The sequence below is a fragment of the Leptidea sinapis genome, chromosome 15 (assembly GCF_905404315.1).
Source record: "Leptidea sinapis chromosome 15, ilLepSina1.1, whole genome shotgun sequence".
NCBI classification, from domain to species: Eukaryota; Metazoa; Arthropoda; class Insecta; order Lepidoptera; family Pieridae; genus Leptidea; species Leptidea sinapis.
In genome coordinates this window covers 6,438,784-6,510,872 of record NC_066279.1, presented here as the reverse complement: position 1 = coordinate 6,510,872, position 72,089 = coordinate 6,438,784, and the positions used below count along the sequence as shown (strand labels likewise).

The following is a 72,089-nucleotide window of genomic DNA, read 5'->3' as shown; positions in this document are numbered from 1 at the left end:
CCTTATTATCATAAAAAATAGTGTTAAAATAATTGGAGTAACGCCTTAGAGGTGGTATTTGCCGTGGACAGATGGTTTTTGGCAAAATTTACTGACAGTGTCTCCTTTTTTATTGGTGTGTGTAGTTGTGGGTTTTAATTTAGAAATTATTGGATCGGAAGACGGTCTTAAATTATCTAACACAGGTGTTCTAAAAGAGAAAATAATAAACTTCATAATAACTATGACAAATACTATCTTTGAATCACTTCATCTGCAGTCCCCCTGAAAACGAGATCTGGAAAGCTCTCGATACGTCGGGTTAACTAAAATAAAAATAAGAAGTGTAACTTTTACTTAAAAATCTTTTTTTTTATGGAATAGGAGGACAAACGAGCGTACGGGTCACCTGTTGTTAAGTGATCACCGCCGCTTACAGTCTCTTGCAACACCAGAGGACTCACAGGAGCGTTGCCGGCCTTTAATCGAATGTAAGAACACAGTTACAATAACACCCGTTTTAATCCTTTAAAAGTGTTTTATTTAGAAAATAAAAGAAAGGAAAAACTACATTACGGAATTTGTTGGAGGTGTCGGAAAAAATAGGCCGTCTGGGAGGTTTCAATGGAAACGCTGTCTAAACCCTTTGAGATATTACAAAAAAAATTCCGGTGGAATTGTGTATCTTATATATTACTAGCTGACCCAGCAGACGTTGTATTGCCGATATTAAAATCGCGATACAAAAGTAACTGTTGATCGTAGATGGGTGACAATTTGAAGTTGTAAGTATTTTTTAATGTTGACTCATAATCAAACAAATTAAAAAAAAATGTCAAAAAAATTAAAAAAAAATTCGTGTGAAAAATAGATGTTGTCCGATTCTCAGACCTGTCCAATATGCACTCAAAAGTTCATGAGAATCCGTCAAGCCGTTTCGAAGGAGTTTAACTACAAACACCGCGACATGAGAATTTTATATATTAGATATCTACAGAAAAGTCCGTGATGGCATCTCTTAAGGATAACATACTATATCCATTTAAAACCTTTAAAAAATTGGCAATTATAACGCGGTAATGCTAAGGCTGCTTACACAAATACGATATTACTTAATCTTAAAACTTATCATTTTATTACTAAGTACAAAATTTATTATAAAATTATTCACAAATACGTTTTTGTTTCATTTTTAACTCATTAGCTTTTTTTGCACATTTACTATGGCTTTCCCGGAAACTTACATCATATTCATTTTTCGCTCAAAACGGAGTGGTTAAATTCTCTTAAGCTAGTTATATTATAACAGAAACGTTAAAGTCTTTAAATTGAGGTGACGGGGGTCATACAAATGCCAGATGGCGGATGCTGCTTCTTGAATTCTTCCTGGTGTCGCCATTACTAACAGTGTATTTATCATTAAATACTGGAGTTATAAAAATTACGATATTTTTATACATAATAAAAACCTATGACCCGGCAAACATCGTATCGCCATATAAATTAAGAAAAAAATTGAAACAAACAATTTTTTGGGATATAAAAAAAAATTACAATCTATGCTCAGATCTACCAAATATACCTACATATAAGATTTCATAAAAATCGATCAAGCCGTTTCGGAGGACTATCTACTCGAGAATTTTATACATACTTAGACAACCTATTATATAAGGGATATTGAATATTAAGTCTTAAGAAGTTGCCTAGTTTAAAGAAACACGTACACCTTCCTTAAAGGCCGGCAACGCTCCTGTGATTCCTCTGGTGTTGCAAGATAATGTGGGCGGCGGTGATCACCTAACATGAGGTGACCCGTATGCTCGTTTGTCCTCCTCTATCATGAGTAAATGAATTCGAAAACCTAAAAAACATTGATACGTGACGGGCGAAGATCGAACCGAGGTCAGCGGGGTGAGCGACTGCAAATAAATATGAGACGATTATAAACTTTCTTCTTCTTAAATTATTAAAATTTCGCGATAACGTCTCACCTCTTAACTAAGACCCTAACACACCACACTCACCCTGATGAAGTACTTCCAAATGGTCCGAAACTAGTCGGTACAGACACCGACAAAAACGTGAGTAAATCCGTATTAATAAATAATTCTTCTTCTTATTGTATGTACATATTAATTTTATAATTGTTAAACTTGTTTCATTCATTATGTGTTAGATACTAGCAACACTATAAAAATCAACCTGTGGATAACGGTGTGGGTTCTCACTAGAAATTAATTTAATACTGTACTTTGAAATTGTATAATGTATTGTGTGAACTGTTTGTTATCCCAAAGAAATAAAATAAAACATAAAAATTAGTTGTCTTCTCTTGGTTCAATACTCTAAACGTTTTAGACAAATGATAGTCAATAAGTAATGATGAGTTAGTTTGAGTGAAAGTGCCGAAATGTATTTCTATTGTGGGACCGGCTTGATTTGTTATCTCTAACTTATCGTATCTGATGTGCTCTCTCCCATTGTTCTTTCATCTCATCGACAGAGGTTCTTATTGTATTGAGCGCTTCCGAAAATTATACAGTTGTGCACTTATAAATTCGATTCAGATGTGTTTTCACCAGTTACATGGCTTGATTGAATTTACGTAATTCACTACATAACATAGAGTTCGTAGTTCGTCAGTTAATGTACGAAATAAAATAGATGTATTAATATAAGTTGAGCAGTTGGAGGCTACTTTGCATTGGATGCAGGCTAGATTATGGGTACCACAACGGCGCTTATATCTGCAGTAATGTGTAAGCATTACTGTGTTTCGGTCTGAAGGGTGCCGTAGGTAGTGAAATTACTGGGCAAATGAGACTTTACATCATATGTCACAAGGTGACGAGCGCAGTTGTAGTGTCTCAAATTTTTGGGATTTTCAATATTCCTGAGCGGCACTGCATTGTAATGGGCAAATGGCGTCTCAATTACCATCAGCTGAACGTCCTACTCGACTTGTCTCTTATTTAAAAAAAAAAATAAGCGCCCGGAATCGGCGAAAATGTATGAACAGAGTAGGTTCTGAATGTAGAGGAAGCGCGTGAGGTTTATAAGGATAGAAGGAGAAATCGTGAGTGTATATATGTACTTACATTAATATCTGTTAGAGCATCGAACAAATAATTATTTTAATAATGTAATTTGGGTCGATTAGCTATTCGACCGATCAGCAATCTTAACCGCGTTCGGTTCTACGCTGCCCTCATCCAACCTATTCCGGCGTTCTTGACCAGAACGTCGGTACATCTTGTGGCCCCCTTCCAACACTACGCCCTCCGGTACTATACTACTTCTTCTTCTAAAATCACTATAGCCTAACCGAATTGCTCATAGTCAAAGGCCCTTGAAAGTCTTGCATGAGAAGATTCATAGTTTCGCAATAAAATAATTTAATAGTAATATTGACGAGTGGGAATTATGAGATGTAATATATTTCGTGTTCGTGCCCTGCTTAACCTCCGCATCGTCCGTCAGTTAGTGTAACGTTTTAGTTTATTATGAATCTTTGTTGCTTCAAAACTAGTTCCCACCAATTACGTTATTACTGTCTCAGTATTATAGACCGTAGTTATCAATCATCGCTGTGATTGTTAGTTATATATAATGATTGTTTTATTAGAAGTGGCCATCAAAAAAAGGGATCGCTGCAACCACAGACTTACAATAAACTGGCGTATAGACGAATAAAGCATTTACATTTCTCCATAAAAGACTTACTAACTCAATTTACGGCCGTTTACAATAACCTATCTATCCTTATTTTAACTTACTAGAGGTAAGACAAATCTATCCTTTTACGCTTACTTACATTAAAATAACCTATCGACATAAAGCATTGGACTATACCTATATGTGACATAATTAGATAAGATCTTGTCATTAAACGGTGACAGCAATGTATCCGTAACTAGAGATACGTTATTGAAAACGGCCGTTAGCCGAGTAGTAGGCATCACAAGTTCCTTCCGTTAATGTTATTGTTATGAATGTTTCTAGCAAATTCACTTATGCTCCTATGTATATTCATAACATTATCAAGAATATATTGAGAAGCAACAGTCAAGATGTTATTTTCTTTAAATTTTGTTCTCTATTATTCTTTAGGACCTAGGTTATAAATAGCGCGAGTAGCCCTCTTCTGCAGCACAAACATTGTATTAATATCGGCAGCGTTGCCCCATAGCAATATACCATAGGACATAATACTAACATCTCTTTTATTGAAGTAGGCGTTACTTTGCGGAAATCCATAATTAGTGAGTCTCGTGCCAGATTTTGGCGAGACAACACGTCCTGAGGATGCCTCGTATAGAGGCGAAACACGTTTCGAATTGTTTAAAGACAAATATTGGCGGAAATAACACTAAAGAAAACTCAAATCATTTGTATACTAACATCTCTACCGAATATACACCAAGAATATACGACAAGTAGTGTTTTCGAAAAATTAAAATAAATTTGCACTTTGCTTACCATTAAATATAATAAACTATGCATTTAAAGAACACTCCAACTTCGAGACAATAAAGTTTTGCCAAAATATTTAATAATACTATCTCATCCTATATGGAAACAGAAAATCTTCAAGGTATCTTGTGTCTCAAGGTGACGAGCGCAATTGTGGTGCCGTTCAGATATTTTTCGTTTTTCAAGAATCCTGAGCGGCACTGCATTATTATGTCCAGGGCGTATCAATTACCATCAGCTGAACGTCATGCTCATCTTGTCCGTTCTTATCATAAAAAAAAACTATCATAAAAAACCTTTATTGCTTAACAAACAGAATATATTTTAAAAAAGATCGCTAATTACAGATGTACGTACGCAATGGGCGGTCTTATCACTTGAAGCGGTCTCTTCCAGACTATGTTAGCTGCTTGTGTGACGACAGACAACGTCCCCACACCATATATATATATATACACAGATATATAGAGATATATATTGAAAATGGTCTTTGTTTGAGGCTCTTTCACGCCTAAACCACTGATCGTATCGACATGAAACTACCACCACTCGATGCGAAATTATTGTTCTTTCATTAATTTATTTCCTTTTAAAATTCGCAGGCGGGAACGGCTAGTTAAGTAATATAAAATGTTATTGTGTATAGTGTACACATAATATCTGAATTAAACGATTTGTCATACTATGTGATAAGGCATCGAATCATTTGATTACTTTTGACGCTCTGAGACTAAAAAGAAAATACATATTAACTCTGACAAAGGCTACATTTATTTAAAAATATTCTAAAAAACGAACTTCCCAACGGAAAGCGGAATTAGGTGTAGCGTGCTCTTGATATTGGAATGTATGTGCGTGTTCAATAAAGTGTTATGAAAACAAACGCGATCAAATAACAAATAGAAATAATCGTAAGTATTATGCATTCGGAAATCATAAAACTATTAACAATACGAGCCAATATCAAATTGTGCTACACATAAACACGACACAAACATATTAGAAAACAATTAAGTAATATTTATTCCACTTTTTGCGTTTTGCTCGAACATACAGACAAGCAAGCAAAAAGACAAAAGTTCTATAAAGTTCCGGGTTCGAATCCCGGTAGGTGCAAGCATTTATATGATGAATATGGATGATTGTTTCCGAGTCATGGATGTTTATATGTATTTTTATATGTTTAAGTAAGTATATGGTATTAAATATATCATTGTCTTGCACCCATAACACAGGCTATATATCTATGCCTAATTTGGGGCAAGATAATTTGTGTAAAAAGTGTGTCAATATTACAATATTATTATTATGTAAAGTACCTTCTTTGGAATCGGTAATAAAAGAAAGGATAAAATAAAAGAATAGTAATAGAAGAAGGAAATATATAAAAGTACAGTGTAATTTGTTACAACTTTATTATTATATAGCTTCTAAAATTATACATATATAAAGAAGTGCTGAACCGACAAATATTGTTGTACTATGTATATTTAGTACCCCGACATAATAATATCCGTAAAATATGCTTTCCTGCTATAATCTCAATAAAATTATTCATATTCATTATTATATAATATTAAATAAAAATAAAATCATACAAGATATAGAATTATCTAATATATAAAATTCTCATGTCGCGGTGTTTGTAGTCTGGTCTGAGAATCGGACAACATTTTTTTCATCCCCCTAAATGTTAAGGGTGGTCCACGCCATTTTTTTTTTAATTTTTTTGACATTTTTTTTTAAATTTGTTTTAATTTGTAAAAAATACATACAACTTCAAATTTTCACCCATCTACGATCAACAGTTACTTTTGTATCGCGATTTTAATATCGGCAATACAACGTTTCCTGGGTCAGCTAGTAAACTATATTATTATTATTTTATTACATTATTTACCTTGTAGATTTCACTCCTATAAATTCAGAAGAAATAAAACTTGGGTTTTGAAGCACAAAAAAACTCCGCCATTAAATAGCATCTTAATTTGTCTATTTTTGGAAGATTATCTGATTGCGCTTCAACAAATCCACTTTCAGTCATTGTAATTATAATAATTTTCATAGTAAAAAATATAATAATAAAAAACCAACATAAAATTTTATGTATCGCTAATCACCGAAAATAATATCTAGCAACCATACCAGTGTATATGTTAACAGTTGTGTTTATATGGACTTTGACATCACACTGCGTCTCAACTAATAAGCATTGCGTGTCGATATTTTATATTTCGTGCGTATTTATTTCAGTTTTGTATATTTTATATTTATTAATCAGCAAAAAATTTATTAGAAAAAATATTTGTGATATAATCAATTATAAAAAAGCCTTAAAAATATTCGAACTAAATATAAGTTACATACATACATACACTCTATTGCTATGCCGCTCAGTATGTTGGGGTCTCAAGATCCCTGAGGGGCGCTGTGTTGTAATGGGCAGGGCGTGTACCACCAGGTGATAGTTTTATCTCGTCTCAAAGTCAAAATCATATAAACTTTATTTTATTAGGATTAAACTGAGTGCTTTTGAATTGTCACTATATAAATATTTCTTTTGAATTACTGAACCTACCATATGTTGGGAAAAAGAAGAGCTCGTGTGAAGAACATACAAGAAACTCAACGGCTACTATTTTCAATCAATACAGCATTTTACAATGACTGTAATATACAAAACAAATAAGTTAGTAAAGTGCTGCAATATGTGAATCGTGTTCAAAGTTAAACGCGTTTTAAATATAAATAGTTAATAAAAAGTAATAAAAATAAATTGCATAATTATAATATAAATTATCCTATGTTTGATGCGTCAAACTTTAGAGTTTTAATACAGTTTTTGTGTATGAGATGCTTCGAGAATATTTCTAAAGAAATATATACAAATAAAATCTAAATTACTTTATTTATGTAGGTCACGGAAATGACCTATGAATGTCAAAAAACATTTTTTTTTCTTACTGAATCTACTGCTACTACGTAAAGGTTTGAGCTGATGAGAAGAAGTAGCAAGAAACTCATTGCCACTCTTTTAAATCAAGACATTTTACTGATAACATTTGTGTATTTGCTAACACAAATATAAATTATTAAGTAAACGCTTCTCACTAGCAATCAACACCAACACAATAGTTTTAATAAGCGTTTGTTTACGTAATCGTAACTAAGCAAATACAATAGAAGGTATGTGTAAGTCAAAGGTCACGTTGGTTACAAGTTGCGTCTTATAGCCTGAACACATGTTCGGATTTGGTACGGCCGAGCGATCGGACGCGGTTCGGTAGCGTATTCGATAGTATGTCGCATTGTTCAAATTCAAATTCAAACATTTTTATTCAAAATAGGATGTCACATCACTTTTAGAAAGTAAAAAATTACCAGCCTTTCCAAAACGAATGCCTCAGACCTGAAAAGAATGGGCGCCACAAACTCAGTGGGCATTTTTTTTCATCAAAAAATATGTTTAAAAAGTAATATTGTAAAATTAAACTTATTATTTAATAGCCCGAGGGCGTTCGCTGAATTCCCAATATGTGGTATCATTGAGAAAGTCACTTATGTTATAGTAACCTTTACCACACAACACCACCGCATAATATTATTTATACTGTCCAAACCCTACCTTGTACGAGACACCCACCGGACCGTCCAATACCGTACCAAATCCGATCATGTGTTTAGGCTATTACGATTCACCGGCGCGCCTCTGGGCCACGGAAACTCAGTCACAGGGAGACTTCGTGATATACCTTAAGTGAAAGCGGATAGTTATCTAACCCGGCCTTGCTTTGAGGCCAGGAAGAGTCGAAAGTCCCTCCTCATCACTGTCATCTAGTTGACAGCGTTCGTTATTACCTCATTCGTCTGCGCTGTACAATACCTAGCCTTACCAGATTTCCTGTAACTTCTATAATTAGACATTGCTAACGGTCAGCTATTTACCTACGAAACTACGGTCACGGAAGGAACTATTTCATTAATTGAGATATTTCTTTTGGACAGCTATGTTTGAAGTTATTCTTTTTTAGGAGCGTTATGAAAAAATGATGAGTGTATTTTAAGATGCGCACGCATCACTGTAACACAAAAGTAGCAGGGTGAAGTGGGTTCCTAATATTTTCTGACGTTTGCAACAATATTGTTCTTTCTACAAACGTAAAATAAAGCACGAGGAGTAAATAATTTTAAGGATTTTTGCTTTATTAGGCCCAAGAAGTATAACTTCTTGCGTGCATGCATAAGTACACACACACTTTTTTTCTCTCTCTCTCGATTGTCATGTCCTTTTCAAAAATATAAATGGCCGTTGCTAACTGTATTTTTGTAATTTAACAATAATTATTTAGTTCTACTAAAAGAGACTTGATTCCGAGTAAATAAAATATATCAGTACCGAGATACAACTAAAAATTTAAATTGATTTCCATTAATAATCCAATGACTTCAGGCGTTTATATTATGAAATCAAATTATTTAAAGTATTTTGTAAGAGGCGCGCTTTTCGACCTTCATCAGCCGTGAGAATCACCAGTCTGCGTGCGACCCGAACATTGTCTCCTTTTAAATAATCGACAACAGTTATAAGCATGTCGCAATTCTGTTTGCTAAGAACAATGTAATGTTATATTTACACGAACGCGTGCGTCAGCGATTTGTGAGTTAGTTACATCGTTATGCAGCTGTGTAATGCTCGCTGATACGATGAGATGTAATTTGCAACTTACTTAGTAATGTGGTACTTTGCCATTAAAACTCTTGTTAATTTCATTTATTGCTTCGGGTTTGCTATAGAGTATAGATAATTAAATCTTGTATGATGACGTGCTTATAACAAACTTCCTAAAGAAATCAATCTGTGTTAGCACAAAAAAAAGTTTGTGCGTAATTATGTATGTACGCAAGAAGTTATACTTCTTTGGCCTGCGAAGCAAATATCATTAAAATGATTTATTCTCGTTCTATTTATTCTACGTTTTTAGAAAAAACAATTTTGTAAAAATCTTGCAAATATGGGTTTGACAATTAATTATTAAATGATGAATACGGCTGTATGTGCTTGAACCCTTTTCCTGTCCTAATAATGGACGAAAAACCCAAAAAAAAAATAAAAGAAAATTTTAGGAACCAACTTAAACCTGTTACAGTGATGCGCATCTTAAAATTTTACTCTCATAATTTTGTCATAACGCGCCTGAAGAAGTATAACTTTAAAAGTTAAACATATTGTGTTGAACACTTGTTTTAAAAAAGTTCTATTACAAAGCTGTGTCTTTCCGTTGTTTAGCATTCAACAATCTTTAGACATTACTTATATTTAAACAAGTCGAAGCTATAATAAGAATAAACCAAAAAAAATAGAGTTAAGCACGTTTGTATGGGAAAATGGTCACTTACGATTCCTCTTTTTTTTGGAGAAGGAGGACAAACGAGCGAACGTCACCTGGTGTTAAGTGATCACCGCCGCCCACATTCTCTTGCAACAGAGGAAGCACATTAGCCTTGCCAGCCATTAAGGAAGGTGTACGCGGTTTTTTCGAAGGTACCCATGACGTATCGACCCCCAAATCTCCGATCTCTTCAAAAGCAGTAGACGTTAGACAATGATCTAAGTTGAGTGGGTGTACTAAACAATGATTCACAAAAAATATTTACATAACCGTATCGCTATCAAATTAGTAATCTAATAAACATAGTTCCGTGATGCTTGAGGATGTTCACCAAGGTTGCAAGCCAATAATTTATTACCACTTTTTAGTCTGTGATAGCATTGAGTAAGGTCTTATTTGGCTGATTTTAAGTGTATATTTACAACAATTTGACTACATAAAATTAAAACTATGATTACGTGGAAGCGTACCAATAATGCAGCATTTCCACGTTGGATAGCTAGGCTGATCCGTTGACCGAAATAGCTGCCAGCGCTTGGGCTTCAGTAGCCTTATTGAGGCGCAAAGATAGTACTTTGTAAATTCTCCGCACCTCTACAACTTGCTTCCACGTACTTCCAAGCATTGGAACAAGCTTCCTCGTGGGGTGTTATCAGGAAGATACGAGATAGGCACATCATTCTAAAAGGTCGGCAAAACTCCTGTGATTCCTCTGGTGTTGCAAGAAAGTGTGAGCGGCGGTGATCACTTTACATCAGATGATTCATGCGCACATTTGTCCTCCTCTACCAACGTAAGTATGCATTCCTACTCTGTGCCCAAACCAACTTAGCCAGAAATATTTTAACTTACAAAGCCATAATATTGTTTTTAATTACCATTATCAATAATAATTGAAGACCACAGCTCAGTGGTTAGTGACCCTGCCTACTGAGCTAGAGGTCCCGCGTTTCTTAACCCGGTATTCGCTCACATTTTTATGATGAATTTGTTTCCGAGTCATTGATCTCCAACTAGCCTAGCGAGCAGGCTTTCCGAGGTCCTATTCCAGTCTCCTTCCGCTTCGCTTCACCTAAAAGCCTTTAGGGCCAATAGCATAGGAGGTTTTTAATCGGTAGGGGGTGTTTACACCCAAGCCTAACATATAACCCCGTTTCGGGGTCTTAAATACGTTAATGTATTCTCCTCCACTCGAAAAAAAAAAAGATTTATATTATGTTATTAAGTATGTTTAAGTATGCCTATTGTATTAAAATATCGTTGACTAGCACTCATAGTACAGGCTATGTCTATTTTGCGGCTAGATATTTGTTTAAAAGTAGTTCTATGGCGAAATAATATAATAAAAGTTCTTATTAATAAATAAGAACTATTATATTTAATAATCATTATTTTTATACAATTACACAGAGTGTTTTTATTCTAAAACTTGTAAATAAATTGAAATTAATTTAATTCCCGTCCATTAGTTGTTGTTTAGCAGATATACGAGTAACAAGAGGATTGGTAGCTGAAGTATGATACAAATGGACCTGTTGAGCGGCTAACGTCAGGATGGCCAATTTGCGTGACAGTGTGCGCGCGCATCTAATAAAATCACTCTGATAATTTTTCCCTAACGCACCAAAAGTAGTGTGACTTTAAAAATAACAAAACGGAACTAAATAATAACAAGCGATACGTTTTATTATCAGTAATTAATTATTAACGCCTCGAGAAGATTTTACGACAAGAATCATGCGAGACTTGTCCTTGTGAGTATTTCGTAAGTAAAAACATTTCAGAGTAACGACTGTTCTAAGCCAGCTCATAAATCCATCGGCGTGACTGAAGAGCACTAGATGTAGTGTTTATCGGAGACGGGGCATCGCAACTATCACACAGAAGTCGTGCCAACTGTCAGGCGCCCTGGCGTGTTCAACACGCCCGCGCCTGTGACATGCATTGCTAAACACACATCTTCGCTTTTGCAAACGCGAACGGTATCATTTAAATTTTAAATATCCGAGTACTTGAGCAATGATGCATGAAATGACAATACAAAATAATATTGAGGTTACTTTTGCTAATGAAAAATAGACTGCACATTTCGCAGATATAATGATTATAGGACCTATAGTAATAATCGGGCCCCTCCACGATTAACAAGCAAGGGTAAGTGGTGGCATGATGGTTAGTGGCCTGCTACAATACCTACATCTACCCACTTTATTTTAAAGTCACTGATATTGACGTGCATTAAAAAACTAGAGTCACAATCACGCTCAAAAATTGTCTGAAGCAAAACTATGCCTACGCGTCTATTAGGCAGAGTTTTCGTTCAGTTATGTTTCGACCGCGCTCTGAATACAACGCCACGCAATGACAGTGTTCAGTGAAAAACTGTCCAAGTCCAATACCAAAACAGCATATGCAAACTTACATAAAAAAAAATGTGTAAGTAACTAACTTGACGTTTCTTATCATTTTGCTAAATAATTACATTTTTATTGATAAAAAACAAATGTTCTTGCCTCAAGTTCGCGTCCGAGCTACTAATTAGCGTATATAATAGACTTTAAACATTACTGCCACGAAATAAAGTGTTATTTTAAATGATTGTTTTAATTTTATCTGTATAAGTTAATGTGTATGTATATACAACGCCACTCGGATATTTTTTAATGACCTTTTAATAGTCGTTGGGAAGTCTAGCTGTACGTCACTAATATATACGTACAAGAGTACGTAGATAATTATTTGTGAGTAAAATGTATTTCATTGTTATTTACAATCATTACATTGTCTTTAAATCAATATGATAGACCATCTGATAATAAATTACAACGATTTGCTCATACAAGTTTAATGAAAAAATGTTAATATGTAGATATAAATCGAGAATTATATAATTTTTCCTACCAATAAAATGATGCCTAAATTCACTGGTATCAATATGTTCAATTGATTGCCGCGAAAGTTTCTTGAAAACCGTTCATTCGGATTCATCTGCTTAGATATAAGTTGTTAAGACCCCGTGGCCCAGTAAATTCATAAACCTAATTCAAACCGCGACACAAGTAATAACTGGCAGTAATAAACGGCGCTGCGGTGTGAACCATCTAGGCGATATCTTAGGAGTCTCCTACAGAAAAAAAAAATTGCCTAAGATACGCCCATCCTGCATCCTGTGCGAAGTATCATCCCATTGCCTCTTACGACACCCTTGGGGTTCCCTATTATTTTTATTCCCCGAGGAAATACAGGGGAAAACCTGTTGTTGTTGTAGTTATAGTTAACCTAATTGTAGTTGGAAACATTAATTTTACGAATAACCTCGTTATGTCACTTGCCTACCTTTTGGAACTGAAGTTGGAGCATAGTCGCATACTCATAACGAATATAAGAACTGGTCATAAACTTACTTCTCACAGTATTAACTGTTGTTTAGCAGCTACTCAGTGACACATTGCAAAACTATAGAAAAACAGATTTTGCACAAGTGGCTCGATGCGGACTGAAACAATACGTATTATGGGAAACTATGAAATGCGTGATTGTTGCCGTTTTAATCAGAATATTAGGAAACTTCACTTAGCTAGAAAGATTGTATCAACTAATGCCAAGACAAAAGCAAAGCGCTTTGCAAATGAAACGTGTTAATGCACTGAGTTCAAACTCATTAAGCATTACGTGCTGTGTAAACCTTTTTACTTAACACGTTTTAGAGGAATTGGTAGGTATCAAAACTAAGTCTAGTCTGATTCGAGCACTGGTTTTCCCTATCTTCCTGCATGGAGTAGAAACGTGGACAATTTTTTTTTATGAAATAAGGTATGAGACGAGTAGCACATTTAGCTGATGGTAATTGATTCGCCCTACCCATTACAATGCAGTGCTGTTCAGGATTCTTGAAAAACCCAAAAATTCTGAGCGGCACCACAATTGCGCTCGTCAAATCATAAGATGATAAGTCTCATTTGCCCAGTAATTTCACTAGCTACGGTGCCATTCAAACCGAAACACAGCAATGTTTACACATTACTGCTTCACGGCAGAAATTGGCGCCGTTGTAGTACCCATAATCTAGCCGGCTTTCTGTGCAAAGGAGCCTCCCACTGGTGAGCCGAGAAAGGCAAAGGATTGTTGCATTCTATATGTGGTGTTGGAGGCGAATGTTAAGAATAAAATAATAAATACCTTCGACAGCATAACGCACCAATGCATCGATCCTGAACCAGCTCCGAAAAAAACTTGCTTGTCCAGAATGTGCAGAGGCGACGAAAGCTTAGAAAAAATAATTGTAGTTGGAAATACCGACGGGAAAAGATCGCGTGGTCATTCTCCAACAAGATGGACTGACCAAATTAAACACGAGTCTTTCCAAATTCTCCACAGTTGTTAGAGACGCACTGGACTGAATCCGGTGGAGGCAGATCATCAGCTCCAGATGCAACCCTAGTAAACCCTGACCACGATCCTCAGACACGAGAGATCGACCCCAGAGAGAGAGAGAGAGAAACCTTTTTACGGCTCTGTTTGATAGACGACATTTATTTTTTTTATGAAAATAAGGGACGAGATGAGCAGGATGTTCAGCTCATAGTAATTCACACGCCCTGCCCATTACAATGCCGTGATACATTTATACAAACATTACATTTCATTTAAGGGATTATGCTTCCTTTGGCGACCCTCACTATATACGAAGGCACTTGTAATTAAAGTTGTTTCGTGAGGTCTTGAAATCCTAATCAATTTATTTGCGCTAATATGATTCAAGTCTACAAACATAAAATAGAACCGCACACATAGAATTAGCAAATTATTGCATTAGAAAAAACATGTAATTTCATACAGATCCCATACCGCTCAACGCTATGATGTAACCATATGAACATGTATAAATGTTAATTCTTACGCCATTCGCAAATTCTTGTTGCAGTGCCTGGAAATTCATTGCTCATTATAAGATTGTAATGTTTTCTAAACTTCAAGCATGTATTAAGTTAAATCCGTTATGTATTAACAAACATACATTTGTGCTTATCATATTGGTACTGAATACTGATTAGTTTATTTCCACTTAAATATGATTTTTCAATTAAAATTAATACTAGCTGACCCGACAGACGCTGTTCTGTCAATAGTAAAAAAAATATGTACGTATTCGGCAATAGTGTAGTCTAATGTCTAAAGCCTTGGGAAATGTGTAATCAAAGTTAATGACTCAAAAATGAAATAAAAACGTATTTCTGAATAAATAAACAAAATGATAAGTATTAATATCGAATTTGTGTAAACAGCTTTTACATTAACACTTTTTAATTGCCAATTTTTGAGGTATTTAGATGCATATAGTATCTTATCCTTAAGATATACACATATACCATCCTGGACTTTTCTGTAGATTTATGTAAGATACACAATTCCACGACACATTATTTTGTTATACCTCAAAGGGCTTAGCGTTCTCGTTTAAAGCTCCCAGACGACTTTTTTCCGACACCTCCAACAAATATCGTTAATTTATACAAAAATGTATTCAAAACTTAACAAACTATTTACTAAAACCTTGCTCCAGAACAACGCTATCCATTGGTGAAAATCGGTGTAGTAGCTTAACCCCCTTATTCATAATGGTCCGCTAACTTTAAACAGCCGCTTAGGAGTGTTTTTTCTCATTCTGACTTAGGTCTATAGAAGAAAACAGTGTGGGAATTAGCAATGCTTTAAGTTAGCAGACTATTATGAATAAGGGGGTTTGAGTTTAGCGCGAACAGACAGACAGACGCGGCGGAGGACTTTACTTTATAATATGTAATGTTTATATTATTTAAGTACAATTTTTTCATTATAATTTTTGTGTTGCTCCACACAGATTATTTTAACTTGCCGCCATTTTCAGTACTAGACACTAGCTTTACTTTTTTCTGTTTTAATTTTGCCTCCATTTTATATCAATTCAATTTGTCTGTGTACTCCACGGAATACTTTTTGGTTGTCTTGTGAGTGTAAGTTTATAAGTATTATCATAGATTTACAATATATTTGCGTATATACCAGTGTTTCCCAAGCATTGTTCTGCCATGGTCCGTTTATTTTCACATTGTCCCTTCGTGGTCCATTTATTACTTTTAAGCCCAAAATGATTCCATTAGATAAAATAATACACACTTATTAATAGTAAAAAGGTTTTACTATTACTACATACTTTGGTATCGCCTTTTTAGTCATAAATCATCACACATTGACAAATCAAAATTGATTACGCATTATTCTGTCAGGTCATCTGTACCGTACTATATTGGTCTCCGCTGCGGTCCTACTAGATAGCGCATGCGTAGTAGCAAATTACGGCAACTAATACTACGCCCAAGTGGGCGTACTCGATCCAGTCTCAAGCAACTTGTCAACAAAGACACTGCAATCATATATCATCAGTAAGTATTTTGCATTTTACTAATTTTAATGTAAAATAACACGAAGCGTATGTTATAAAATATGAAAGATGCCATTGAGTGTTAAGATGCCGAGATTCATAAAAAATCTAGTTGGAGCATAGCGGAGATTAGTTTCAAAAGCATTCCGAAAAAATAACAATTGACAATCTAATATCGTTTCATACAGTTTACTGATGTTTCGTGAAGTTGCAGCACCGTCAATACAGACCGTTCACGCACCATAAACAACATTTGGTTCAAGGCCGCGCGTGTCCGCTTTGACTGCAAGTTGCAACCATCAATATTATTAACATACGATCATCCCCTATTATAATTTTGGGTTCCGTACGTTTAAAATCAAATCAAATAAAAAAAAAAACATTTGAGCGGTGTTTCCGGGGCGATACGACATGGGTAACTTCAAAAAGAAGCGTGTATACTTTCCTTAAAGCCGGCAACGCTCCTGTGAATCCTCTGGTGTTGCACGAGAATGTGAGCGGCGGTGATCACATAACATTAAGTGAGCCGTACGCTGGTTTCTCCTCCTCACTCATTAAATAAAGCTTTAAAAATGGAGTCTGGAACCTTAATATAAACATTTTACTACCCTTCCTACACTCTCTGACTGATCTCATGAAATTTGGTGAGTCATGAGATATTCATTTACAATTAATTTTCTTAAAATCTTAATTTTTCAATTAGTATGAAACGTGTACATTGTACTATTCAATTAATTATTGTATGACCTATCCTATGTAGGTTTCTACGGAAGGTAAGCGGCGGTGCGTGAGTCATACTATTACTATTATTCATTGGTCCACTCATCCGTTGCCTTTGAGCTTAGAGTATTCTCTTCGTGTGTAACTTGTGACCTTCATTTAGATCCTTAAGCTAAGAACTGTCAAGTATTTGTGACCTATATAGCTTATAACATTTAATTCACCTGATGGTCATTGATCACCGCAGCCTATACTCTCTTGCAACACCAGAGGAATCACAAGAGCGTTGCCGATCTTACAACGTGTTTGAATAAATAAACATATGAATTCGATTGAATACACCTTCCTACGTGGCGGGTGAGGGTTGCCACTTGTGCACTAATAAAATAGGAAATAAAATAATTAAAGATGTAACGTAAGCACCTCGGCTAAAAGAAAGCTATAATATATAATAAATCGAAAATTCAGTTTTAATTTTTAATCCACACAAACTAACGATCTAACAACAGGTTGGCAAGCTTAATAAAAGCAACTTGTTAGAAAAACAGTGTCGGCTTTACAAATAAACTTGGTATAAAGTTATACCTGAGAATAAAACAAGAATATGTAAAATGTTTACAAGTAGACATTTTGTTTATGATTTATTTACGTTTCCCGCGTTTATTTTCAAGGCTGCCTGAAACCTTCAGAATCATCATTGTGTTGACAATGTTGTCACCAAGAATATACAAAATGTTGACTATATACATTTTGCATATTAAAGGCATAAAGGCATAAAAGGCATTTATTTTCTCAAAATTGATTCCTTTAGAATTCTTTTTGATGTCATTTCTTATACTACTAGATACTACTACCGCTTCGGAAACAAATGGCGCTCTGAGAGAGAAGAAGCGGCGCAAGAAACTCTCCCAGCATTCTTTTTTTTTTTGCGCTCTTTTCAATAAAAATATACAATATTGTACAGTTGCTATAAAATAATCACAATCTAGTCCCAGGCTGTCCGATCATTTAGATATTCAGCAGTGGAGTAATAGGATTTACGACAGAGCCATTTTTTTATAAAACATTTAAATTTATTTATAGACAATGCCTGAACAGTGGCTGGGACTTTATTGTAGAAGTGTATACATTTACCCTTAAAGCTATTATGTATCTTATGAAGTTATTCTTGGTTTATTAACAGGTATAACTTTATAACAAGTTTATTTTTAAGATCGTGTGAGATCCAGCGATACGGCCGCAACAACAATTGATATTATTTATTTATTTTATTTGTAATTTCTTTTACAGATCTTTTTGCTAAGAAAATAATTTGACCACGTATCTACACTTCATGTTATCCACCACGGAGTGATGCCTATTCCTTCTATTATATACAAGTGCTGATCCAGCAAACGTTGTTTTGCTATAAATTATGTATTGCTCGCTCATTGTATGAATTGTCATATGTAATGAAATGTCATTGATTAAATTATTTATATTGAGAATATATGGGTATTTATAAGTCAAGAAATATAAAACCTTCTCCGAAAAGCGCTGCATCTTATGGCATGTGTTATTCTGATCGGTTCAGTAATTTTTGCTGTATATCTGAAGGAAAAAATTCGGCTACATTTATTAGTATGAATTCAAAAAATATAGCATATACAATATTTAATTAATTCAATCATAATTGTGTATTAAATCACTGTGGATTTTGCGCTGACTTATCGCGCTCCCAATGTAGACTCGAGTCAACATCACTTGAGCGAGCGTTACGTAAAAGAGAGTGACAGCTTAGTCTCATTTAATACCCACAAAAACGCTCAGTGAGCCTAAGTTTTCACTAAAAAAAATTGTTTTTAAACAATCTAGGCTCACTTAAAGTCTGTATCTCTTGAAATTAAATGAAAGCCGAGTTTGCTATGATTACCACCGCCCATGCTCTCTGGAGACAACAGAGGAATTACAGCTTGCCTTTAAGGGTGAGATATATAGAGCTTAATTAGACTGTGCTCAGACTTTACTTACGTAATACTTAACTGAGTATGATAAAACGCGAACTAGACTTTTATATTGGGCTGTCATGGTTTAAGCTCATTATAATTTCAGCTGTCAAATGACTATAAAAACGAAATCAAAGATTATGCTAAGCTGACACTCAGATAAATTTTACATAAGTAATGTCTAAATACACTCTGTAGATATCAGCCTAAGAACTTGTATAGTATCGAAACCCACGTCATAGCGATCTGGCTACAATTTTTTTTTATGAAAATAAGGGACGAGACGAGCAGGACGTTATACGCCCTGCCCTTTACAATGCAGTGCTACTCAGGATTTTTAAAAATTCTGAGCGACACTACAATTGCGTTCGTAACCTGGAGACATAAGATATTAAGTCTCATTTGCCCAATAATTTGACCAGCTACGGCGCCCTTCAGACCAAAACACAATAATGCTTACAAATTACTGCTTCACGGCAGAAATATATTGTGGTACCCATAACCTAGCCCGCATCCGGTGCAAAGGAGCCACTGGTAGCAATTATAATACAATTATTATAAAACAAGTAGGATTATAAAATAAGATATTCGTGTAATTTATGATTGCAGCATTGTTAGTAATAATTATTATAAAGTTCACAGAAATAGTTGAATTCTCATAGACAACAGCTGTTTGAAACATTTGTCTCAATGACAACGTTATGAGAAATCCTAGGAAGGAAAATAATACAATTTGAATTATGTTTGCTTTATTGTTGTCAAATCTTGTTATATTTTGTGGGTACTGAATGAGAATAAGCCGTCACGCTTGTCAGCGTGCTTGAAAGAAACAAAAATAGTTTTAAATATACAAAAATAGTTTTAAATATAAATAATAATAATAATTTGTTTTGTTTTATACAGATATTATTATTATTATATCATTAATAACTTCCTGCCTAATCGAGGATAGATGAAAATTAACAAAAATCTTAGTATCGTCATCGGTCCTCGATAAATGTACGAAGTTTGAACGAAATCTGGCCGTTTAAAGTGGGTCAAAATCGCGCCCAAATGAGTCGGTTACAAACAAACATACATTCAGGTGAAGCTAATAAAAAGCGTTTTAAAAAAACAATAGTGACACTTGTAGAAATACTATTGTAAAGATATTAGAAAATGTACTATGTAATTAAATATCTGTAAATTATAAACTGTAAACCTCAAACCAGCATTATAAATTTCTAATGTAGATTTAATACGAATTTAACAATCCTAAATTAAAAACAAACTTAATAGCAACTATTACGGAGGTATTATTTGCATAACTACAATACACTGAAAGGTCAAAGTTCAAAATTTTAATAGAAGAGTCATATGGCTGGATCAATTGTAAAGAGAATCGCTTGGGAAATGATTACCGGGTCGGAATGTGAGCATCCTCCATTATAAAGGTCATCAATTGCGAGGTCGCGCTCTACCTTATAGTAAAATGATATTACAATCATTACAGAAATTGGAGGTTAAGTTGCACAGTCTGTTAGCTCGTTAACTAATATGCTATTATAATTATAAAAAAATAGCCTTTATTATTACTAGTAACTTAATTTTTCTTATATATAAAACTTAAACTAGTAATTTGTCTCTACAAAGGCCTCCTCTAAGGACTTACCCCGTTATTCGTAAGGGTCCGCTAACTTTAATCAGCCGCTAAGGAGTGTTTTTTCTCATTCTGACTTAAGTCAATAGAAGAAGACAGAGTGAGAATTAGCAATGCTTTAAGTTAGCAGACTATTATGAATAAGGGGGTATAACTTTATTCGGTCTCTAGTCTCTCACCTCACCCCGTCCTGTTCTCTATAATCGTCCTCCCACCTTCTAATCTGTCATCCTTTCCTTCGTTTCCCGTCTCTTGGATACCATTTTGTAACGGTTTTTGTCCATTTCTCTTTCTTTTCCCTCAGAATGTGTCCAGTCCATTTCCGCTTTTAGTTTTGACACATCTTGTGTGCGTTTTTGAATTTTGTCTGACTCTTAATGTTCTCCAAGCTACAGTTTAAAAATAGTATAGAGCGGATGTCAAGAGGTAAATCACCCCTAGGATTATTTAATACCTTATTATTTTATTGTTTTGAATTATGTTTCTGAAGTTATACTTCTTTTCGGCGCGTTAGGGAAAAATTATCAGAGTGCATTACGATGCGCGCGCACACCCACACACACGCAAATTAGACACCCTGACGTTAGCTGGTCAACAGGACCAATTGTGTCATACTTCAGTTACCAAGCCTCTTGTAACTCATATGACAACTAAACCACAAAAAATGGATGTGAATTAAATAAATTTCAATATATACTTGTTTTAAAATCAAAATAAAATATTTCTCTCCAAATTAATAATAAATTAACTTAATAGGTATGTGGTATAATAATATTTTCATTGGTTTTATTTAATACCTTCATTATTATGATATAATTTTTTCTACAAACGTAAAATAGCGCGAAGATATTTTTTTTAAGGATGTTTGTTTTATTACGCCATAGAAGAATAACTTATTCCGTGTGTATAAAACTACACACACACTTATTTTTCAAATTAAACAAATACTGTCTCGACTCCCTTCAACTTCACACGGCCTGTTAAGCAAGCGAAACGTCTTTAAAGTTCAAATTTCTTTATGAATACACGTGATTTAATCATTTATTTTAAATATTTAATTAAAAAGTAATTGAAATATACATATGTATGGTTTAGTAATGAGTTCTTATTGTAGAAATCTTTAAGAATGCAATGCGATAAGTATAAGCAAGGTATTAAAGGCATTTCCTAAAAATTTATAACTTTAGAATTATTTTCGATGTCAACTGCTGGTTCAAACACTACCGCCGCTTAAGAAACAAATGGCGCTCTGAGAGAGATGAAACGGCGCAAGAAACTCTGTCAGCATTCATTTTTGCGCTATTTTTAATTTAAATATTTTATAATACAATATTGTACTGTCATTGTTATAAATATAAAATAATCATAATCTAGTCCCAGGCGGTCCGATCGCTTAGATATTCTAGCTGTGGAGTAGTAAGATTTAATTATAAACTTGTTATATATCTATGAAGAGCAAAATACATTCGTATTGCCTTTTAAAATTCTTTGGGAATCGTTAAAGTAAACAAAGTTAAACATTAAAATGTAATGCTTACGTGCACATACATTATTCCAATACAAACGTGGGATATCCGTCTGAGAACAATACTTTATACAAAATGTATGCAACCTTGATGAAGAAGATCTTTATTTCTGTATTACCATATAAGGCTAGACAATGCAATATTATTAAACCTACATTATTTCAGATCTTTCATATAAGCTTTTGATAGACGGGGTTCACCAGTTGCTAGGATCAGTTTTCAAAAACAAATGGGTTGGCTAGTGACGGGTCGCCAAGCAAATGTGAATGTGAAGGAACTAATGAGCGTGATCACAACCGCCCACGTACTATTGCAACATCAAAGGAATCACGGGAGCGTTGCCGGCAATTTAAAAAAGTGTACGCATTTTATTTGAAGGTCCCATGTTTACCCATTTCGTATCGTTCCGGAAACACCGCACAAGGAAGCTTATTCCACAGCAAGGTGTATGTGGAAGAAAGTTCTTTAAAAACCGCATTGTGGAGGAACGCCACACATCCTGATGATGGGGATGATATCCTAATTCGTGGCGTGTCGTGGGAAGATGGACTTCAGCGGCAGGAATCCGGTGAAACAGCTCTTCGCAACACTCCCCGTGATAACTGCGATACGCAACGTCCCTCCGCAACGCCAAGCTATCGCTCACAGAGGACTGGGTCCCCTACAATTTGAGCAGCTCTGCATTGCACGTGGTCAAACTGATTGAGCTGATACTGGGGTGCACTATACCAGAAACTCCCCTAGGGGCTACGACCCACACATTGAAAAAACTGGAAAAGCGCATAAACACACACAGTAGTCGTAGGGAGCCGCAACCGGTAGCATAGAGGGGGCGTGACGGCATTAGTGAACGTCATGCCGTTTGCCGCGATATTACTTCCAATTCAGGTTTTTTTTTAATGGAAAAAGGGGCGGTGCAGAAAAAACGATCATTTTTTAAAACGAAGATTTTCTTTAATATTTTTTTAATTTTATGAATTTTATGGGACGTATAGAACGAGCTGGTAATGCATCTGTTTTTAAATAACATTATTTGCTAATAGCAGTGCCGCTATAGCGATGACCCTAATCACTGTAACCGTCACCTTGAAACTTAAGACGAAGTGCCTCATAAGATGGCACTAGAGTTACAAAATATTATATTATTTTGTTCCCACACTGTGTGGTAGTAGAACTGCCCCGGAAGATTAATGCTGATATACTACTGCTATTTTCATTTACAATATTACTAGGTGAACCGTGCCACTACCTCGCATGCACCCGGAAATAATCAAATGAAATTTTAGTGCGCGTAAACTGCACGGTGCATCCTAAAATCCTTTATTAGTGTAACCTTTGCATCAGATGCCGGCTACATTATGGGTACCACAACGGCGCCTATTTCTGTTATGAAGCAGTAATATGTAAGCCTTACTGTGTTTCGGTCTAAGATACGAATTCCTACAATTCATCATGATGGAATAAGTTGCCGAAAGATGACGCGTAGGTCGCAGAAAAAAGTCTTGGCTGCGCAACATCCTAGAGTAGACAGGAATCGCGAATGCGGCAGAACTATTTCGTAGCTAGTGAAATTACTGAGCGAATGAGACTTGACATCTTATGTCTCAAGGTGACGACCGCTGTTGAACGTCCTGCTCGTCTCATTCCGTATTGGCATAAAAAATAACCCTGATTTTTTTAATAATACAATTTTGTTTATTTTGAAACATTTAGACATAAATATACGTCTAAGTTCTACGCCACGTCAACCAAAAACACGAACTCATGCAAACAATCAAGATGAGGAAAGTCGCTTATTTGGGGCACGCGCTTAGGCACGAGAGGTACGAACTCCTACAACTCATCATAATAGGAAAAGTTGCCGGAAGAAGCGGCGTACGTCGCAGAAAATATATGAATGTTTGTTTCCGAGTCATGGATGTTTATTTGTATTTATGTATGTTTAAGTATGTATTTGTTATTAGAACTATGTTTACTGTATATATTTACCAAGTAAAAAAAATCTTATAGCTATATTTACAATACTACGACTACATAAAATTAAAACTATCATTACGTGGAAGCGTACCAAGAATACTGGCAGCATTACCGCGTTGGATAGCAAGGCTGATCCGTTGACCGAAATAGCTGCCAGCGCTTGGGTTTCCAGTAGCCTTATTGAGGCGCGAAGATAGTATTTTGAACATTCTCCGCGCCTCTGGGCCCCACGGGCCAAGTGTCTCGACACCAAACGGCACAAAGATGTATGACTCACTGAGGCCAACATATTTGCGACGCTTGCTGTCTTCGGCAGTCGAAGCAGCAGCCCCAGCACCAACTAACGTAACTTGGACATTGTTATATATATAGTAAGTATATTGTATTAAATATATCGTTGTTTTGTACCCATAGTACAGGCTATGCCTAGTTTGGGGCAAGATAATTTGTGTAAGAATGTATCAGTATTATTATTATTATTATTATTATTAATTCAATTAACACCATATTTCGTGGCAGCTATGTTCAATGTCAATGAAAACTGCCTAATAGACGCGTATGCAGTTTTGCTTCCACCAATTTTAGAGAACAGTGACTGCAGCACAGCAGACAATGCCCTTCTCAAGATACAGAAAGGATGTTGTTTCATGCATAAAGTTCTTAATAGGTACCACTTTCATAGGGATTGATACATTTTTTTTTATAAAAATTTTTCTTTTAGATCATTTATACAGGCGTATCGAGACAGATATATTGTGATAGCTGTAAAACGTCGAAAAAATTGAGGTTGGCAGTTAACCTCCATTTTAAACAATGCACGCACACTAACCCGCAACGCTAACAAAATATTTTTCATGACACAGTGACAAGTCTGAAAAAAAAACTAACCGCACATTTCTGTTTGTAAATAATAATAATATGTTAGTTGATATTCATACAAACTTTCGTTGTATTGTATCTATTATTGTGAGTAATTTGCTTAAAATCCTTGTTAAATTTGTAGTTCGAACTGTATTTTGTATTTAAATTAATGCCTTGCAATGAGAGTGGTGTATGCACCAGTAACTGGCATTCATACCAGATTATAAACCTATAAGACCATAATTATTTTTAATGTTTTGTATGTAATGCTGTTGGTGTGTCAATAAATAAACCCAAAGTGTCATACAAATCGCAAGCGTAAGACGTAGTTTGTCACGCACACTAAAGTAATATTTACCTATTTTCATCGGTTCTCTAACAGTACGCGGCTCAATCTGGACGTATAAATTATCTGAGATGATTTTTTTCTATATTTCGGCATATAGGATTCAGAAACATAACCTTTTAAATGGTGTTTGAATCATCAGAATTGATGAAAAATTGTTGAGGTGAGGGCGTTCTGACATTCTATTAAAAAATGAACAGAGTTGTTTGCATTCCGCAGAATAGGGTTACTTTAACTATGTTAAGAATCCAGGGTCATCAAGTGGAATCAGAGATGACCTGTAGGTAACTGTTGATGCAATACTATCACTAAATCGAGGTTACCTCACAAGGCTTTTTACCTAAGTAAGTACTACGTCTATAATAAAACCGTAAGCATGCCGTATCTGTAAGTTAATTTAATAATAAACATCTTTTACACAATAAACTACATAAAACATTTAAACTAGTAAAAATTATATCCAAAAATGTAGAAAAGAAATCAAATCATCTAGTGGTCGTCTTAATTTTAATTAATCATTAATAATTTAATTTTATACGACGATTATTTAAATACGACTCGCACGCCCTAGTCACCCGCTTTCGCACTATGAGAAAGACTACCAGTCTAGCGAAATTCTCTAAGAAAAATGCGATTCACTCGATTGTATGAAACGTGCAGTCATTGATAAATTGACAGATGACGGCTATAATCTTGTAAAAAACGGAGATAGCAGAAATCCACTACGTTTTGGGCAACTGTTCGCTTTCAAACTTAGCCGGATTATACTTCGTCACCAATCGCCATACTGTAATTACTACTATTTCAAACTTATGTCAAATGACAGCACGTTTCATGCTAAACTAAATTTAAATTTTTGCTAAGGTCCCGCTTCTTATTGCGTAGTATTTACATCCTCTTTGAAGACTTTTACCAGTGGGAGGCTCCTTTGCACAGGATGCCGGCTAGATTATGGGTACTATAATGGTGACTATTTCTGCTGTGAAGCAGTAACGTGTAAGCATTACTGTGTTATGGTCTGAAGGGCGCCGTAGCTAGTGAAATTACTGGGCAAATGAGACTTAACAACTTATGTCTCAAGGTGACGAGCGCAGTTGTAGTACCGCTCAGAATTTTTGGGTCTTTCAAGTTTCCTGAGCGGCACTGCATTTTAATGGGCAGGGCGTATCAATTACCAGCAGCTGAACGTCTGGCTCGTCTCTTCCCAAAAAAAGACTACTGGCATGTATTAACGCCTTAAATACCCAAATAGTAACTTACTAGTAACAAACGGTAACGTTCGTGATTTAAAATACTCCTGGACATAAACAAAAAATAATTTATTCGTTTGACTTTTGAAGTTTTAGTACAACGCATAGTTTGATTTGTCAAAGGAATAGTCTATGTACACCCCCAATTTAAAATAATATAGATAATTTGAATCGTTTACGTTTTATTCTCGTTTGAAAATATTAAAAACTCCTGAGACAAAACTGCGAGAAGAGCACCTTCAAGATCAATTTTACAGTAAACAAGATGGCGTATCTTCCTATACGTTAGCCAATATGTGGTTGGTGTTGCCATTACTAAAATAATAATATTACAGGCTTGCTTTGTATATCTAACTTTTTCCGTCATTAATTGTGGTATTACACGTGAGTTTTTTTTTTATAGAAAAAGGAGGACAAAGGAGCGTGCGGATCACCTGGTGTTAAGTGATCACCGCCGCCCACACTCTCTTGCAATAATCATCATAATCACAGGAGAGTTGCCAGCCTTTAAGGAAGGTGTATCGTCGCAGAAACATCGTACAAACAGGCTTATTCCACAACTTTATCGTAAGTGGAAGAAAGCTCCTTGAAAAGCGCACTGTGGAGGACCGCCACACATCCTGATGGTGGGGATGATATCCGAATTTGTGGCGTGTTGTGCGAAGGTGGAATTCGGCAGTAGGAATCAGGGCTCAAGAAATAGCTGTCCCAACAGCACTTCGGAACACTCCCCGTGATAAATGCGGTAGAAGACACACAATGAAGCGACGTCTCTACGCAACGCCAAGTGATCCAGCCGTTCACAGAGCACTCGGGACTCATTCGGGACAAAGAAGTGAGAAACGTGTTTCAAATAAGTTTTGTATTATTTTTTGGATTCTATTTCATCAAAATAGTACATTAAAACGTAGCAAATTATCATAATTATTCAGAAATGCCAAAACTTCACAAGTCACAAAAAGTTGTGTACGAAATGCGACGTCGAGGTCGTAGATGTGTTACGGCCATTCCCAATATTCAGTCTATCTCCGATTGTGGCCTACTTGAGACAAAAAATCCTTATTATGTTTGACTTTTCTGTCCCAATAAACTTATTGACGGTAACTCATCTTATCCGTACACGCTGTCTGTCAATGGGAGGACGAATAACTTACCAGGGATAGAAGTTTGTATGGAAATTGCAACGGTGAACTGGCGATAAGAATGCCTTATCGGGTATATTGGGACATCTTCAGATTATTGACAACTAATTACTGACAGTAGAAGGTATTAATTTATCTCTATCTGTAGAACTATCTACTAATATACTAATATTGGGAACGGCTGTTAGTGGGACAAACGATATTTGTATGGGAACAAAAATTATCTTTTCACGAACACTTAAAACCAAATTTAATTTAAATCAATCACGTGAATAAACATGAAATTGCGTACCAGAATCAAATCACATTCATTAAATAACAATAAAAAATATTGAATATCATACTCAATGTGAGAAAGACACATATTTTTTCCCAAATGTACAATTTTTGGCGGCCATACTGACATCGCGTTTATTAAGATAATTTAATTCGGTTAGTAGGCACGAAATTAATACTACCTACTTCAACATTAGGAAACTTCCTGTGCATTCAATGGGTAATGAGCCATCTGACATTATAATGAAGTACAAAAACTTTAATGATGTTATTCCGAATAATTGGTGAATTATTAAATTAACTTTACAAATAGCGGTGGGTGCAAATTATTTTGACATTATGATGTTAAGTTTTAAAGCCATATTTAATCTAATGAACATCAGTGATAACAATTACCACTACCTATCCATATCTATTTTTGTTTTTTTTTTATTTGTGAAATTGTTATCAAATCTTAATATATCCAATAAAGTAATATATCCAAATGTTTTGAGAGACTCCAGCCTTAGTCAGACTTAGTGACAGAGTTTGGTGAGTTATCATCTCCTGAGGATGCCTCATGTAGAGGTGATTCACGTGTTAAACATTTTTTTTTGTTTTTTATTTGTGAAATAGTAATCTAATCTTAATATATGGATCCAATAAAGTAATGTAAGTATCCAAATGTTAAGCGAGACTCCAGTCTTAGTCAGACAAAGTGCTAGAATTTGGCGAGTGAACACCTCCCGAGAATGCCTCGTGTAGAGGTGAAACACAAGTCGAATTGTTTGAAGACGAATACCCGCGGAATTAACACTCAATAAAACTCAAAACATTTGGATAATTATGGATGCCCGCAAAATAACGCCTACTTCAATAACAGTAATATATTCAAAATTAAGCCATTAATGTATATTCTTATATAATGTACATGTCCAGATAGACTGTGATAGCTGTGAACACATCCAAAAAAAGCGGCCAACTGTAAGCCTCTATTTTCAGCAAACGCATGCTCACTAAAACAAAGTGACATACATATCGCTAGTGTAAGACGTAGCCTGTCATGCACACTCAAGTAATAAATCTGGCCTGTTATCATGCGTTGCGTAACAGCAAGAGGTACTATCTAGCCGTATAAATTATCTAAGTATATAATATTATATTTTGATTTGATTTGATTTAATAAATAACAGCCGTACCTAAAAGTATTAATAAGTAAAAACAATCTTCTTGGGAGTGTGTTGTCGAGAAGCAGAAATAATTCATTCTACAGAATGAATAAAAAAAATATTTATTTATTCAGAGCTTTGTTTACTTACATCTTTACATTTAGGTATTTTCTTATAAATTGTATTTATTAATATGAGTTATTGTTTTACTGTTTAAAATAAAAGTATTATTTGTCGTTAATCTTTTTTGATATTGGACCGCCTTTAGCGGTTAAAGCCTCCTCCATTAATTTCCACTCGTTCCTGTCTCTTGCAATTCTTGTACACAACTTTCCTACTAGGTCATCGCTCCATCTCTTAAAAGCCTGCCTCGATTTCGTTTCCTATTCATTTTGTATATGTCCAGTTCATTTCCATTTTACCGTAGATCAGATAAGTCAACATCTTTTGCTTTGGTTTTCTTTCTTATTCTAATGTTATTAATTTTGTCTCTCAATTTTAGCCCCATATAACTTCTCTCTCTGACAAACTTGAAGTTTTTTCTATGTTTCAATCAGTCAGAGTCCACGTCCATTCAAAAGTATGGCCGATCGAAGATTTGAATTCAAAATAAAAATTAAAGACCAAATTAAGTAAATCAATTTTACCTTTTAAATTCTACTCGGGCGAAAACTCTGCAGTTTGTAGCGTTGTCATCTACCATTACATCCCAATAAGACCTTCGTTGGTATACATCACAAAACTATTTTTTTTTGCAACACTAGAGGAATCACAGGAGCGTTGCGGGCCATTGAAGAAAGTGTACGTGCTTTTTATGAGGGTACCCATGTCGTGTCCCGGAAACACCGCACAAGGAAGCTCATTCCACAGCTTTGTAGACCGCCACACATCCAGATAGTGGGGATTATATGACCTAAAACGTAATACGATATAACCTCGACTCTAATTACACTATTCATATGTAAATATTTGCGATCTGTTCCACGCTATTTATAAGTTGATTTTAAAATTAGACTAGACATCGCCAAGGAACAAATTGATTTGCAATGTCCGCATCAAATAAGTTCAATCAACGTTGGTAATAAATCTCAGAGTTACGTAAGCCTGATGAGTTTGAGCGACCAGTGAAATGGGAGTAGTCTCATTAAGGCTAAGTATATGTCGTGCTATAACACAAAATAATATGTAGCAGGTCAGTTTGAAATATTAACACAGTAACCTAATGCACCTTCGTAGGTACATGCATACAATAAATAAGATTTTTTTATCATTTATTAGTTCAATGACTCTCTCGGGAAATAGAAGCAGTGGTTTTCCTTTGCCTTCTGTCCAGACATCAGAATAGGCAATAAATACTCCAATTTGCTAGAAACTGTCATAACCATAATGTTGACACCAGGAACAGACATAAACTTATAATGCCTACTACTCGGCTAAGTTGAGTTAGTAAGTCTTTTCTGGGTCGATGTATATGCTTTTACAACAAGATCCCAATGAATGTTCATAACAAGAGTATAACGATATTCAAAAGAATTGTTAAAAAAACGTTTGTGTGGTAAAGGGTACTCAAACATAAATGACTTTCTTACTGATGCCACAGATTGGGAATGGAGCGACCGCCCTCAGGTTATTAAATAATAAGTTTAATTGTACCTACAACATAACTTTATCCAAATATTTTTTACGAGACAGTGTCGTGCCAGAGTTTGGCAAATCAATATGTCCTGAGGATGCCTCGTGTAGAGGCGAAACACGTGTCGAATTGCTTAAAGACGAATATTGGCGGAATTAACACTTAAGAAAACTTAAAACATTTGGATAATTGTCGATTTCCGCAAAGTAACGCGTTAACTTCAATAAATTTACAACATAAATTTGTTAACATATTTTTTGATGAAAAAAAATGCTGAGTTATTGCGCCCATTCTTCTCAGGTCTGAGGCATTCTTTTTGGTATGGGTGGTAGTTTTTGACTTAATAAATGATGATATATGATTGATAAATGATGTCACATCCTATTTTGAATAAAAATATTTGGATTTGAATGTTTTAAACTCATGAAGGAGTGGGCCAAGGTTGCATCCTTTCACCTGCAGTTTTTAAAATATATGGAGAGTACATTATTCGAAAGACACACATAGATTATACACATAGATTATAGTATAGATATCGTTTACAATATTCTTCTGGTGGCTGAGATCCAATTCAAAATTGCATTTATTATTTTATTACTTATCATTGGAAATCAACGATAATTTTTTTTATTTCATATACATGATATATAAATTTTATTCATTGTCTCTTTCACTATGTCTGCGGACGAAACCGAGGGTAAAAGCTATTTACATCATAAGGGTGAATTTAAACATACAATATATTATAAAAGACAATCAGTTATTTTTATTACTCCTTTCATAAGTAAATGACAAGGTTCTCGCTTACAAAATCATTTTGTTTTTAAAATGTTTTCTATTTAATAAAAGATTATAAATAATATGAACCAATATAAATAAATTATCTATAGAATAAGCTGCTAGGAGGTATTTGTTTTATTGACTGCCATGGTAAGCCTCAGGCATCTTATGAACTTATAATAAATAATGGAAGCGATTGATTGGTACACTTATAGCATGATTATACTAACATAGTTATTATGACGTAAATTTTTTATTTATTAATGACGCAGAAATAACAGTTTATTAACAAATCACCATACGATTATCAACTATTGCAAGTGTTAAATTACAAGGTGCGTTTGTGGTCAGAATCGTTGCGTGCATGATGATATCGTAATTTTAATATTACAGAGAATTTTGATATGATAATTTATAATTATATTTCTAGTCGGTTTGCAAGTTCTACAACGAGCATTTATTTTGACTTTCTTAACCCCCATATAATTCTGCAGTGAAACAGTAATGTGTTTTTTTTTATAACAATAAGGGACGAGACGGACAGGACGTTCAGCTGATGGTAATTGATACGTCCTACCCATTACAATGCCGTGCCGCTCAGGATTCTTGAAAAACCCAAAAATTCTGAGCTGTACTTCAATTGCACTCGTCTCCTTGAGACGTCAGATGTTAAGTCTCATTTGCCCAGTAACTGCACTAGCTACGGCGCCCTTCAGACCGAAATACAGTAATGTTTACACATTACTGTTTCACAGCAGAAATAGGTGCCGTTGTGGTATCCATAATCTAGCAGGCATCCTGTGCAAAGGATGGTAATCATTATTGTGTTTCGGTCTGAAGGTAGCTAGTGAAATTACTGGGCAAACGAGACTGAACATCTTATGTCTCAAGGAGTCGAGCGTAATTGTATTGCCTCTCGCTCGTCTCGTCCCTTATAGTCATAAAAAAATTATGGTTTTTTCTGAGTGGTGAAAACGAATGACGCAAACGTCAGATAATTTTAGGAAAAAAAACGAATGACGCAAACGTCAGATAATTTTAGGAACCAACTTCAACTTGTTACTATTGTGTTAAAATTACACTCTCCTCATTTTTTCATAACGCGCCTAAAGAAGTATGACTTCAAAAACTACTGAATGCTATTCAAAATAACATTATTTGAACTTTTAAGTAACTAATCTATCCTTGTATGGTATGGTTACAGTTTTGCCATTTCCAAACTCCAAAGTTGATTTTTCCGCCCCAAGATGAGTTCAAATTACTGTTGATTGTTGTAATATGGAAGTTTCGACTTTATCTTTTTTTTGTTTCCAAATCTTGGCATAAGCATTACTCTTAATTTTAAATGTTCACTGTCAATCAAGGTAGTAATCGCAATACTACGTTTTTATGAAAGATTGACCGACTAGCGCGACCTTAAATTTAGGTTCCCATGTACCATGTGACGCAACTTGTGCGCAGGCGTGGCCAGGGTTATTTTAATAAGATTTGCAATTAAAGAATAATAAAACAAGCAATATGATAATAGAAAGCTATGCTCGGAGTTTCCCAGTGAGATCGAATGGGAAATGAGGAGATACGTAGAAGAACCAAAGTTACATAGCCCAAATGATTGCGAAACTGAAGTGGCAGTGGGCAGGGCACATAGTTCGATGAACAGATAGCCGTTGGGGCAGTAAAGTCCTCGAATGGCGACCACGTACCACAAGACGTAGGTAGACTCCCCACAAGATGGACCGACGATCTGGTAAAGATCACCTGAATACGTAAGATGAGGGCAGCGCAGGACCGATCGTCGTGGACATCTTTTGGGGGAGGCCTTTGTCCAGCAGTGGACGTCTTCCAGCTGATGACAATGATGATGATGATAACAAGTATAGAGTAAAGAATGCAACATTGACGTACAACAATAAAAAGAAGAAAAAGTATGGAATAAATTACACGTAATTTCTCATTCTAAGACACAATTGTGGCATAAACATCCATACTGGATATAATGTATGGATAGCCCCGATAATTCAAAATCAGTGCTTTCCAAATCGGTCTGTTCTTAAATAGAAAACTGACAATTCATTGTGCTATTGCAATTAGTATCGCTGACACTTAATTTTACTCATATTATCGTATCAAGATAAGTATTATCGTATCTATTGAATAAACCTTATATTTAAATGTTTAGATAGACTGTGACAGCTGTGAACACGTTGAAAAAAATAACGGCTAACTGTTAACCTCCATTTTCATTAACGCACGCACATTGACAAAATGACATACATATCGCGGATGTAACGTGACGTAGCTTGTCATGCATACTATAGTAATAAACCGGGCCTGTTCTCATGCGTTGCCTAACAGCAGGAGGCTCTATCTAAACGTATAAATTATATAAGGAATAAACATTACGTTAACTGCGTATAAGGTTATGTTATCTGATACTTTCTCGAGGTAACAATCGATGTTCTTTTGATTTATTACCTTGAGAAAAAGCAATTTGTATGCGATAATAATGTCTTTGACATATTGTATTAGTCTTTGTATACATGAGCTTGTGGGACTATGTTTCATAATTAATAAAAGTCTCGGTCTTCCGCCGGTGGATAAAGTAAAGGTATAAAATAAATGCTATGCCTTTTTCAATTGTGAGCGAACATATTGCACATATATGCAGGTACATGACACTTACACAAAAGGAGGAGACCAATCTACTTGTAGCAGAACCAAAGACCCTGGCCCTACTATATCTGAAAATAGAGAATGGAGAGTCCGCAAAAATGCCGAGGTAGAAGACCTCGTGGCTGACCCCAGCAACATTGGAGAAGTTAAAGCCCGCTAATGTATCCGCTGGCTCGGCCACGTACAACGCTTGGGAGAGGATCATGGAGTGAGAAAGGCAAGCATACTCGGGACTAATCGAAAGTAGGTCACCCTAAGTACAGGTGAAAAGAGCAGGTCAACGTTGACCTGTGCAAAATGAACACCACAAATTGGCATGATATCGCACAGGACTGAAACAAGTGGAGGACTTTCGTGTCGGAAGTCAAAGCCAACTTTGGGTCGCTGCGGCGCAACTGTAAGGAACTAGTAAGGTACATGCAAATTTTATACGTGCAGTTGGTATTTTGACAAATTTAATTTTACAATAGATTTTTCTGGTTGCAGGTACTTATTTATATATTATAGGGGGCAAATCAGCAAGAAGCTTACGTTATCGAAAGTAATGAGGCAACTGCCCATGGACGCCATCAACACCAGGAGTCAAGAAATGCGTTGCTGGTCTTTTAATAGGGAGTATGCTCTTAGCTAGAAATTCATATCGTTATTTGCAGATAAATTTTATTCCTGAAAATATTTGATCTTTTGTTCTCATTCCATCAGTTATTCTCCTTCCCTAGAGATACCCTTTTTGAATACACGATAAAAAAATCAATTTCAAAACACCAATGATATGTTTCAAACGACCTTTTAGTACTTTCACTTCACTTTTTTTATAAATAAATATATAATATAAGTAACAGTTCATCGTTTCTATGATAATAATATTGGTTTTCGCAGATAGATTGAAGAGGTTTACACTGGATCATATATCATCACTCTTGTTGTATGTTTAAATGTCACATGTATTCGAAAATCTTTCTTTCATCACGACAAAGACTACGACAAGCAAAACACACGATTTTTTTCATGAGCTTCCAGAATGATCAGTCTAAAAGCCTCAAGGTAAATGAGTAATGAGAGAGGACAATGATGGTAAGATAGCCGCGCCTCGATTCGTGTAACAATAAATCACATTGTAATTTCACTTAAGGTACCTAACTCACTGCGGTTTGAAACTACAAACTGAATATTAATAGAAACTTTATGGTCATAATAAAATATTAATAATAGTTTTGGTAACATGTTTTTTTTGCTTGTTTTAATATGTGCGTCGTCAGGTTCCGTCGATACATTAAAAAAGGTGAATTGTAGTGTGTGTGATTAAGTAATTTAAAATTTTGTTATAAAGTGATTTCAAAATTACATTATGAATAAAATTTTTGAGTTTGAGTGCTTGTGCTTTTGACTTACTCGTGTAAGAAATTGACTATTTGACGATTGAGTGTGTTTATTGCATCATTTTACATTTTACATATTATATTGTAATTGAAAAGATTTGTAAATCGATGTAAATGTAAATCTTGATATAAATGAGTGGCAATGAGTTTCTTGCTACTTCTTCTCATTAGCTCAACCCTTTACGAAGTAGTGGTAGATTCAATAAGAAACATTTTTTTAACATTCATAAGTGTCATTTCCATGACCTACGTGAATAAACTGATTTTGATTTGATTTGATTTGTGAGCTAAAGGCCGGGAAGATTCGCTGGTCGACAGAGAGAGAGACAGAGTGTGTAAGAGGCTGACAATGGTCAATTACCATCAAGCTTGATAGTTTCATCAGTCATAAAGCACCGGGCTCTCTTCATGGTTGGTGATCACCCTGGTCTTTTTTTCATATTAGAGTAACTTATATGGGGATTTACAAATTAGAGCCGAATCGATGGTTCATTGCTTCAATAGAATTTATTAAATAAACATAATATACACAAACTCGTGAAACAAAATGCAGTTCCCAGTGGGTATCGAATCTGCAATTCGATACACCTGTATCAGTTTACCGTTCGTCTGTCAATTATCTTACCTTTAGATCATTTATGCGTCTTTATAGAAAGTTCTGGAAACGTCAAAAAAAAATTATTACCCTATTTTAAGCAATGCAGGCACACTAACACAAAGTGACATATAAGAGTATAACATCCCCACACACCGTAAGTAAATAAGAGTATTTTGCGAGCATTTTATTATTTAAATAAAACACCTTTTAAAGTATTAAAACACGTGTTGCAACTGTGTTTTACTTTAGATTTTGCGTATAAGTTATATTTTAAGGGTTCCATAGCCAAATGGCAAAAAACGGAACCCTTATAGATTCGGTTGTCTGTCTGTCCGTGTATGTCATAGCCACTTATTTCCAAAACTATAAGAACTATACTGTTGAAACTTGGTAAGTAGATTTATTCTGTGAGCCGCTTTAATATTTTCACACAAAAATAGAAAAAAAAAACAATAGATTTTGGGGGCTCCCCTTACTCAGTCCTGAAACTCTCAAAACATTTTTGTATCTATCGATAGATCTTCAAAAATGATATTGAAGTTTCTAATATATTTTTTTTCTAAACTGAATGGTTTGTGCGAGAGACACTTCTAAAGTGGTAAAATATGTTCCCCCCCGATGTAACTTAAGAGATAATAAAATAAGAGAATGATAAAACTCAAAAAAACATATGATGGACATTATCATGCAAACTTTCACCGAAAATTGGTTTGAACGAGATCTAATAAGTAGTTTTTTTTAATACGTATAAATGATGAAACCTCATCATATAGTGCAAACTATATGATTTTGAGCAAAGATTTTTTGCCATTTTCATTAAAATTATTTAATATGATTTTCCTTTCTATACAACTTTTATATATTATGTTACCTGTTGCTATGGAAACCTTAATAGGCGAGTCCGACTCATTATCACATTACAAGTTTAGCGCCATTGCCTCGGAGGTGGTATTTGCTGTAGGCAGATGGTTTTTGGAAAAAATTACTGACAGTGTCCATTTTTTTAATTTAGAGATAATTGGAACCCAGGTGTTAGATAATTTTATTATTTATTTATTTTATGAATTAATTTGATTGTTTATTAGCATTTTATTAGTTTTCCTTACAAAGTTACTTCAACATTGAGGACCCCGAGCCAGTCGTTTCGCGAGCTTTCATACGCCTGATGTGATACGGGGAGATGGTTGCGTATTGCGCCAGCTCCTCAGTGGGACCTACGATCAGTGTCTTCGCCACTAAGTCCGCGGCAACATGTCTGTTATGTGGCTTGTACTTGCATTGCTCCCCATCCTCGGTAAGTTGACCTTTTCGTGAATTGGATTACCAGTGACAATCTATGTGTTGCCATTATATCGTGTGATTTATGACTGTGTTACGTAAACGACCAGTTAATGAGGAAACGGACAGTGACAGTGCACGATATACAATGCGCGTGCGCATCTTACGCATTTCAGGACGTCCGTGTTTTCCGATCAGTCAATAGCGGATGTTGTTGCGATTGTCTTTGGTTTGATTATTAGGCAAAAAATGAGTTCGATATTTATTTATTTATAAAAGAAAATTTACTCGAATACAATAAAACGATGCAGTCTTGAATCGTTATTCCATCTTTGAATAAATTTCATGAGTTTGATATTTTGAAAGTAGAACCTGTGAGAACAATTTATAGTAAACTCATAGAGTAAACCCATGGCCTAACTTATTAAAAAGCCATAAATGCCAAGCCTTGATTTAAAGATCAATTTTATTATTACAGTATTTTACAGACTGAAAATTATTAATAAATGCAATGTATGATGCAATTACTATAATATTAATATCTGTACATTTTTGACTTCTCTTTTTGCTTTTCTTTTTAACTTTCTCAACTATTATTATTAGCAACGTTTATTTTTAATACACCACTGTGCACCATTTTTACATACAGGTTTAATGTTAGATATTTTGTAAAAATTTTAAGCCTGTAATTTTTTGACGGACAGCAAAGACTTTCTTCTCATGAAGTCTCATCTTTTCCGGGGTAGTGGTAAATGGTAGAATAGTTCAGAAAAAAGTTTAGTTTGAAATTTGACAACTTCATCTTTTCCTGCAACCGATTCTTGATTTGAGCATTAGTTAGACCGTTATACAGAAAAAAAAAGCATTTTCCACGGTTTTTCAGGTTCTAACTTCATTGGCAGTTTATCTATTTATGTAAAGTTTGTCCTCGTCAGTGTACACACTTATTTCCACCGTCAAACAGCTGTTGTGTTCCAGTTTGAATCGGAGTTGTATCGCATTACGCTACGCGTTAGATCGATTTGTATTGCGTGAAGACTCGATTCATATTAACACAGTTATTGGTTGATGATTCTGCTTAACATCATCTAGATTATCCCTTCATTCTGTAGTTGAGATAAAATATTGTGTGACGTGTTAACCTCCCACTTTTAAAAACTATTTTTCGTATTATGAAATACGAAGTAGATCTTCAACTTGAGTCGACAATACCCGAACCAGCGATACATAGCCGAGCGTGACAGGTCATTCTTATTCATTACGCACCTAAAAAAGTTTTCACTACAAAAATATTTACACCTTTCCCCCATTGTTAAGTATTGCAGTACATTACGCAAGTGTTGATGCACTTTCAAGTGACTTGTTCGCAATTCGTACCGACCCGCCGCCGAGCTACGAGAACATAATCGATTGTAGAGATTTGCATAAGTAAATCTCACGGGCCGCTCTCCCAAACTGGGCCGCATTGAGGGCCGAAGAACGGATGCACTCTCAAGGCCTCACATCAAACCTTCTTCATTCCAAGGGATTGTTTAAACATTTTCCAATTTAATTGACCTGCTTTGGCATTGATATTTCAAAGTTAAGCATACTTTTGTTTTAGTTGGCTTCGATACGCAGTTTTGTATAAGTGAGATGAATTATAAGTTTGTTATCAACTGTGTCCATTTATTACTGAACTAGCGGACCCAACAGACATTGTTCTGTCAATACAAAATGTAGTTATTTGAGGATTATGAAGTCTAAATTCATCGGAAATGTGAAATCAAAGTTAATGAGTTGAAAACGAAAAAAAAAAAAACTATTAATTTACTTTATACTTTTCAATTTTTGAAGTCGCTTTTATTAAACGTAGTTTTTTTTTTTTACTTTTTAGTGTCATTTATCAGTTAAACTATAAGATTTCGTTGCTTTTTATTGTCATATATTAAATAGATTTTTTTTAAGTAGCTATATGGGTAGCCAACGACAGTTATATTTTGCCTATTTCGCGTTCTTGTGAGATACTGAAATATCATGAAGAACGTTTGTTAGCTATGAATGACAGGTAGCCACTTATCGGCAAACTCGTTAATAATAAGAATATGTAATCCATCTAAATGAAAACTCCTAAAACAGCAGTACACAAACTATAATAACATCATCCACGTAAACATAAATATTCATAAAAAATAAAATCAAAACTTTGCAAATGAGAACATTAAAGCTATTAGTGAACAGAAATATAAAAAACAAACTTAACGGGAACTATGAACGCTTGTTTAAAATATGTAATATTATTCCAATTGATAAAAAGGTAAAATTATTAACGTTAATCGAACAATATCGAGATATAAATAAATTCGTAGTACAGAGAGTGCATACCTACTCAACTCGGCTATCTAACAAAAACATGGTAGTGGTATCTAAAACATGTAACTATTACGGTATGCGTAGCATGCAATGGGTAATACCTACATTAATAAATGAATTAACTACCCATATAGCGTCACAATTGTCGAATTGTAAAACAAAAAATCAGGTGAAAAACTTATAGCGAAAGTTTTAGTTAGCACAATGTCCATAATAAATAGACTTAAGAAATATTGTAATATCTATTAAATTGTCACACACAAAAACCTAATATTGATTTGACAATTTGCGAAACACGAGAATTACTGCCGACAAACTGCTGCGCAGTTTGTCAGAATAATATGTATACATCGCTTTGTAATGTTATATCAGAAATAAATGATTAAAAAAAATATTCATAAAATGAAAACTACCGGGCCAAACTATGTCAAAGTTTTATGGGACCAAATGGCAAACATTTAGCATCAAACTAAAGCATAATCACAAAAAACAAAACATAAATCTCAGCGTAATCGGTTTAATCGGGATCGTAACCCTTTTCGAAGTCAGTTAAAATCAATTAATTGTTCTATTCTGTAATAATAACATAATAATAAGCCATGCCTTGAAGTTTTCACTTTTGTCATGTGTTTTTGCCTGAATATTGATAACGTTGATGATATCATGAAACTTACTAGGTATTGTACATATATTGCTATGGGGCAACGCTGCCGATATTAATACAATATTTGTGCTGCAGAAGAGGGCTATTCGCGCTATTTATAACCTAGGTCCTAGAAAACCATTGAGAGCAAAATTCAAAGAAATTAACATCTTGACTGTTGCTTCTCAATATATTCTTGATAATGTAATGTATCTTCATAGGCACATAAGTGAATTTGCCAGAAACTATCATAACCATAATGTTAACACCAGGATCAGACATAAACTGATGATGCCTACTACTCGGCTAAGTCGAGTTAGTAAGTCTTTTGTGGGGTGATGTATATGCTTTTACAACAAGATCCCAGAAAATGTTCAAAACAAAAGTATTACGTTATTCAAAAGAATTGTTAAAAAACGTTTGTGTGGTAAGGGTTACTATAACATAAATGACTTTCTTAATGATGCCACAAATTGGGAATGGAGCGACCGCCCTCAGGCTATTAAATAATAAGTTTAATTGTACAATGTTACTTTGTTAATGTTACTTTAATTGTAAAACATATTTTTGATGAAAAAAAAAAGCCCGCTGAGTTTGTTGCGCCCATTCTTCTCAGGCCTGAGGCATTAATTTTGGAATGGGTGGTAGTTTTTTGACTTTCAATAAGTGGTTTCACATCTTATTTTGAATAAAAATATTTGAATTTGACTTTGAATTTGAATTTGAACAATATAAAGTAACAGGTGAAAACCTCTCATGACCATACTTAACAAATGTATATCCATTGAATTGCATTGCAATTATACTTAAGTTAAAGTTTACTTAGTTATTAATTAATATTTTGTTTGAATAGTTAATTTTTTAAATAATATATCTATAAAGAATTAAAACGCGTCCAATTATAACTGTATTTTTACATTAGTCTTTTGCGTTAAAGTTACATTTTATTATTATTTATTTAACCCGACGTGTCGTGATCTTTACAGGAGCACGTAACAGTCCCCAAACAAATAAATATTAGTATTACATACTCGTTTTCATCAAAACAAATACTAATTAATTATTGATATCAACTAAATTATACTGCGATTAAAATGATAATGCTTAATATATTTTATTGGTAAAAAAAAGTAATTTTATTTTTTTCGGTACTTATTTAAAGTTATGTGGAAAAGACTTCAACGAGCGTACTGCTACATTGTAATGTGCAATTATTTTATTATAATTATTACATTTTAGAAAATTAATACATATTAAAAATATTAATTAAACTTCTCAAAATGTTGACTTTATCGCTGACAATACTGTCAATACAATGATAAATCTGAAGGTCCAGCAGCCTTGAAAATAAACGCGGGAAACGTTATACGTCCGGATAAAACAAATAAAAAGCAAAATGTCTATTTCTAAACATTTTGCATATTCTTGGTTTATTCTCTCATTAAACGTGTATTTATTTAAATAAAAATAAGGGACAAGACGAGCAGGGTGTTCAGGTGATGGTAATTGATACACCATGCCAATTACAATGCGGTGCCTCTCAGGATTATTGAAAACCCAAAAATTCTGAGCGGCACTACTACTGTGCTCGTCACCTTGAGACATACGATGTCAAGTCTCATTTGCCCAGTAATTTCACTAGCTACGGCGCCCTTCGGACCGAAATACAGATTCGCGTACACATTACTCCTTAAAGGCAGAAATAGGTGCCGTTGTGGTACCTATAATCTAGCTGGCATCCTGTGCAAAGAAGCACTGGTATAGAATTAAACTTACACGAACATTAAACGTGTATGTAAAGTCGTGAGAGAATACATTACGTGACAAATGAAAGTGTTATATATATTATATGTGTTTATATATGTCATTCGCGCCGTACTTATTGATCACATCAATACGCGTCTATTAGCTGAGTCATCATAACAATGAATGTGTTTTGAGTTCATGACCTAACATATTGTCAACTTGTTTAGCAATACTTGCTATTAAACGCCTTATGTAACTGAGTAGGTAATAATAACTCCTCCGCATTTCTCTACCTACGTTTGTTTCATCGTTTCATTAGCATTCCACTTGCTTATATAAATATTTTTTTTACAAAACAGCCGGTTATAATCATGTCTCTAATTTAATATTCACATTTAAATCAATCAAATCAAATCAAAATATTTTATTCCGTAGGTAAATTGCATTACATTTGAAATATGTCATTTTTTCATACAGCTTGGTAGGTAGATTTCCTGAATCCGTGAAATGATCCTGTCTATAAATTTTAATACATCAATCTTTATTTTCCAATGCATACAAAAAAAATTGTTTTATTTGATTTCACAATAGTTACTTACATAAATCTTCTTAATTTGATATTTAATAATTATATAACTAATTAACCATAACAACTCTACTACTAATGCAATTTAATTTCCTTCTAATGTGGACCCTCTCGAGGTAAAAGCCTCCTCCAAAGAATTTATATTTCTCTATCTTTAGCAGTGGTCATCCAGTCTCTTCCAGCTTTGGATACAATCTCGTCCTGCCACCGGGTGACCTCTACTTCTCACGCCATGCACTCCTTTCTATTTTGTGGTGTTAGTTGTCCATCTATTATCATCGTATCTCCCAACAAGGCCAGCCCATCTCCATTTGAGACTTTGAGCGAAGTGTAGAGCATGCTGCATTTAGATTGGTTATTTTCCGATTATGTTTCCTACTCTATCTCTCAGCTATATGTTAAAACAGCTAATCAAATCAAATCTAAGGGCAATGCAAAGAGCCCCTTAGATTTGACTGTACCTTTACCAATGCATATACCAAACGTTTAATAGAAATTCCAAAAGCTTTCAAATATCTTAAAGGTTACGTTTGAGTAAGAAATCAGCATTAAATAAACAAGTCGAAGTTGCATACTTTTTATATCTTTTTATAAACACATCCATTGAATGTAACATTTAAGTTGTCTGAAAATTACATTACAACTAGAGAATTGTAGTAACAAATTGGAAAAAAATTGATGACCTGATAACAGATAGCTTTCAGCAACTGAGACGTCTTGTTCACTTATTCACGCTTTCTAATGAATTAGCGTTTAAACCGACAGCGGCAGACATTGATTTGTTTTGCAGTATTTACTTTAATTTTAAATCGAATACTTTTAGTATTTTTATTTTATAAATATTTTTTCTGCAATTTTTATATTGAGAACTACTTGGTTTCACACTACATTGTTATCGAAACGAATATCCTCAAGATAGCGATGGCGTAGCGAGCCTTAGTAATTTCAATAAGGCAAATATAATGAACTTTCTTAGCAAACAATTTCTATTACAGTAGCAGCAAAAAAAAGACAAAATTTTATATTTCTTTGAGTCAGTCATCTTCTCCAATCAAGCTGTGCACGATTGTCAACTTATATCTCGGTTACTACACATAGTAATGAGCCGTCTATGGCGCAACTCCATAAAATATAAAGTAAGCAAGTCATTAAATAACTTATGACCTGTTGCGTTATCGTGCGGAAATAATAAACCGTCCAGAACTTGTTAAAACAGATGTTACAACCTATCGGTTCATCTACAGAGTTCTACATACGCAATCACGACGGCTTATATTGCTTTTTTAGCACCAATACTATCATTAGCAAGAGGTAAAGTGATAGTTTTTTAAAGTTACTTAGTGTAGAGTTTACTAGCTGTTTTATTAGACACATTGATTTTTAAAGCTACTTTTTTTAAGAACATAAGGGACGAGGCGAGCAGGAAGTTCAGCTGAATTTTTGAAAAAGCCAAAAATTCTGAGCGGCACTACAATTGCGCTCGTTACCTTGAGACATAAGATTTTATGTCTCATTTGCCCAGTAATTTCATTTATATGATACGATATGAGAGTGATTTCTGTGTATTGAACGCAAAAGTAAGAGTTAAAAGTAAAGTAAACTCGTAAAGTCCTTGACTGGCGATGGACCGATGATCTGGTCAAGATCGCCAGAAATAGGTTGGGTCATCACCAATATATTTGGGGGCAGCACAGGACCGATATCTTTGGGGGAGGCCTTTGTCCAGCAGTGGACGTCTTCTGGCTAAAATGATGATGATGATGAGTGTTATGCAAAGAGAGTTGTCTATACTAAATAAAGAATCGAAGAATACCTAAATGATTTTACGAAACGATATATGATGAAATGCCTCATAAAATGACCCAGTTTTGATATATAGATGATATTATTCAAAAAATGAACTAAATAAAATCATAATAATACGGAAATCGGCCATGGCTGATGTTTACTGAACCTGAAACACGTCACGGCTCAGTAGTCATCAACGCGAAGTTTTGGTTGATATACTCACGTGTTCGTGACGTCGTATAAATGGCCTGACACTTCTAACTTGTATATTTTGCGCGTTTATCAAAATTTTATACTACTCTCCAAACCGTGACACCGTATTTAATCCGAAAAGTTAGGGCGGTCAAGATAGTTTTTTTTTCATTATAAATAGATTTTTATTATACCAGAGGGGCAAACGGGTAAGAGGTTGGTGGTTGGAAGTGGTGAGGCAACCCATGGACATACGCAAGATCAAGGCTCAAGACATGAGTTGCCGGCCTTTAAGATGGATGGTTATAACGTACTTTTTATTTTTTCAAATCACGTCTTATAACTAAAAAATCATAAATTGACCTCAGAATATTTATTTACTCGACAAACCCAGCAATCGCACACTAATACAAAATATATACATAGTGTATACGCGCGTGCGTGGTTAAGGTATGAATATTATTGTGAAATCAGTTATGGCCAAAATAATATGCCGACGTACCTGGTATTTCTGGACGCGATGTTCTGCAGCTGGGGGCTCCCGCTAGTCCTTTAGGAACTCCTGGTGGTAGTGTGCGTCCGACTTCCTTGGAGGTGCGTAGAAAAATGGGTTTTGGGATGCGTTACACCGAGAACTTCTTATATATTTATTTATTTATTGATACACCAACAGCATTACATACAAAACATTAAAAATAATTATGGTCTAATAGGTACATAATCTAGTATGAACGCCAGTTACTGGTGCATACACAACTCTCATTGCAAGACATTTATTTAAACACAAAATACAGTTCGACCTACAAATTTAACAAGGATTTTAAGCAAATTACTAAAAAAATAGATACAATATAACGATGAAATAGTTTGTATAAATATCAACTAATATATTATTATTATTTACGAACAGAAATGTACGGTTAGTTTTTTTTTTCAGACTTGTCACTGCATCATGAAAAATATCAAAATCTTTTATGGACGCGGAAAATCGATTGTACTCAGAACACATCCTTGATTATATTATAGTTTACTGATGAAGTCCTCTGAATAACTTGCGTAATTGTATTATGCGGATTTATGCGTATGTCACGATTTGCGTGAGAACTATATTGCTCAGTTGATCAGTGACAATTTTTTTTGTTATATTAGAGATGAAATAGACAACTGTCACTATGTTAACGTCACAGATGACAATGCGTCGGTTGTCTATGGTATTTCTTTGTCTACAGTTTATCGCTTGTTATTTTTATCGTTTTATCGTTGACCATAAATGAGCCACAACCGAATAACATTAAAATAATAATTGCGGCGCATCCACATAGTGTATAAATAGACTACAGGGTTACACATTGTTCATTAACATTAAAAAAAGGAAGGTATCATTAGCATATACGAGTACAACATGAATTACAGTAGTTAATAATGTTGGTAAAGTTACTGTGTATTCAAATATGTTAAATTTTAAACTAACTCAAATTAAATTAACATTATTTACTTCTAATGATAATCTTTGAGAGATTCTTACGCCTCTTTTTCTCTCTCAGAGTGCTATTTGTTTCCGAATCTGTAGCAGTATCTAGTATATTAGAAATCAAAAAGAATTCTAAAGGAATCAATTTTGAGAAAATAAATGCCTTTTATGCCTTTTAATTAAGTTCGTACATTTATTTATAATTTTATAAGCCCATCTGCACCAATGTACAAATCTGGTATTTCATTTAGGTACTCATTATATTCTCTTGACATTCAATATTTAGTTTAAACCTAAACGTTTAGTTAATATTACTCCAAATAACAAACCTTTTGTTTCCAAAAATGCAAAAAAGAAACCTATATCGGGTTATGATTTTTTTTTACTCATAAATTATTAATAATTAATAAAATGACTCGCTCTGGTCACCCGCCCTCGCACTATGAGCAAGGTCACTGGCATTAAAGCCTTAATGTTGCTAATTTTTTATCAATTTACTGTACAAAAAAAACATAATTGTGTTCAATGAGAAGGCTAAGAAAGGCTATTCCATTATGTTTAATTGATAACACAGTATACAGTATCTATTACATAGCACCGTTACAACTTTGCATAAGCGTAGAAGCGACCTTTTGGTGAGGATGCGGCACCAAAACCGTGGATCCATTGCGCAAACTGATGCCTATCTGATCTTATGCAGCATAAGAGCCAGCCATAAAATATCATATTATACCTTGTTTTAATTGGCACAAAACTATCCAATTATGGTTCTGTTTCAATGTTTTACGTGATGTGAAATATCTTATTTCACATTTTGTTTATTTAAGAATTAATAATTGTCCTTGTATATAAGACTCGAGTAAGTACGTACTCTAACGTTAAATTCTATGTCTTTCATATTTACTACATGAACTTACGTTCTGGAAAAACTTACAGGCTAAATATAATGCCTTATTGATTGTAACCTCTTTTTGTGGATTACGAATTAATTGGATAAGAAGTTTACTTATTCAGTGTGTGGGCTTCGCATCCGCAAACTTTGGGGATATAAACTTTACTATGCTAATTTGAGATTTTCCTAGTTTATTTATTGAATAAGGCGTTACTTTACGGAAATCCATAATTATTCAAAAAATACAATAAGTTTGTTGCTTTTTTAATGAATAGTAAACTCAAATGTTCTGAGCCCTCTTACTCTCGTGCCAGAATTTGTTGAGTCAACATCTCCTGAGGATGCCTCGTGTAGAAGCGTAACACGTGTTGAACTGATTGAAGACGAATCTTAGCGCAATTTACACTCAAGAAGACTCAGAACATTTGAGTTTACTTGTCATTAAAAAAGCAACAAAAGTATTTACTTCATCTTGTTAATTTTTGTTAATGATTACTAATTGAAAAGTGCAACTATTTTATATAAAAGGGGTCTTATCCCAAATATACAAACCCTAAATAATAAATAATTATAATAGAATTACAATATAAAAGTCAGTTAAAATATAAAAGTAAGTAGTAAAGTAGTACGTACATATTTGGTAAAACTCAAATTAAAAATTATTTTGTAATCTAGCTCTTACACTATGTTTGGATAACAGCGACCGCTCACGTATGGGAACCACGTTAACCTCCGCACTCGTGGTACCCGAACCTTCTAACATTCACTCGTAGAGTTTGTGACGCAATCCAAGCGAGCAAATTGCAAGCCAATCAAAACTCACTTATTTCCTTAAAATTTATTCAAATTTAGTTTCTTTTAAAGTTGGCTTCTTCCACGCAAAATAGGCGCGCTGTAGTCGTCGAGTTGCGGATAATAGCCCGTGATAACCTAACCTAAGTTGGCTTCTTGTCAAGATTCGTTACAACTTCATACAAGTTATTGACACTTTCTGTTCAGATAATTAAAATATAAGTTAGCAATCAAAATATAAAACAAGTTAAAGTGTGAACCTTCAAATTTATTTATATTAAAATGTGTAATTATAACATTATTTTTGTCTGGTTGTTTGTACTTTGTAGCGAACCATCCCAAAAATACAAAGGCATGTAGGATTCTATTGGCAATTGTATCTTTGGGTCACTGATTTCTCTGTTATTATAATTTGAATATTAAATGTTAATACAGAATATTTATGATATAATCTCGGACAAGATTTATTATCTAATTCGACATACAAAAATATACTTTTGCGATTCTCGATCTTCGAATATCTTTGACGTAAAAAGTTGCAGCTTAACATTGATACAATATTAATTGCGCGCCGCGGTATACCTAGTTACCCCCGAGAGAATATTTTGACTACAGAGTATTCTTCGTAGTGCAGCGCCGCTCAGAAGACAAGACAAGAAGACAAGGAAACAAAAGTAGTGATATTCGCCATCTTAATAGTGATTGGTGAGGAACTAGCGTCACTCCCCGCGACTGCACAACTTAACCCCGCAATGTACATTTTTCTATTCCAATATGCTAATTAATGGTTAAAATAAGTTACTTACTTCATTTATCATTTTTTTTTGTGTTTTTGTAATAATGCACCTTGATTTATCAAAACTATCGTGTCATATTTGAATAAAAGGCTATAAAATTACCATTTTGATTGTGAAAATTTTATAATAATATACACAATAAGTAAACACAGCTTTAAATATAAATTTTATATCATCATTTTACTAAAAAATTACAGGGTTAGAATTGCTTAACATTAAATTGTTTAATGTTAAACAAGAACAAAACTTACAGATTATCCGAATAGATGTGGATGGATTAAAAATCATATATCTGTCCTTAAACGATAACATAATCTTAAAAATTATTTCATGAGGTATTTAGAGACTCTATATATATATATATATATATATATATATATATATATATATATATATATATATATATATATATATATATGAGTTATCTGTGCGTTAAGTTCCCGCCAAAATAATAAATAAGTTATAAGCTGACATTGGATAATTGTCATACTATTGCAGTAAAAATTGTCTATACAAATTACATTTGGAATGGGTAAAGTAAGGTATTTTTTGTTTCAAAACCGAAACAAAGTGAGGGCGTTAGACTTGTAGAAAATACTAATATTTATAATATAATGTTACTTACATACATTTACAATGATTTAAACAATTTGTTATTTTTAAAGTGATATCCGTCACTTCCAGGGATTAATTAAATAGAATTTCTAACCAAAATTTATGCACGATGCAGGACTCGAACCCGCGACCTTTTTACACTATCTATGGTAAATGGTTTGAACGGTTGACTCAGTGGAAGAGCGCTCGGACGGAACCCGAGAGGTAGCAGCTCCGAAGCCCGTATCGTTCATAAATATTGGTTACAAATTTAATTTATGATTTTAAGAAATAATACAATAATATTTTGTGTGATTTGTTAACCAGGGGGTGCTGAGCGGTTCAACTGCCGAGGTCGTATTCTTGGCGCGTACTACGCTGATGCTAAATCTGGCTGCAAGGCGTTTCATGTGTGCGTAAGAGTCGCCGGCGGTGGAGTACGAGACTTCCGGTTCTTCTGTCCGCCTGGTACTCTGTTCCACCAGGAGGCACAGACCTGCACCGACTGGGGGGACGATGACCCTCTGGCGTGTCCAGCAGATATCTATGATGGTCAGTTTGATCTCTACAAAATCGGATCCGGTGAGCGAGCTTTGCAACTAACACTATAATGCTAAGTTGCGGTATTTAGAAAGTAGACATGTAGAATAATCTTTCGATGTACTGCCGATTAGATAACAAACTGTTTTAAGCATTTTATTTTTATTTATTTTTTATTTACCCACCTACAGCTTAAAATACAAAAATACAGAGTAATTCAATATATAAAATTATTGACTGGTATGCAAGTCATGTACATTTTGCTCTATACATAAGATCATATCAATTCTAATATAATAATATTATATGTATTTTCTTTATTGTAAAAAAAAGTAGATAATATAAGTATAAATACAATATAGTGCTTATTAAGATAAAATTATCAATAATCACAGTAAATTACGAAGAAGAGCCGGATGTAGTGACAGATTATTCGTTAAAAATATTGAACGACGTAGTCTCGTTTAATTTCTACATAAACTCTTGGGTGTAGTGAAACCAAAATTATTTTTATAGCGAGCTCATTATAAAGACTAGTTACAAATAGTTACAAATAAAAATAAGATTGGTTTATTCATAAAATATGTAAAACAAGGTATATTTGATGCTTCTATCAAAATAATAGCCGACTTGCTTTAGCAGCTTGAAAGCGCTTTATGTTTTAGAACAAATATGCAATTTTAGTTGCTTGGAAGTAAAATGTACGGCTTTGTCAAAGTTTTCCTTTTATTCACAATAACTGTGTTTTTATAATTCTTTCAGGTTTCTGGCTATCACTTCTTCGCTATAATAATATGTTCTCATAAATATAAATTAATAGTCTTATATTTTTCAAGTATTTTTTTTTTGGCTGGCAGGTACACGTTAGGATCAAATTTTGTTATTTTTTAATCTATATCCCTCACTTCTTGTAATATATTTTGTACCAGCATTTATGGTATCCCGCATTCCATAAATTAAATTTGTATAACTATTTTTATTTATTTCTAAGAAAGAACGGTACGAATATATAAATTATTAGCTGACCCAGCAAACTTTGTACTGTCGATATTAAAATCGCGATACAAAAGTAACTGTTGATTGTAGATGGGTGAAAATTTGAAGTTGTATGTATTTTTTAATGCTGACTCATAATCAAACAAATTTAAAAAAAAAATCAAAAAAATTAAAAAAAAAATTGTCGTGGACCTTATCATTTAGGGGGATGAAAAATAGATGTTGTCCGATTCTCAGACCTACCCAATACGCACTCAAAATTTCATGAGAATCGGTCAAGCCGTTTCGAAGTAGTTTTACTAGAAACACCGCGACATGAGAATTTTATATATTAGATATACGTACATAGCAAGTAAATATATGTTTAATTATGTAGTACACACACTCGGAACACAGAAACAAACAAAAAGTTTTTTTCAAACTTGTATAGCAAGGGAAAGCCTTGAAATTCTTATGAAAAAAGTAATAATATATAAACAAACACAACCGTCTATAATCAGGCATTATTCTGTCCTGTTGTCAACTTGAAATGTGTCTACGATATTGTCTTATTATTTAAAAATATGGTAAGACATACAAAACGACATGGTTGCGTTGGGACTAATGTTCGCTGCAGAAAAGTAGATATTTTTTTAATTTGAAAAGCCGTCTTCAGTTTTCCTTTGTTGCTGTTCTAATACAATTAATAACCTCAATGTGAATGGAATATTTAAAACCAAAATTTAAAAATACATATATAAAATTTATGAGAATAGAATAAATATATAATTAAAAGGTATAACAACTTACACACAGACACACATATTCACAGATGGAATATTAATAATAAATCTGAGAGATACATGAAGGTACAAAAGGAGACTCTCATTCACTTCTCATTATTTATATAATCACTTTGATTATTCTATAATAACTTGTTAATAAGTTTTGCCATTTAAGTAAAGTCTTGCTTAAACATACCCAAAATTATGATTTCAAAAACTATTCTTTGTAATACTGTTGAAAGTACCTGTTTTTTTTTTATTTATTTATTTATTAATAAAAAACAAATTTAACATTGAGGTTTCAAAGCAATAAAAACCACTGAGGTTTGTGCAATTGCTAAATTTAGTCTACACCAACAAAGTTAAATTAATAAAAGAAAAAAAAGTTCACAATCGTTAGCTATACATTATTATTTTACAAATAAAAGTAATAGTACTTGATAAAAATAAAAGTTAAGCACGATAAGTTGATCGGTGGTCAGTCAAGTCTTAAAAAGGATTTTTTTAAATTCTGTTTTAAATTTGTCTCAGTCAATCTGAATCTGGTATCTTGACGCATCCGTAGGGAGTATATCAGGGAATGTTGTTTCATGCTTCAGGAAAAGCCAAAAATAGAGTTCTTCTTCTTCTTACTTCATGATGTAGTTAAGGTCGATGCGACATTTTTAAATTTGTAAAACTCAAAAAGAAATGGCGCCAGTATGTTTATAATTCGTGTAGTATTCCAATGTGTATGAATAAGAGAGATTACTTACTACTAAGCAACCCCAAGGTAATCTTTACTTTCCTATATTTAGTATAATTATATGCTTTTGTATACGCAGGCTATGATACAAAGAAACTGACAGCTTCCAGTAACCGTGAAGAAGAACCTGAATTTGGCCTTCAAAGAGCTGAATCTGGCGATCGCCGAACATCGCAGAATAATAATGGTGCTACTGATTTGAGAACAGCGCATTCATCTGATTTCTTCAGTGGTCAAAGAGATCAAGGGCGTGATGAACAACCACAGCAAAAGCCTTCATCTATTCCACCAAGACAATCATTCAGAAGAGCCACGACACCTCGCGTGACATTCCAGCCAACTGAGTATACTACTGCATCACCTCCTCCTCAAACACCATCAAAATCACCACAATACGTTCATAAACAAAAATTGTTGCGTAAACGTCCCATCTATTCATCAACTTCTGCTCCCGTTACAACAGAGCAGAGCTATTATTCTTCACCATCTCTCTACGATCAGTCCCAGCAATATTTCAAGGCACGCAACCCTGCTCAAAATAGACAGCCTCAGCTTTCCACCGAAGTAAACATTCCTCCTCAATTTAAGGATGAATATGTTGAAGTAAGCAAAGTAACTCCGAAACAAAATACATATTTCCCCACCAGTCCTACACCAACTCAATATACATTCGCATCTCAACCCACATCAGCCAGTAAGACAGATTCCCAATTTTACAATTATGATGGAACTAATTCGGAAAATAATATTTCACAAGATTCCAAGGCATTTAAATTACGAAACAGTTTCAATGTACAACCCGAAGTGCCTAAGCAAGAAGATTTTGTGAGGATTAAAAGCAATAATAGAGGTACACCTGGATATTCATCTTATCTTACTACAACTGTTGATTATAATACTGGTAAGGGAGTATTTTCTAGTACTCCAAGCTACAAAAACATTAACAGTGTACAGTATGAGCCAGAGAGAAATAATTTTGTGTCCTTTCCTGGACCAAAACAGAACTACTACAATAATCCATCGACCACACCTCCTACCTCTGCTCATACGACTGTCCGTCCTGTTGATCCCTATTCAGGTTTGAATACGGTGGCTTTTAACACTAACTATGCCTTAGACACCCATTCTTCCAACTATGCAAATAGTCAGGAAGATGATGGTCAATACCGACCTCCACAGGGTGAAGACGATGGGCAATATAGACCAGAATTATATGAACGGGAGACAGAATTGCTTTCTGGAGCTCATTCTTTGAATATTGCTGCAAGTGGAAACAGACTACCAGACGATCAAAAACCAAGGAAGAACTATTCTCATAATTCAATTGGTAAAGCATCTACACCGAGACCTTTCAGGGTACCAACATCATCGTCACCAGAAGTAACATATTATTCGCACACAGATAGGCCCAGTTCAGAAACGACGCAAAAGTCATTTGATTATATCAAGACGTACACAACAACGTCTCGCCCTTACGACTTACCTTCCGGAGCAGGCGATAGTTTCACACAGAACAATAGCACTCCAAAAATATCCCAAAGTATTCTGCCGAGAAGTCAAGAGCCACGGACGCAAAGTTTTGAAGTGACAACACAAAGGTTACCGTCATCGAGTCGCCCCTCGCGTCCTCCCAGTTTCTCCAAGCCTGCGCACAAAAACGAAGATACCAGCTATGACTACGCATATTACGACTCTGATCCCGAACGCTTTTCCGAATATGGCCACATAGAAGAATTCGATAGAACCCAGTCTAGAGCATAAGATAACGCTTAAATTTGTTTACTGCCATGATTTACGGGATAAGCCACTTCTGTCAATATATATAGTACTTACATTTATTCTTAACCCAAATATTTTAACGATATTACACTACTATGATTGCATTAAATTAAAACTATCATTACGGGGAAGTGTATCAAGAATACTGGCAGCATTTTCGCGTTAGATAGCTAGGCTGATCCGTCGACCGAAATAGCTACCAGCGCTTGGGTTTCCAGTAACCCTATTGAGGCGCGAAGATAGTACTTTGTACATTCTCCGCTCCTCTGGGACCCACGGGCCAAGTGTCGCGACATCAAACGGCACAAAGATGTATGACTAACTGATACCAACACATTATATAAGGTTTGTTTTGTTTGAATTTACATGCTTCAAACAACAATAAAAATATCGTATTTACTGTGATGAAGCATCATTTTTGATCTGTTTGTGTTCGAAAACTTTTCATTGAATTGTTTTGAAGTGGCTTACCTTTTATTATATATAATCTTGAAATAAATTATTTTGTGATACATGTTTAGTAATTTGTTTAAGTTAAATACATAGGCTTAATTTAAATTTTACTTAAGAAAATTCGAAGGTTTTTTGTAATGTAGCTGAGAGGTACTAATTATTTGATTACTTACATACAGTGTACTTCACGCTTGTAAACCAGAATGTAATTGTAAATAGACTTATATACGAAAATGAGTTTTATTTTAATTTAATACCTGAAACAAATTCTTGTAAGTAGTAATAGATGAATGCGACACGAGAGAGTGTGGATATTTTATGATGTGAAGAAGTGACAACAAGGGTAAGGAGTTCACCTGATAGTAAGTGCTACGCCATGCCATTATAACGCTCAGGTTTATCGAACCCTAAATTATGAGCTATGACGCATTTTTTATGGAAGAGGAGAACAAACGAACGTAGGCGACTTATGTTAAGTGATCACCGCCGTCCATATTCTCTTGCAACACCAGAGGAACTACAGGATCGTTGACGGCCTTTAAGGATAGTATTATAGTAAGTATATCTGATTTTTTTGAAGTTACCCATGTCCTATCGTCCTGGAAACACCGCAAGAGGAAGCTCATACCATAGCTTAGTTGTACGTAAGAAAGTTCAAGAAATTTCTTCCACGTTAACATCGCCACAATCTGGATGTATGGCGATGTTAACGATGTGGAAGAAAATAAGGCGAAGGTGAAATTCGGCGGCAGGAATGAGGGCAAACAGTTCTTCGGAACTGTCCCCGTCATAGATGCGGTAGAAGACACACAACGAAGCGACGTCTCTACGCAACGCCAGATCTTCAGACAATACTGGATCCTCGTCAATTTGAGCAGCTCTGTTGAGCAGTTTTACCTTAACCCATGTCGAGTTTACTAATTTCACACACTTCAGAAAAAGGACGGAAATTCTATATATATAAAAATGAATTGCTGTTCGTTAGTCTCGCTAAAACTCGAGAACGGCTGGACCGATTTGGCTAATATTGGTCTTGAATTATTTGTGGAAGTTCAGAGAAGGTTTAAAAGGTGAATAAATATGAAAATGTTCGGAATTAAATAAAAACAACAATTTTGTTTTTCCTTTGATGTGTCCCCGGTCCTTCAGAATTCAAATTGAAACAATAGCTTAAAATTAATAACTAAGTAATTAGAATCCTTGTATCTTTCTTACTTTCTCAGGAGGTAAAAAACAAATTCATTTTAGCTACGTATAGTTGGTAGATTAACTACAGTTGTTAACTATGATGGCAATACAGCGTTTGCTGGGTCAGCTAGTATGAAATAATTATTTGTATGTAGACAAAAAACTAAATGATCACTGAATTTTTAAAAAGTAGCTCATTTAATAAGAATGCAAAGCTTGGGAAAACGATTACATAATTTGAGAACAGTTATTATATTACTGCGCTTTGAGATAACTCTTCTCAGAAGGACCGACATTTGAGCTTAGGTACGTTTGAGGACTAAAAACGCCAAAAATACATACAACTTTTACTTAGGGCCGCAACTTTATTTCATAACAGAACAACAGAAAATTATTTTTTGCAGTTTTTACTTGTGTTATCACTTATGACCGCATTTCAGGCAAAACTTCATAAGTTTAGGTCAGTGTTTTCATTTACTACGTAATATTAAAATATTAATATTGTAATGATTTTTTAATGGCTGTGGCCTTATCCCGTCACTGGCTGAGCTGCCACAAAGAGCGTGGCGCACATGCCCGTCTTAAGCCGCCGCGCGTTACCGACGCCAATTTCAACGGGCTCGTGTTACAATAAAATTTATTGCTTTTGAAGTGTTTCGGCTTGTTTATGAAAACGAATGTCAATGCTTTTGTTATTAAACAAACTAGCGCTTTGTTAGATTACATAAACAATAGATACTGCGTAATTTAAACAAATTTCGTTTAACTTGATACAAGCCGCATGCATTTGCTACGTAGGAATATTTTTAAAACCCTAATATTGCGAGTTAGCAATGCTTTATGCATTGGTATTGTATTCATGAGAAGGCGGTAGTAGTATTGGTAGTATTATCGGTCGAATTGCTTTTGCTACTCTATTGTTGCAAATTACAATTTGTGGCACCCCACGAAACTATGAATTTAAGATCTTATTGGGAATGTTACACACAATAAGGAGCCCTAAGTGAGAATGATCAAGACGAAGCGTAGTCAACTTCGATTTTGTCAATCACCCAGGAATTATCAGCTGTTAGTGAAATCAAAATCTTTCTTCTGTCAGACCTAAGTGATACAAAATGTATTTATTTAATTTTGGGTAATTTATAAATGAATAATTTAATACCTACATATACGACATTAGAACATAATATTGTGCAGCACGTTTTATTTCCCTGTCCCGCATAATATACTTTCTCGCTTGACGCGTTGTTGGTTGGGTGAAGTCCTGTGAATTCGTCTTCAGCGGGTTTTTCTGTATCTATGACACGTACCAATTCCTACATAACAGAAGATGAAGAGTTGTGTCGTGTCGTGAGGCAGATTTAACATTGAACTGACAAAATATGCCGTGGTAAGTATTAATATAAGTATCTCTTCCTATATAATGTGGTTGTAGTCAAAATATTTAAAAGTATCTTTTTTTTATGGAATAGGAGGACAAACGAGTGTACGGGTGTACACTCGTTTGTCCTCGAGTTTGTCCTGGTGTTAAGTGATCACCGCCGCCTACATTCTCTTGCAACACCAGAGGAATCACAAGAGCTGTGCCGGTCTTTAAGGAAGGTGTACGCGTATCTTCCCATTTAGTTTACGTTCCTTGAAATCTCTCATTCAGTATTCATGTTTATAATATTTAAGGGACATTATGTATTACTAGGTCCTGTCTACGATGTTGTCCGCGTGGACGCTATAACGTAGCCAACCATGTTTAGTTTTTAAGGACGCGTTTACGAATCCGACGAAAATAAGCTATTTTTCGGTTGAGTTTGTGATGAAATGAAACAAAATCTAACAAAACTAAAACTTGCGACAAATTGATTACTTCTTTATATTCAAATAGCGAGGTATTTTTGGTTTGAAATTCTGATAATTTATGTCGTAAAAACGATTATACCATGACCTCTTCACACAAAATTGACGAAATGGGGCTTCATTCAGGATCAGTTTACTGCTGCTACTTACATAATTTTGTCTTTTAAAAAATACGTAAGGAACGCAGATGTAATATTTTCAAAAGCACCAGAGAAATATTAATGAATATGTTATGAATAATCTCAGAAAAAAATAAAAACGAATTGTCTAAAATTCGCATATTTTTTCTGATAAGCATGAGTCTTAACGTGTGGTAATAAGGGTTATTTTATTTTGTCAGTCTGAACGCTTGGCATAGAAATGTTTATCGATACAATGCCAGTCCGCGCTCGGCCGCCGTCGTGAGTGGATACTGTGTCGGTTGTAAGCAGCAGCTCGTGCTCGGAAAGATCGCTGTACGAACATAAATACTTTTTATTAGCTCCGCAATACTGTCTTTGATACTTTACGTATTTTGTACGCAGTGGCAACTTGACAAGGTAAGATTTATAAAAATTATGTTTCTGTATTTTTTGATTTTTATGTTCATCTCTAAATAATTATAAGGTCTAAATCGAAATCCAAGATGGCGCCTATGAAATTTGCCAACTTCTCTGTATGGGTGTCAATTTCATGGTTTTCGGGGTCGACAATACCGAATACCGGGTCTAAAACGAAATCCAAGATGACGCCTATGAAATTTACCAACTTCTCTTCATGGGTGTCATTTTCATGGTTTTCGGGGTCAACAATAACGAATATTGGGTCTAAAACGAAATCCAAGATGGCGCCTATGAAATTTACCAACTTCTCTTCATGGGTGTCATTTTCATGGTTTTCGGGGTCAACAATAACGAATATCGGGTCTAAAACGAAATCCAAGATGGCGCCTATGAAATTTACCAACTTCTCTTCATGGGTGTCATTTTCATGGTTTTCGGGGTCAGCAATAACGAATATCGGGTCTAAAACGAAATCCAAGATGGCGTTTATGAAATTTACCAACTTCTCTTCATGGGTGTCATTTTCATGGTTTTCGGGGTCAACAATAACGAATATCGGGTCTAAAACGAAATCCAAGATGGCCCCTATGAAATTTACCAACTTCTCTTCATGGGTGGCATTTTCATGGTTTTCGGGGTCAGCAATAACGAATATCGGGTCTAAAACGAAATCCAAGATGGCGTCTATGAAATTTACCAACTTCTCTTCATGGGTGTCATTTTCATGGTTTTCGGGGTCAACAATAACGAATATCGGGTCTTAAACGAAATCCAAGATGGCGGCTATGAAATTTACCAACTTCTCTTCATGGGTGTCATTTTCATGGTTTTCGGGGTCAACAATAACGAATATCGGGTCTTAAACGAAATCCAAGATGACGGCTATGAAATTTACCAACTTCTCTTCATGGGTGTCATTTTCATGGTTTTCGGGGACAGCAATAAAGATTATCGGGTCAAAATCCAAGTTGATGAATCCAAGATGAAATTAATATGAGTCACCCAATATTTAATTTTATACTGGTTAGATCTTGGGATTAATAGATAATGAAGTGACCAAAAGGTTGACTTCAGTGACTATTATTTGAATTATTGTTTTAGATGCCAAAGCCGAAAACCTTTGGGAAATGCTCTCGTAAAAGTCTGCGCGCAAATAGACTTAACTTAAAAAAGAGGTTAGTATTATAGTAAATACATGTTTAATGTAATTGTGATTAGAGTTTATAATTGTAGGATATTTTACACATGATTCATGGAGGTAGCTGCGATACTCGTTATAAACTCTAAGAACATCGGGAAAGATATGAACAAACGCATAGTAGTACTTCTGAAGAAATCAATTTGGAAACGTCTTTTGTAAAATGATTTTATATTGATGTTATATAAAAAATAAAAAATAAAGTACTCATATCTTTTTTTTGCTTTTAGAGCACAAACAATGAAGAAACCGAACCGTTCCAAGTTTCAGGAAGAAGGGTCATAGAATTAGGCTATTTTATGAAACAGCTTCAAGAAATCGAAAGCCATAGTTCTATGTTTAATTGCAATTTAAGCACTGTTGAACTTTTAAAGGAAAAAAGGACTGGGCTTATCTCAACTTTTTATTTGAAGTGCCAAATGTGTGGCTCTAAATTTGTATTGAAATCGTCTAATTGTTTGGAAAACAAAATGGATGTGAATGAGGAAATTGTTGCAGGTATAATGAGTATTGGTGCCGGAGTTACTCAGCTAAATACAGTTCTTTGCTATATAAATATACCACCTATGTCGATACGATTGTATCAAACTAAACATGACATTTGTCAATGGTGGAAAAAAACTGCCCAGCACTGTATGGCTAAGGCTGGCGAGGAAGAAAAAAGACATGCTCTTTGTATTGGAAACATTAATGATACCGGAATACCAATGATCGCTGTATTGGGTGATGCTTGTTGGTCCAAACGTTCATATGGATCTAACTACAGTCCGTCGTCTGGAGTTGGTGCAATTGTCGGAGTTCATTCAAAGAAAGTTCTCTACTACGGAGTGAAAAATAAGATGTGCAACATCTGTTCACGAGCTATTGCGAAAGGAACTAAAGCACCAATACATAATTGCTTAAAAAATTTTCAAGGTCCTTCTACTGCAATGGAAGCAGGTATTATAACAGAAGGGTTCAAAAAATCAATTGAAAGTCATGGACTCATTTACAACCAGTACGTCGCAGATGGTGATTCCAGTACATATACTAGTATTCGAAATGCAAGGCCATATGATAATGTTACAGTAGGTAAAATTGAATGCAAGAATCATTTGCTTAGAAACTACTGCAAGGGCCTTCTTACGATAGCAAATAACACTACTTACCACTTAAGGGCCCGAAAAATAATTAAAGAAAAATATTTACGGATTCGCTGGGGTATCGATAGTAGCGTTAAATATTGGACAAGTAAAAATAATATTACATTTGAGGAAAAAGTAAAAAATATAAAAAGTGATATTGTTAATGGTCCATACCATATATTTGGTGATCATTCAAAATGTGCCTCATATTTTTGCACAGATCACGTGAAAAAATGTAGTGAAAATATAGTGCCAGAAATGTCAGCATACGGGGTTTTTCAAAAAGTTGAAGATTTAGCCCATCGACTATCTTTTCATGCGTACAGTTTTGTGTACAACAAAACAAATAACACCGTGGAAAGTTTCAATGCAAGAGTTGCAAAGTTTGTCGGGGGCAAAATAGTAAATTTCTTATCTCGCTCGTTGTGCCGTAGCCGTCGTCTCATACAATACAGGTGTCCTACAGTCAGCGGTACACAAATATATTTTTAACACAGACGCCAACTTAGAAATAATTAGGTTAGAAGAAATGCGACGAAATAGAAATAGGATAAGAATGGAAAGAAACGTTAGAAAGAAAAAAAATGTCAGGCCAACAATTTGTAAAAAAAGATCAGTATTATGGTTGCGAAAAAGTTGATATGGATGAAGAACAATTTAAAGAAGCCAAAGAAAACTTTTTGAAGACACTGGAACTGTCAGAAGGAGAAAGGAGCAACCTTGAAAATGACACAATTTTACAAAGTGGAAGTCCATTATGGTTGGAAAAGCGAAGGAAGCTCTTGACCGCGTCATAGTTTGCTACAGTATGCAAAAGGCGTCCAACGACTGAGTGCGGTCCTGTGGTCAAACAAATTCTTTATGGTAAAGACCTCAGCAATGTACCATCAATCAAACATGGCAAAACGAACGAACAAACGGCGATCAGAGAGTTAGAAAGGGTGTTAAATACGAATATAGAACAGTGCGGATTATTCGTAGACCTAGAATTTCCGTTTCTAGGAGCGAGCCCTGATGGAAAATGCGGTCTTGGTATCATCAAAATAAAATGTCCATCTTCGGCCTATGGAATGGAACCAGACGACGCAATTTTACAAAAAAAAGTTACCTTTTGGTTGCCAATTAATAATCACTTCAAAATTAATAAAAAACATAAATGGTATTATCAAGGGCAGCTGCGTATTACTGGGCAAGACATATGCGTGTTTGCTATTTGGACGGGCCCTGGTAAAATAAAATATGAATTTATCGGGAAAGACCCACAATTTTGGAAGGAGAAAATGGAAAACTTTCTAATACGTTTCTACAAAAATTGTCTCCTTCCAGAATTGATTGACTCAAGACAGGCAAGAAATATGAAGTTACGGGTTCATTCCTCACATGTATCGTAAAAATATTTTTTTTGGTTTTCTTTTACTGCCTAAAACTTTGTTCAATCACCAAAGTCTCACAGATTAGATCTGTTCATAATAATTATCAAAAATCGTTCATAGACCTGAATTAAATTTTAAAAGAGACTTATCCAACGATAGCCCCACTCGCTGAATCATTTTTCATCGACTATTCAGCATAAGGGTGGTGACCCTATCATTACAATGCTTAAAATAAAGGTAATTCCGCATAAAAAAATAAAAATTCTAATAAAAAAGGGCTAATTTCACCGTTCAATATCTCCAATATTTTCATAATAACACTTTAATATCAAATCATTCACAAATCTTAATTTAATTTTAAAAGATCTTTCAAACTATACACTACATATGAAAATATATTTGATGTAAATATATTTAAAATTATATCTAAAAGGCCTAAGGGTTCAAAACCCCCTCCCTTAGAAAATTGAAATAAAACGAATTTAATTTTAATTAACTAAGAGTTGATTAATTAACGAAGCATACAAGATTCTATAAACGATACGTCACTCGAACGGTTGTGTCAGTTGGAAAGTGCGCTCGCACGGAACGCAAGAGGTCGCGAGTTGAAGTCGCGCATCGTTCATAAAATTTTGTTTTCAGTTAAAATTACAGTCAAAATTATAATTTATTCACAAAATTTAAATTTTATTTTAAAAGATGTATCAAACAATATCCCACATGCCAAATAAATTTTGAATTCCCTCTTTTACTTGAGGATTGATATCATATCTTAGAAAAATAAATATACCCAACAAAGTATCATTTATTTATTGTATAAATTTACTACTATTCAAATATCTCATATACCTATACCTCAAAATGTAAGTCTCCAATATTTTTATCATCCCCACTGCTAAGGTGTCCTTAGGTGGTAAGCCACGTCCAAATCATCAGACTACACAAAAAATACAAATATTTACGTACTAAAAGAAAACATAAAAGTAATCTGTGAATAAAATTCAAACTTGCTAAAGTATCAAATTCATTTGATTCCCGCAAGTAACTTTAAGGACGTATATGTGTTTGAGCGGTGTCAGTGTAGTAGTGCGATTCGATACCTGTCTGTTTTGAGAACGCGTCCTTAAACATAAAAAATATACTTATTTGCAGTTTTAAATTTTAATAGTATTACTTAACATAAATACGTACGTCAGTATCTATTTGTTAAAAGACTAAACGTGGGACAGTTTGTTCAAACGGTAAAATTTTACTTAGAGAATTTTGATACCAACTTCTAAACGATAAGCCCAATCTGAATAATTTAATTGTTTAATTTACACATATGTCAATACATTGTAAATACATGGCGTCCCAAAGTTATGGGACATGAAGGGAAAGTACATTAAATATCGTAGATAGGGTATTTTACTAAAAGAAGACTTTATGTTATTTTTAAAAGTTAGTAATTCTGCATTCAAAGATTTTCTAAAAAATACTTGCCTCGTCTGGGAATCGAACCGAATCAAATGTTAAAAAAATAACACTCCTACTTCTATGATGCCAATCGAAAGAATAGCAAAAAACTAATAACTCTTCCTAAGTAACATAGTACTTTAAAAGAAAGGAACAACGTAAAATGTTTGAGAAAACTTTAAAGAAAGTTATTAATTGCTGACAACGACGTTCGAAAAGTAGCGATATTACCATAGATAACATTGATTAGTCGTGAATAAGTACTCACGTCATAAAATACTTTATAGCATAGTTTTCCTTAATGTAAGTGGACGTGTAAATCTAATGATAAAACTTAGTATCTCAATAAGCCCTCTGTAAGCTAAGACAAGAGGGATCACATTTTGAGCATTTAATTAATTTAATTTACAAAAAAATACCCACTTGATGGACTACTTTCCTTTAAAATACTATTTATTTACAAACTTGAATACAGGTAGCAAACATTGTTCCAATTTAGGTAAGGATCTCTAATTTTTATAAAAATACTAGCTGCCCCGATAGACGTTGTTCTGTAGATAATGAAAAAAAACTGCATTATAGGAATTTGCAAATATTTCAAAACATCAATTATTATTTCGTTAAAAATGCTCCCTGTTGTTAACTATAATGAAATTAATAACATCATCAGAAAAAGTTTCTTACCTCAATTATCATTATATTTGTAAGTCTGCAAGCGAACGGTAATGCCTTTTCATTAATAAACAACTTATTTTGTTATTTGCTCTGAATCTACAGGAACATACCAATCATAATATCTATTACTGACCTTTTTTCTATAAAGTTTTCGGTTAAGCTGTCATTTTAGTGTAACTCAAAGAGGATGTAAGTACTAGATAATAAGCCAAGTCCAAGAAGATATATATTCACGAGCCAATAAATAATTTTAAAGTATCTGTTCTTCTAATACTTCTCTTCTTCTTCTAGTACTTACGTGTTTGTCCACTCTGGACTATGCTAGCGATAAAATCTATGAAATTTTGTATTATAATTTTTTATAAAATACTAGCTGCCCCGACAGACGTTGTTCTGTAGATAATAAAAAAAATACTGTTTTATAGGAATTTGCCAATAAAATTTCAAAACATCAAGAATTATTTCGTAAAAAATGCTCCCTGTTGTTATAATGAAATTGGTTCACAGCGTAACTGTCAAACCGTGCGTCACTAAATTCTCTCATAGAAAATATGTCCATACTAAAATAATTATGGGTCCTAAATCGAAATAAAAACTATGCGATCTCTGAATTTGGACCAAACTGCACTCCATGAAGTAATCCCCATTAAACCCGTTCATTAGTTTAGGAGTCCATCGCGGACAAACAACGTGTCACGTAATTTATATATATTAAGATAATAAAGGCTATGTGCTTAGATTAAGGATTGGTCTCCGCTGCGATCCAACGAGATACCGCAGGCGTAGTCGCAAAGTGCGGCAACTAATACTACTAGAAATAAGAAAGACACTGGGATCACATATTATAAGTATTTTGAATTTTATTAATTTCAATGCAAAATAACACGAAGCGTATGTTACAAAATATGAAAGATGCCATTGAGTGTCAAGATGCCACACACACAAGCATCAGTTCTTAGGTAGTGCGGTATCTAGTTCGAGCGCAGCGGAGATCAATCCATAATCTAAGACTATATAATTATATTTTCTTGGTACTCGGTAACTTGTATTAATTGATATTATTGGTTGTAGGTACAGCTACAAGATCAAGTATTCTAATGGCGAATAAACTTTAAAAATCAGTCGAATAGTTTTTAGTTAAATCTTAACAATCAAATTAAATACAAATCTTTCTTCTTTATATATTTACTATCTAAATGCTAGCATCTAAGGGAATTGAATTTGTAAGCCGAAATACAGTACATACTAAACTTTTTATTTGTTTTAATATTTTTGTTTTATTGTTATATATTGTATTTGTTTATTAATTAGTTTAAGTAATTTTTGTGAAACAAATAAAATTATTATCATATTAAAAAAATTGTCCTGATTAAATTGTTCTGTTGAATTATTTTACATTAAACTTTCCAGGCTCAATCACCCATGCGTCAATTATTTTTCCACATTGGTATATAATAAATCCGTAAAATATAGTATTTTTTTGTAAAAACGGATTTATCAAAAATGTAAAGTTGCTTATAAATAAACGTGTCTTCTATCCTGCAAGTAATTTTATTTTACTGACATCTAGTGAGGAGTAGTGGAACTTGCTTAACTACCTATGGTGACAAGCACTAGATGGCAATACTGGACGTAAAACTAGAAAGAAAATATAATATCTAAGAATGATATTATAATATTATGTTAACTAGCTGACCCGACAGACGTTGTTCTGTTCATTTGAAATGAAACAATAACGTATTTCATAATATTTGGTTCATTCATCCACATAATATTATGTATTATAGCCCCCGCAAGCCCCGTTGTTTTTTATGGTGATCACCGCCGCCGACATTCTCTTGCAACACGCAAGGAATCACAGAAGCGTTGCCGGCCCTTTAAGGAATGCGATTCGTCCCGGTAATACCGCACAAGGAAGCTCATTCCACAGCTTTGTGCCCTGTGGAAGAAAGTTCCTTGAACTGTGGAGAAACGCCACACGTGTCGTGCGAAGGTGGAATTCGGTGAAATAGCTCTTGGGAATACTCCCCGTGATAAAAGCGATAAAAACACACACAAAAAAGCAACGTCTGTTCGCAACGACAGGTGATTCAGCTATTCATAGAGCACTGGGTCACCAACAATTCTAGCAGCTCTGCGTTGCACGCGGTCAAATGGTTCGAGCTGATACTGGGGTGCTCCAGAACAGAGATGACAGCAATACTCCATAATATGTTGCCGGACTTGCGCTTTATAGAGCGCTAGAATGTGGGCGCCGGCTTGAACTATTGTGGGTGGAATTTCGTAAAATCTTAGCTGACGTCTAAACGGCGAAAGGAATATTTGGACAAAATTTCAGGTCTCTACGCCATAGGGTTCCAGAGATTATGATATATTAGATTACCACCTGGTAATCATCATCAGCCGGAAGGCGTCCACTGCGGGACAAAGGCCTCCCCCAAAGATTTCCACGACGATCGGTCCTGCGCTGCCCTCATCCAACGTATTTCGGCGATCTTGACCAGATCTATGGTCCATTTTGTGGAGGGCCTACCAACACTGCGTCTTCCGGTACGTGGTCGCCATTCGAGGACTTTACTGCCCCAACGGCCATATGTCGAACTACGTGCCCTGCCCACTGCCACTTCAGTTTCGCAATCGTTTGGATAATGTCGGTTACTTTGGTTCCCCTATGGATCTCCTCATTTTTGATTCGATCTCGCAGGGAAACTTCGAGCATAACCCTCTCCATTGCCCTCTGAGCGACCATGAGCTTTATCATAGTAAGTCATCACTGGCAGCACACACTGGTTAAAAACCTTCGTTTTCAGACACTGCGGTATTTGGGACGAGAAGATTTTACGGAGCTTCCCGAACGCTGCCCATCCGAGTTGGATTGGACCTGCCTTACTGGATTGTTTGTCCAAGATAGACGTACTCGTCGGCAATTTGGAGAGTACAGTTCCCATTTGTTATGGGAGTAGGTGCGACATGGACATTTGACATGATCTTCATCTTGTCCATGTTCATTTTGAGACCTACTCCTTGGGAAGCTGTATTGAGGCCATCGAGCATATGGCTTAAGTCCTCCATGGTCTCTGCCATGATTACGATATCGTCTGCGAATCGAAGGTGAGTGATGTATGCGCCGTTGATGATTGTTTGACATCTTCCAACGCAGCGGTGAACAGCTTGGGCGATATGACATGCCTTGTCTGACTCCCTGCTGTAGTCGTATAGGCTTCGAGATCTGATCCTGGAGATGGACTGACATGGTGGCGTTTCTATACAAACACTTCAAAGCTTCGATATATCGGTAATCAATGTGGCACCTCTGGAGAGACTGAAGCACCGCCCAGGTCTCGATTGAATCAAAGGCTTTCTCATAGTCCACGAAGCGCCAAGCATAGCGGTTGGTTATACTCCTCTGTCTTCTGTATAACCTGCCGCAGCGTATGTATGTGGTCTATGGTGCTAAAGCCTTCTCGGAATCCGGCTTGTTCGGGAGGCTGGAAGTCGTCGAACCTGCGCACAAGACGATTCGTGATAACCCTAGAAAACAGCTTATATACATGACTCAGAAGTGATATGGGCTATAGATTCTTCAAAAGCATTTTATCGCCCTATTTGAAGAACAGCACCACTATACTTCTGTGCCATGCTTGCGGCATTTTGCCCTCGATGACGGAATTACATAGTTTCTGGAGGATCTTAAATATAGGGGTACCACCGGCTCTCAGAAGCTCAGCTGAAATTCCATCATCACCCGGCGCCTTGTTGTTTTTAAGCTGGGCCATACTAATCTCGTACAGGCTGACGTCTGGGATATCTTTGGTATAGTGTCGGGTTAATCTGGATCTTGTGTCTTCAGCCTTGTTGGTAACAGGTGTCCGTGCGGTCGTGTATAACTGTCAAAAGAACTTCTCGACATCCTTCAAAAGTTCGGGTTTGGACGAAACGACCCTGCCGTCACTGGTCTTCAGCTTTGTCAGTTGGTTCTACCCGATAGACAAATCTCGTGCGAATACTTTTGAGCCTTTGTTACGCTCTATGGCCTTCTTAACGAAAGATGCTGCTACCCATCCTCCGGTGTTTGTATCCCTTAGTCGCCTCTTACGACACCCTCGGGAGGAGATGGGGTGGTGCTATTCTGGTGCGACACCACTCGCACATTCTATTATATGTATATAGTGTATTATTCTAGATTATTTCCTTAATAAATGATTACTTATCTCAAAAGAAACAAATAGGTATTTCCAGTTTAGACTTTACGACTATGTAACAGGAAAATATAACAAAGGCGTTTTTAGTGAATTTTTATTTCATTCATAACGAGGCACTTTAACGAAAGATAAAAACGAAGAATACATTTACATACATACATAAAATTTACATAGTTTATTACGAATCTTACATCAACACCTAAAACAATAATGCATGGACCAATATTAATCCCCGGAATCGTGGGTCCAATTGAACCCTGCAAAAGCACTTCTTGCCAAATATAGAGCCTTACAAATAAACAGGGTATAAAGTTATAACTGAGAATAAATCATGTATATGCAAAGTGTTGACTAATGTCAATATAAATAATTCCGAATGTCAAGCAGCCTTGCAAATAAACGCGGGAAACATTATTATTACGTCCAAATAAACTAATCATAAGCAAAAGGTCTATTCGTAAACATTTTGCATATTCTTGGTTTATTCTCAGTTATATCTTTATACCAATTTTATTTGTAAGGCCGTAAGTGTTTATTTCGAAATATAAGATTCTTTAAAAACCCTGTTTTAATACGATACGGACCGGTTCAGGTTGTAATCTAAAGTATCTAATTTAAGAAATTTATAGGTTTTGATTTCTCTAAATGGGTGCAAATTGACCCGCATGTTGCTAAAAATAGTGATTCTGGTTTAATGTAGTGGGATAGTGGGCTATAAATAAAATTATAGTATTACGATTAAGTGCAAATAAAGATTACATTTTAACTATAAGGGATTTCCACATATAATTGACTCAACACGATATCTCTGGAATCATAAGGCGTAGAGACTTGAAATTTGGTAGGAATATTCCTTTCGCCGAGTAAAGGTTAGCTGCTAACGGGTTTTACGAAATTCCATCCTCAAGAGTTTTTTTTTATTATTAACAGAACGTCGTCTGTCGGGTCAACTAGTAATGCATAAAAGGGATTCTATGTTATATAAGAAAATTCTAAATAACTTTAGACAGGTATAAAGAATTGAAGATAATTTTTATGGATAGTGAGCTTAAACACCTTAGAATTTACTTCAATATGGCCAAGTATTGGTGCAGATTTAGTCACAATATTGTAATTATATCTATATAATATTGTAATTGTTACAAAAACTCTTGAAGGACAGGAACTATCCATCATCTGACTGCGCGTAGACTGCGACGACCAGCTGCTTGAGCACATCCAAATGGCTACAGACTCCGTGTTGGAGCAGATTTGTGTCCCTACTGCAGAGATCGTGTTTCGTCTAAACATATGGTCTGACACAACTGCTTATTGCGCCAACGCAAATATCAAATGTGGAAGATCATACACCTTGAATTTTGGACCTTTTGTTGACCTCACAGCCGGACGGCTACTTAATCTCCTTTGACACGGCTTTTTAGACTGTCGCCGCGTGTGTTCAGCAGAGTGGGAGGAGATTTTTTTTATAAAAATATGGGACGAGACGAGTAGGACGTTCAGCTGATGGTAACTGATACGCCCTACCCATTAAAATGCAGTGCCGCTCAGGATTCTTGAAAAACCCCAAAATTTCTGAGCGGCAATACAATTGCGCTCGTCACCTTGAGACATAAGGTGTTAAGTCTCATTTGACCAGTAAATTCACTAGCTACGACGTCCTTCAGACCGAAACACAGTAATGCTTACACATAACTGCTTCACGCCAGAAATAGGCGCCGTTGTGATACCCATAATCTAGCCGGCTTCCTGTGCAAAGGAGCCTTCCACCGGTAAAGAGATGCGGTATTTCTTTACTTCCTAACCGTGGAGGCAATTTTGTTTTTTTTACTGGACGATCCAGATGCCGCTGCTGACGCTGTTGCTGATGTGGTACGGCAAGGTTTTCTTCATTCCATCCTCCTCGGTGCCTATCGGTGGCAGGTCACAACCTTTGTTTGATCACTCCTACAAAATGGCTTCTCGCTAAAAGCAGGTGTGAGTATCTATGGATGTGCATTCCAGCGATATTAAAAACACTTCAATCATGCCTCCAGGTCCCTCAAAAGAGTTATTGCTGACGTAAAGCCGAAGCACATTGGCAGGATTGGCGAGATACTTCCAGGCCTTCCCTCGGTAACTCGTGCGTTCTGGACACTCGCCAAGGCTTCATTCGTCCAATGAAACTTCTGCCAGCTAGCCATTCCGACACTGCACAGGGTCGCTGGCCTGTGACGCGAAAGAGAAAGCTGATCTCCTGGGCCCCCTCTTCGCGTACAACTTGACTCTGGATGACCAAGGTGCACCACCACCGCATATTCCACGGTGCGAGTAATACATGCTGGAGGAAAACTTCCGGCACGGAGCCGTGCTTAAGGCGCTTTTCATCTTGGACATTCATAAATCGAGCATGGCATTAGATAGTGATATAGCCCCGATAGTGAGATCGATTCCGAGACTTGCTTTACAAAGTCTCGGAATGGGACCGACAACATTTAGTACAATGCTGCGTTAGAGACGTTCTTCTCACTCGCACTCTTTTTTATACGCTAGTTTATTGTATGCTTCATACAGACTAGACCCAAAGCATCCAACAAAACACGTTGTTATTATTTAAATTGATAGAAATCCCACGATAACAAAATATGTATTTTGTTGATTGTGTGATTTTTCATTAATTGTGGGCCAAAGTGTGGTTAAACATTATTTATGAAAATTGGTAAATCTATTATTAGCAGTGGGAGGCTCCTTTGCACAGGATGCCGGCCAGATTATGGGCACCACAACAGCGCCTATTTCTCCGGTGAAACAGTTATGTGTAAGCATTATTGTTTTGGTCTGAAGGGCGTTGTATTTAGTTACTGGGCAAATGAGACTTAACATCTTATGTCTCAAGATGACGAGTGTAATTGTAGTGCCACTCAGATCTTTTGGGTTTTTCAAGAGTCCTGAGCGGCACTTCATTGTAGTGGGTAGGACGTATGATTTACCATCAATGAACGCACTGCTCGTCTCGTACTCTTATTTCATAAAAAAGTAAGAGCATATACTTAAATAGATTTAATGAGAGAGGAGATAATAGTTTCAACTTCAAAAGTTCGAGAACCTCGGATTCGGTGTCCATATTGTTGAAATCATAATTTTGCGCGGTAGCCATCTTGGATTTTAGAAATGATCTCAAATACGTTCTCTGTACCCTCGAGAACCTGGGATACGGAATCCATAATGTTGAAATCATAATTTTTCGCGGCAGCCATTTTAGTTTTAAAAAAAACTGCGTTTACTGCACACGACGTTAAGCAACAGAATTGCCATCTAAAGTACAAATATTTAAATACCAAAAGAATACATCAACCAATTATCAAAAATACATAGGTATTAAAAAATACATGAAAGTTATCTGTGAAAAAAATTCAAAATTGGTAAAGTATCAATTTATTTTATTCCCGCAATTAAATTAAAGTACGTGTATGTTTTTGAGCGGTGTCAGTGTAGTGGTGCGATTCGATTCCTCTCTGTTTTGAGAACGCGTCCTTAAAGTCAACAAACATAATAATATTTGAATCAAGGTAACCACGACCGTTCCGTGATAGTCCAAAGTACAGTCAAAACAAGAACAAAATAGAGTTAAATGTTGAAAACAAATTATGTTGCACACTTGCATCTGTTTACGTATGTCTAAAAACAACATAAGTAATATTTAAATGTAAAGTTTTTATCTACTCGTACTTTTTTATCACAATATGTTGACAATAATTATTCTGAGGATTTCTTTGAAGGTAATATAAACCGAGGAATGTATGTTTACAATGAGCACCTAGATGAAATAGTAGATTGTTAACCGAGGGTCGAAAGAATCACTTCCCGAGGTATTTAGGCGGCTATAGTCCGAGTAGGA

The 72,089-nt window shown here is 35.0% G+C and overlaps 1 protein-coding gene and 1 long non-coding RNA gene across 3 annotated transcripts; both read left to right on the top strand.

Annotated features, from left to right (window-relative positions):
• The first annotated feature begins 37,347 nt into the window (after positions 1-37,347).
• Positions 37,348-54,844, top strand: LOC126968207 (adhesive plaque matrix protein-like). 2 transcript variants are annotated; one of them, XM_050813064.1, is made up of 3 exons: positions 37,348-37,493; positions 49,658-49,882; positions 52,455-54,844. In XM_050813064.1, the coding sequence occupies exons 1-3, from the start codon at positions 37,451-37,453 to the stop codon at positions 54,134-54,136; spliced, it is 1,950 nt and encodes a 649-aa protein (XP_050669021.1). In that variant the 5' UTR covers positions 37,348-37,450; the 3' UTR covers positions 54,137-54,844. The 2 variants fall into 2 exon arrangements, with proteins under 2 accessions (XP_050669021.1, XP_050669020.1); XM_050813063.1 differs by having other exon boundaries at positions 49,658-49,912.
• Positions 54,845-57,648: 2,804 nt separating this feature from the next.
• LOC126968256 (uncharacterized) lies at positions 57,649-60,536 on the top strand. Its single transcript, XR_007730177.1, has 3 exons — positions 57,649-58,185; positions 59,290-59,363; positions 59,617-60,536. It is a non-coding gene; the product is annotated as an uncharacterized LOC126968256 (long non-coding RNA).
• Positions 60,537-72,089: the final 11,553 nt, after the last annotated feature.

What these genes read in the sequence shown, in the direction of transcription:
- LOC126968207 (XM_050813063.1), top strand. Translation starts at nt 37,451, where the DNA reads ATGTCTGTTATGTGGCTTGTACTTGCATTGCTCCCCATCCTCG. An exon ending in TGCATTGCTCCCCATCCTCG is followed by an intron (nt 37,494 to 49,657) that starts GTAAGTTGACCT and finishes TTTGTTAACCAG; the next exon opens with GGGGTGCTGAGCGGTTCAAC. An exon ending in TCTCTACAAAATCGGATCCG is followed by an intron (nt 49,913 to 52,454) that starts GTGAGCGAGCTT and finishes TTGTATACGCAG; the next exon opens with GCTATGATACAAAGAAACTG.